Here is a 71,039-nt window from a genome sequence, read left to right as displayed (position 1 = left end):
GAGGCCAGGGATAATAGCGGCAGCCTGCATTGTGCTGGGAAAGGAGGACGCTTGCTTCGTATTTGTTAATTGAAGAAGCTTTCTGAGGGGCCAGGGCTACGGCTGGAAAGCTGAAGAGGATGTATATTTTTTCCTGGTTTAAATAGACATTAGGGGGCTCCATTTTTTAAAAAATAACTCTCTGAGTTGCGTTGGCAGCCTGTGCAAACAAGCGCAAGCAGCTCGGTCTGCAGCCTCCCCCACCCTCCTCGCTCACAGTCGGCTCCAGGGCTCACGCTGCAAAATGCTTCAGCCAGGGAAGGTGCCGCTGGCTGTGGTGGAGCGACACAGCCAGGACCCCGCAACTTCTGGGAAGGGAGGGAGGGAGAGAGGGTGATGGGGCTACAAGGCCAGGCAGAGGTGCATAAGATCTTAGAGGGACATAGAGCGTGCCCTGTGCAACATGCTCATTACTGCTGGCAGACTTTGAAAATTAAATTCTCCACCCTCGTGCAAGTTTGTAGCTCTATCAAGCAGCCATCGGGGGTTTGTCAAATAAGATTATAGCTCTGCGCGCTCTGGAATAGGTGGAGATGGGTCATCTTTCTAAAGATGGTCTTTTTTGTAAATACCTTCAAATTGCTGTGCCTGGTGATATTATTTGCACACCTATCTGCTTGTGCCCTAAAAGTACCCAGATTTAAAAAAAAAAAAAAAACAACAAACCTATATCTGACTAATTAAAAATCATTAATGTCATAATATCTTATTAGTTTTGTGAATATTGCCTCGTCTTTCATGACTCTTCTGTACAAATCAGAAATGTTTTGGGTCTCATCCTCATATGCCCTGAGACCCATTTACTCCACACAGGAAAAGTCAACCAGCCTCAAAAGGAAAGCAAGCAATGACTACACATGCCGCAAGCCTTTTCTGTTGCCAGCATGGCATAGAGAAATTTCAGCACAAAAGAGACCCCAATTCTTGAATGTGCAATGCTGTGCAATAGGCTGGGTCCTGCAAACTGACCAAGAAAGTGGTTTTGCCCATGTCAGTTATTGTTTCCCCTGCAAACCGCTTGCAGCTCTAGGTCTGTTACGACAATTAGTGATAAATCACTGCTGGGAGTTTGGGGCATCCATTGGAAAAGCTCCCAATAGCCAGTTACTAGGAGAGCGTCAGGGCACACAGCAACGTCATGTTTCATATTCTCTCTGTTTTTAATGGCGGAGGATAGAGGGTTATGTTTAGTTCTGTATATACTGTGTCAGGGTAAAATAATGTTCTTTTTTGGCAGCATGCATCCAAAATTTGCCTTCTTTCCCTGTATGTGCTGCCCCCATGGAAATCAGTGAAAGCCTCACACAGGCATACAAGGGCAGGATTTAGCCCATAAATCACAACCCAGATCATAAATACATGCTTGAACCCTCTCTTAATATGATTCATTAAGAAGAAGCTTTTACAGCTGGGGTGGTTTTAATTATCATTGTGTAATTTTATTGTTATTGTTTCCATTAAACATTAAGAAATATTCTTTATTTTTGGTTAACAAAGATCTTCCTTAGATTGCACAGTAGTTAATGAAAACCACATAAACGCATGCAGAAAGATACGAGGACTCTCATTCAATTAAATATAAAACTTAAAGTAGAAGATCTATAAAAAAAACAGATTGTAATGAATCATAAATAAATATGGAAAACTAACAACTGCCTCGGGTAGAGCAGTAAATTTATAGCCCGAAGATTTGCATTTTTAAGGTCTGCGTCGTTGTCTGTGTTGTATTCACTCTTGCCCACAGAAGATGCACATCCTGAAAGCCAGAGCTCCCAGCCTCAGCTCATTTTCTCAGCTTCCCTAGATGAGTCCTGCAATTGCCACCATGCCCCAAGATAAGTCTGCCTTTGCCCAGCTTGATCTCCAGGTCTCTGAAGCTGTGACTGAAGCCACTTTCTAATGGAGGAGTGACAAGTCACAGACACACCAGGTTTCTCGGGTGTTTGGCCTCTGGAGGGGCTGGAGACATGTCCAGCAACATTGTGCCCACACACAGTGTGAAGGATGCTGCTGGAACCCCCAGGCAAGACCTATCCTCCCAGACCTGTTGGAGGAGGAGGAGGAAGACTGCGGAGAGAGCAGCTGGTTCCTCACCCTTGGCTTCCCCCACGCCAAGAGCAGGGTCTGCAGCAATTCGTCAGGCTGGGGTTGTCCTGTTTTTCCAAGTCGGTCTGGAAACCAGTTTGGCATGACTTCCAAGCCAGTCATTGGCACCGGTGTGAAAAGAGATGGATAAAAGTCTTCTTCAGCTACTGATACACTGTTCCTGAGCCCATCATATACCCAAATGAATTTTTGTTGAGAGGTGTGAAGTATAAAGGGTTTAGCTGTGTAAAAAGAAGCCCACTAGGATGCAATAGTTCAACAATTCCATAAGGACCAGCTAACACGCTCTAGAGATATCTATCAAATGCGTAGCTTTCAAATGCACAGACTCCAACCCATTGAATGGTGTCAACCAGCCTCAGAATTCATGTTCCAGCGTCCTTCAAGATTAACCCTGATACTTTAACTTCACAAGTGCGACAAAAAATTTGGAAACTCTTCCAGTACCTCTCCCAGTGAAAGCAAAGCAAACTGGTCTCCAGATCGAAGGTTTCACCAGAAACACAGGACTGTCAGCATTGGAAGAGTTAATGGGTGAGAGAAGTGGAAAGATTTCATAATGGCAAAAACTCTGAGGCATCTGCTCCAGTGTTATGGGTGTGTGTCAGTCTGTCTGACACAGCTGTTGCCATGGCGGCAGAGTTCTCCCAAAAATCACGAAAAGTGGACAAGATGGATGAGTGCCTGAGCAAGACACAGGAGAAGGTAGGTGACTGCAGATGGGAATTACTTGACTTTTGTAGGTGGGGCTTGGTGCTGGTCCTAGGGGCCAGCTAATGTAGAAATGAATCTCGTGAGCTCCGTGGTCTTTTCCAGCTGGACAGATGTTTCAGGGGCTGGAGCCAGCTGTTAAGAAAAAAAAAATGGAAATCCCTGGAAGTTTTACCCAACCTAACCTCATCTCCACTGCTCCAAGGAATGTGGCAGGGTGCGGAGAGTCACTGCCTGCAATATTCACAGGAATGGCTGTAGAGAGCCTTGAGAATCAGGGCTTTCCCAGGCAGACCAACATTTTGAAAAATGTGTCCATGTGTCTGCTGCAGCTGTTTGGACAGGAGGGAATCTAGATGCGACTGCTAAAGCAAGGAAGCCCCTCAGCTGCTGGCAGCCAGCAGCCCTGGAAGGGAAGGACTGGAATCACCAGGCACGCTGGGAGCTGGGGTTGGATGGCGCTTGCAAAGCACAAGGCAGACCAAGGCTGAACATGTTGGGCAAGCAGGGAGGGCTATTCACACCTTTGGGCCTGCAGGGGCTTGGAAGACCACTGGATCGCCATCAGTGTCTCAAATCAGGCCAGTGAGGGAGTTTTAAGCAGGGATCAACTCGTATGAGCAAGGCTCTTCTCTGCACTGGTGCAGCCTCACCTGGAGTACCGTGTGCAGTTCTGGGCAACACAGGATAAGAAGGATATAAAGTTACTGGAGAATATCCAGAGAAGGACTACAAATTTGGTGAAGGGTTTGGAGAGGAAGCTGCATGAGGAGCGGTTAAAGTCACTGGGTCTGTTCAGCCTGGAGAAGAGGAGACTGAGGGGAGACCTCATGAGGCTACAGCTTCCTCACCAGGGGAGGAGGAGGGGCAGGCGCTGAGCTCTTCTCTCTGGTGACCAGTGACAGAACCCGAGGGAATGTCAGGAAGATGTGCCAGGGGAGGCTTAGGTTGGACATGAGGAAAAGGTTCTTCCCCTAGAGGGTGGTGGAGCACTGGAACAGGCTCCCCAGGGAGGTGTCACGGCCCCAAGCCTGACAGTGTTCAAGAAGAGACTGGACAACACCCTTAGACACATGGTGTGAACTGTGGGGTTGTCCTGTGCAGGGACAGGAGTTGTACTTAATGATACTTGTAGGTCCTTTCCAACTCAGGACATTCTATGACTCTATGATAAGGCAACAACCGAAGCGGTGGGACTGACTGCTCTGGGGTTTGCACGTCTTGTAGCACATAGTTTTCAGTACATTTGTCTTTCACTCCATCTTACCCCCCTGATAACAGGAACTCGTGGTTCAGTGCTCCCTAAGGAGCAGGCTGCCGCAAGCAGGGAATGCCAAGTTGCAGATGACACTGAAGTGGTGATCTTCCAGCTCACCACCAGCAGTGGGGCTCTGGTGGCCCCAGCCACGTGAATCTCTGCAGGCTGGAGCTGGCCGGGCTGTAGCTACTGGCACCAACACAAGGGTTGCATCATTCCAGAGTGGCTAGCGAGTGTTACAGAACAAGTCAGAAGTATGCTCAACAAACCACAAGCTTAAAAATAAGGGAAAACACATTTCCTCTCCTCGTCAAGGTGGGGAGAAGATAGCGCTTTCTCAAGCATTGCCTTTCTAGCACGGTGAGGATTTGGCTTAGCTGGTAATTGCTTAAAAGTGAAGCCAAAACCAAACAGCTGTGTTTGGGAGCATGGGCTGGGGGAGTCCTGCGCAGAGAAACCTCTGTGTTCATACATGGTATGAGCAGCAAGTTGTGGTCAGGCCAGAATTACAGGTGAGTATTTTCATGGGGCTGATGCGCACCTGCCTCATTGTGACAGTTAACACTTCTGTACCATTCTAAGTGGAAGGAAACATTTTCTGTTCTTCTAGACTTTGACCATGAGAAATCATTTTCTAGTCCTTTTACTTTCCTGTTACACGTGGAGTTAATAAAAGTTACCTTGGATAATATTACGGTAGGTGTGTTTTAACTCTCCATTTTCTGGTTTTAATCTAGACCTCCAGCACCAAATGGGGATTACATTAAGTAGATAAGTGAATTATATGCCAAGAGTCTTTTTTTTTTTTAATTGATAGACTATTCGGTTTTGAAGGATCATTTACAGACTATTTATCGTGGTCTCTGGTATCCAACTCTAATATCAAGAAGATGGACTGCAAACCCTTAATTATACTTGCATGTCCTGTGTGTGTTAAGAACCCATAAAACAAAGCACACGTACGCTTCAGGCTTGTAATAGTTTGATGAAGATTTCAAAATTTTTCAAGTTGCCAGTTCATTCCAAAAGACAGATACTCCTCTTAGGATTTCATCTACCTAATTATTTCTGTCCTGATTATGTAACTGCCCCATATTTTTCCTCTTCCTGCTGCCTCTGTGTGTCATCCAGAGTTCAAGCTAAATGGTGCTACTTCTTATTATATAGGTGACAGGCAGTAAGGGCTGGGCTGTGTTTGCGGGAAAATGCTGTTGGGGAGGTATACAGTATATGGAGCACAAGGACACCATCTTAACCCCATTGTTTCTGGAGGTGACAGACAGAAAAGAACACAGAAAAAGCTCATGTCCAGTCAAGTGGGTTTGTACCTAAGCTCTTTGCAACCCAAAGCTGTCGCATGGCAGGAAGCACAAAACCTTAACATGACAAGGCTGTCACTCCACTAATGAATGTGTCTACAGGAGGAGACCCATAAGCACCTAGCTGGAGGAGTCACCTATTGACTGATAACGTGTTGGGATTCTGGTCCCCTCACTTCCCAGCTGGACTCTGCAAGAATGAGAGGTGGCATTTCGAAGAAGACTTAGGAGCAGAAAGCTGCGTAAGGGTTTGCAACCAGCTCAGCAAGCAGCAGGACTGTCCAAGAGAGACCTGCTCCGCAGCACAGCACGGCTCCGGTTCAAACAAAGCAGCAGTGTGATGTGAGCAGGGCTTGCAGCTGGCAGCCTCCTGCTCAAGGCTGGTGGACACGTGGCTAGCCATCTGTATCTACAAGGAAGGTTTTGTCTGAGCAGAGGGGAGGATGAACGCTTTCTCCTCAGAGCCTCAGAGGTCTGCACGGCTAAGGGACAGGAATGTCTGACCCTGGGCTCCAGCTATCAGCGAGGCTCCCCAGACACAGAGTTCCATGCCACCTCCAAAGCTTCCATGTCATAAAGTAAAATATAGTAGGAAGCAAGCTTTTTTAATAGTGTGACACTGCAACTGAGATTTCAACTGTTTATAAACATAGGCAATGTTCTTAGCATATTTTGCAGGAAGTAAAATTACCCCTAACTGCAGCTCTTTCCTTCTGAAGCTGGCCATGCCATGGATCAAACAACACAACAAGAGGGTGTTTTAAGGTTCTGTTCTTCCCCTCCCTGCCAGTCTATGGCCTTTATTAGCACTACTGCTGTGTAATTCCTCTGTAGCTACCACAGTTCAATGAGAACACCTGTTATTCATTTTTGGTGGAAGAAGGAGTTACAGGGTAGGTTTGAAGCCCCCCAGCTTCAAAGTGTGCTGACTGCTGCTCTCCCTCTGCCTTCATGGCAGGGAGTCTGGGGATCCTCACTTTACCTGCACCAGCACAAGCTTCCCATGGGTGCAAGGCTGGTGCCCATGCTTAAGATAAAGGGTGATGCGTGCTTCTCCTGGTCACCACAGTGCAACGGGTTTCAGCAAGCAAGGGGAGCACCTCAGGGACCAGCGTACACACCTGCATCCTGGTGTTTGATGTGTCAAGATCCAGACCATTCCCAACATCAGTATCAGAATGGGCAAGGAGAAAGTTCAGATGGACACACGTGCCCCAGCTGGTGCTTGGTGCTAGGGCAAGAGGGAGCAGGGCAGCCACAGGGAGCTGGTGGTGGGGGTACCCAGCTTGACCCCACACCAGCCCTGCCTGGGCACCCCACACAGCCCACACGCTGCCCTTTGGCTGATCCTGCAGCCTGGAGGAGAGCCAGGACCTCCTCTGCGGGGCTTTGAAACTGCTACGCTCCCAGCACAAGCTGCCTCACTTTTACAGAGTCAGTGGGGGCTGTGAGAGGGGCTGGAGGGGAGCAGGCAGGGAGCAGGGGGATAGCAGGAGGGGAGCAGGCAGGGCTCAGGCAGGGAGCAAGCAGGGCTAAGGCAGGGAGCAAGCAGGGAGCGGGGGGATAGCAGGAGGGGAGCAGGCAGGGAGCAGGGAGATAGCAGGAGGGGAGCAGGTGGGGAGGACCCCCTGCTTGCTGAGCCACAGAGGCCCCCTCTCCTCTCACACCCCTCCAGAAAGAGGCATTTGTTTCCAGCAGATGAATTGCAGCCCTGCGCCTGTTGTTATCAGGTTCAATATATTTTAAATTTAACCTGCATCATCTATTTATACACCCAGTGCTGAAATACATTTTTCTTGGGTCTTGGGCTGGGGGGTAGCAACCCAGGAGAGGGGAGCAGGGCTGGCTGGGGAAGCTTTACAGGCAGGCTGATGATCCAATTAAGTCAATAGAAGAACCCCTGCGATATGATCTAAGGGTTCAGGAGCTGGGAGTAAACAGGGAACAGTGGCAGAAGGCAAAGCCAAGCAAACATATGGAATAAGTTACGGGGGAGACAGTTGAGGCAAAGTGCAGAAATTAGTTCAAGAGATGCCTGGGCTTTTCTCAGGAGAAGGAAAAGGACTCGAGGGGGTCTGCTTGAAAAAGCAGGAAGAGGGGATTAAGATAAAGCCAAAAGATGGAGGCCTGCTGTGCTGACCGGCCTTTGCTTGTTCCTGGAGCTCTTTTTCTGTCTTTTTTTTTTTTTTTCTTTCTTCATTTGACTGTAACAGATATTAATGTAATTAAAGGATGCGGGAACTACCGGAGAGATTGGCAGCAAGTTAAGGGCAAGCAGAAGGGAGTAGGAGTGGGAGCTACCTAGCAACCAACACACAGGAGCCAATAAAATGTACAGATAGGCAAAATCCAGGGAGGAGGGAGGGAAATAAAGTCCAAGACCATGGAAGACAAGCATCCTTGTCACATCCCCAAAGTCTTAGAGTAGCATAAGCAGGAGGGTTGATGGCTGTGCAGTGAGCCAGGGGATGTGACAGCAGCCCCAAGGTCCTGGGACAGACTCTCACCTGCCCACAACTCTCTGTCACTGTAGCTTTATGCTGCAGCTGGCTCTGGGATCAACCAGGTCTATGGCTGGGGAGGTGTTGGCAGGCAGGTGGAGAAGGTGAGAAGCACAGGTCCCCACATTGTGTGGCCAAGGGTGACAGAGGAAGCAGGAACAAGACCTGGGAACCCAGAGGAGCCTGTCTATATCTAGTGGGGCTATTGTGGCTGTTCTCTATAATCCCTGGGGTTGGCAGCATCCCCTGCCCCCAGGAGCAGCCCGTCCAGTGGCTGTGAAACTCCACCTCGGTGGGGGTGAGCCCAAGGAGGAGGGAGGGGGGAAACTGGTCTACAAAGGGTGTCCCTGCTATGCTTTGACCTGCTTAAGAACTTTTTATAAAACTTATTTGCAGTTAAAGCCACGTAACTTTTTATTTCAGGAAAGACCTCAGATTTGATCCTGTAATTGTGGTGTGATTTTTTTTTTTTTTTTAAAGAATACAGTGTTACAGAAGACGACACCTAAGAACAGCTCGTCCTTGGTCTCACTCTGCTTTTGGGAAAGACAGTGGCCTTCCTGCGTCAAGCAAATGCACAGTTTTCATTCTGGACCTTACACCCACATTAGTATTGGATGTAAAACTTGTTTGGCTTCAAAATGTGGAGAATTTTCCCAAAAGGTCAAGCAAAATTGGACAAGTTGTCTTTTAAATTGCCAGGCTTTAGAAAAAGTCTTCTATCCGGATTTGAAAATTTGCCCTGTGTATCCTTTTTTTAATCTGGGACTTTACTAAACTGCTGTTACTACCTCATTGAGTTTTTCACCCACGTGAAACGTGTTGACAAGCTATTTCTGAGAAAATATGGCCTAATTAAGGATTTGTGGGAGAAGCAGGGCGAAATAAGTGTTTACACTCCTGTGGCTGGTTGCAGCTGATGTCTCCACTGGTGTCAGACGTGTCACCTTGCCATGGGCTTTCTCCTGGGCCCTGGGCAGGAGCAGCTGTGGGACTGAAGAGGAGGGCTAGAGCTCCACTGCATGCATCAGGGCTTGACGCCATCCTTGTTTTTGTTGGGACCCCACTCTTGCATGCTGCTCTGTATTAACACCAGTAGCTTCTGCCGTGGCTTCCCTTGGTACACTTGCATCGTTAAAAGCAAGCACATTCATGCTTGCAGGATCAGGGACTTGTTTTGCAGTAATGGATTTGTTGCAGAATTATAGCTAACTAGCTGTGTCTTCTGCAAAAAAAGAAAAAAATTGGTTATGCTGGTTTTTGAGTTTCAGGCCATTAAAAATTACCCAGAATGTACAGTCACTCAGTAGCAGCTTCGTAGATAAGGATTTAATTATAAGCCCTGCACTCACTTATACTCTTTGAATACCAAATGTATTTTGTGATTGCTTTCAGAGCACACTGTTTTTTTCCCCAGAAATTTGAAGGCAATTGAGCAATTTTACAGTCTGGAATCCTGATTCAGCAGCCTTCCCTGCTCAGCAAAGAAATGATGTGCTTAATTCCAGTGGGACTTAGGCATATGCCTAATTGGGACCAACATTTAAGATCACATTAAAATTAAAATCTTAATTTTTGTACTATTTTTGTGCCGCTGTGCAGAACACAATTTGGTTCCGTGACTCAAACGTTTATACAAAGAGGTCTCTGCAAAATCTCCACTTTGCTGCGGACTCTCTTCCATGTACTGCACAAAGCCCAGAAGGTTTAATGGAAGGTTTACATGCAGTTTGTGTGTAAAACACTTGGAATACGTTCTACGTATTACAATGTATGCATATAAGGTATTTGAACACAATGTAAGTATTTAAAGAAGGAGGAAGAGAAAAGGGAACTTTGGAGGTGCCCCTGAGGGGTTAGCCGAGCAGTTCAGAGTGAGGATAGCTGAGAGTAGACTTGTAGCTGGAAATTTTCCCTGGCTGATGACAACTTCCAGTTTCTCTCTGTTGTGGAGGTTTTTTTGTTTTTATTTTTGCAGCATTTCTTGCTTTTTTCTGCCTTCCCTATCCCACATCCAGATTCTTGGAGAATTAGATGCTTCAGGATGGTTTTGCAATGCTAAGCTGGCCCAACGCACCCACTGACTGTCGAAGATCCAGGTTCAAGTGCAAGCTCTGCTCAGCTGAAAGATTTGTATTCAGTCTTTCCTTGTCCTAATCATTTGGCTACTGGCCAGGCAGGCCTGATATTATATCCTCCTCCAAACTCTGGCTTTAAGGAGAAATTCCATCCTTTTCTCCATGAAAGTTTATAGCAGCTGCTGTGCTTCTGGGGAACAAATCAGCTCTGATGAGGTTGCATTGTTTCATGGAAAAGCCATTTTATTCACAAATTTCTAAGCAAGCTGTAGCCAGCACACTGGGCTTTGTCCTCGTGCTCTGAATGATATGTGATCTGCAGGCACCAGGGATCGCGCTGGGCTGCCGAAGCCCAACCCCAACCTGGGGGAGACTGGAGAGCAGGAGCCTTGCGCCTGAAATCCATCCTCTCCCCTGCCTTCTTATCCAGTGGGATGGAGTCTCACTGGTCCAGTGAAAAGGCATGTGTAAGCTATCCCTGGGGAATATGTACCAAACACCGTGGTCACTTAGCCAGGGTGGGTGAAACCAAGACGCGTGTGTTGAGCCCCTGGGGCAGCTGGTGTGGGGCACTTGTGGAAATATGTGGGGTATGCGGAGAGCGCACAGGGGAAATGGTGGTTCAGTGGTTTTGTCCTGCTTCCATCAGCACCTCAGTTTCACCAGAGGAACCCAGCCAGGGGATGGGACTCGGTTACACATACATTTAGGAGGAAGAGTGCATCATGTAATGGGGCCTCCAGTTTGGACTGGAACTGTGATCTTACACACCTGCACGTTAAAGGGCAGGTAAACTCCATCTGAATTTTCCCTGACAGGATATTTTATGACCTGTTACACCAGTGTGAAAATTCATTCCCCCCACAGTTGATTTCATTACACCAAAACACTTATGGCTGTTTCAAATTGCAGTGCCTTTTGTGCCTCTGTTGTCTGCTGCAGGCATGCCAAGGAGAGGAGGAGGAGGCCAGGACTCTGGGCAGGCTGTATCCCTCTACCTTTGAAGCACCCTCAACTCCACAGCTTTCCTCTGTTCATCCTCGTCCTGCCTCTTTCCCTGCTGTTTGGGACAATGGCAAGCCGAGCTGAAGCCCTGCAAACTTTCCAAGGTGGGAACCATGGCACTGAACCTGCACATCACCCCAGCGCCACGGCATCCTTGTCCGTGCTGTGAATAATCAGCAATACTCAGCCTGGCCCATCTCATGTGCGAACATACCGCAGGCTGGGTCTCAGATCCTTTCAGAGCACCCTGCTCACTAAAGGCCATGCCATCAGGACCCTAAATCACAGAGATTCTCCCCAGCGTCTGCTCAAATTGAAAGAGTGCATTGCTTCCCAACTCATTTTACTGTCCTTTCACCTGGAGGATGTTAAGCTTTGGGGAGCTGGACAGGTCTACAGGGCAAGTGGAAATGTCCAAGGGAAACGCATCTCCCTTCCAGACCCTCTGTGACAGCATGGTTGGGGGCAGCAATATGTTGCAGGGCAGGAAAGTCACTGCAAGCACATTGTGCTTTACTGTATTGCAAGGTAGTATCTGGGTATTAAATAAGGAGCGTGGAGGTTTTGCTCACCATTATAATAACACTGCAAACTGCTATGTTATTTATTGTCATATCATTCTTGCCAAGGGCTTTAGCTTGTCTATTGGTCGTTAGAAGCAGAAGCGTTTGCAAAACAGTTTAAAAAAACATCTTGCGCTGTTATTCCTCAGCTTCCATTTCCAAGTGCTCTATCTCAGGAAAACGGCAAAACTGCCTGCGCACAAAGCGCTGCCAGATGTAGAAAGTAAACGAGCTGAGAAAACAAAATGCTTTTTATCATTTCTTTCAGCTAGAGTAATTGTATGTGTTACTCAGAACACTTGCAGGAATGAAATTTTCAGAGGAAAGTGTGCTTTAGCTGAATTTCAAATCCCTTTTGCGTGGTTGTTTTTTGCGTCTTTTTTACACTCCCAGGAATTTGTGCTTATGGCCAGTTGTCCTGGAGGGACATTTTGGCTTTCTGTGATGTGAGCAACCCCAAAGTACAGGCTCTGCCTGTCACACATCCTCTTCTTCAGTAGCAGCCTGGTGCCACAGCCACCACAACGCATACCAGGGAGAGAGCAAACAACCGCAGCATGCCAGCATTCACAGTGTGTTTGCTTTTCTCTCCCCACTCAACCATCGACGTGTAATTGCAGAATATTTGGAGAAAGGGCAGAAATGAAGGTCAGCACCCCACATCCCACGCCTGCTGCCACCAGGCCGACCAGCCATACCCCCCGGCTTTATGTGATGTGAATCAGCAGCAAGACCGCCCCCACCCTGGCCGTGAATTGCATGTGATAAGAAGGGAAAAGTGCTGGAGTGGTTTCTCTGGATGGTGTTTTAGGGACAGGCAGGATGTCCCCAGGGCAGTGGCCGTGGCTCCAGGGATATTTGCTGCTGCACAAGGCAGGCACAAGCCTGCCGGTCCCTCTGTCAGTAACCACTGGCTACAGCCTTTTGTCATTCAGATGATGATGTCCCAGTGTCTGCACCGTTATTGGGCTCTTAATATTTAGCAGCCTGTCGGGCAGCTTTAATTAGTTTCTCTCTGGAGCAGGCTGCGGTTTGGGGAGTCTGCGAAAGGCATTTGCGGATGTTCAAACGCAAGGCAGTTTCAGGCTTAAATGTGCAGGATCGTGAGATTAAAAGAAGTGTTAAAAATGTGCCCTTTGTGATATGCCTTCCAGCTCCGGGGGCCGGCGTGCACAGCAGTTATGAATACACGCAGCTGATTCAGGGCTGCAGCCTGCCAGCAGAGCCGCCACAGCTCACACAGCCCCACAGCAGACAGACCCCACGGGGCCCTTGCTCCCTCACACTGGCTGGTGGGAGCCCCCCCCCACACACACACAGGCACCCTTCCCCTTCCCAAACCACCCTCCAGACCCAGGAGCAGCTCAAATCCCCTCGGCCATTCTCCACAGAGGACACTCAGACCCCTGAGCAACACCCCAGCATTGCTCTACCCCTTTTCTTTCTGCCCCCTGCCCACCCACCAGCTTCCCCACCTCACCCCATGGGACTTCCCTTCTGTGGTCCCCCAGCCCTGTACCTCTTTTAGTGGCACTGGGAACGGGCAGGACAACACCTTAGGGCTCATTTGCCTTAGTTTTTTCTGTCCGCAGTCAACCAAAAAGTGTGCACTCCCCTCACCACCCCACCCCAACATGTCCTATATATTCTATATCCTATCTATTCCAGACCACCAGCACTGGGGGGGTGGCCATGTGCTTGTGTGCAACCCAGGAATAATCCCGCCATGACCTAGTGTGGACCCGCGAGCCAGAAATAATAATTCCAAATATTTTAAACAGCCAGAGGAGACTGGCTGAGATAAAATGTTGAGGGGAATTCCCTGCCAGCACAAACAATGTGAATTACAGAATTAGTAACACAAAGTACAGTTAACTGTCCCAGCTTTGCAAAAATAGTCTGTGTCTTGGCAATCTGAAGGCAGCACAGGGCGGTTTGAGAAGGGCGAGACGGGTGGCACAGGGATACAGCTGAAAAGAAGCCTATTAGTGGTTTTGTTCGTGGCTTTTGTGGCGTTTCATGACCTCCCTGGTTGTGCATATTCTCTAATGACCCGGATCACTGGGATTCAGATGTTAATTTTTTTTTCAGTGTGATAGAAGTGGCCAGCCTGGCATTTGGGACATACGCGTGGCTCCACAGCAGGTCACAAAGGCAGTTTGGCTCTCAAGGCAGCACATGGCCTGGTGCAGCTGTTTCTAAATTGAAGGCAAGCCTACAGTGGCCAGAGCAGTTGTTTGAATCAGATTTTGAATATTTGGGGAAAAAAAAAAATCCCAGTATGGAGCCATCCTCATTTTTCTCAGTCCACATTTACTTCCACACTGTGCGATTCTCGGTCTGCTTGACAGTGTGTTGCAGGGATCCTTCATAGCAGCTCACTTCTCAGTGCGGCAGAGGTGAAAACTGCACAGATATTTAACAGTAATAACTCTCATGTTCAAGCACTTCACAGACATTTACTGCAGGCAGCAATGTCTCTGTTCTACAGGCAGGGATTTTAAGAGAGACAGGGATAACCTGAACTGCCCAGGGTCCCAAAGGAGAAGTGTGGTATGGTATCAGAGCTGCAAGTCTAGTATCCTTACCTTACAGACCTGCGCAAAGCCTATTAGCCAAAACCTCTCTATATTAAAAGAAGCCTCTCTTTGGGGAGACCACTGATGGAGCTCCCATCCTGTGTCCATTTGGCAAATTCCTCCAGCCTGTGCACTGCTTTTGAAACCTGTCCTGAACCCCTAGCATTCCAAATGCCTCTGTCTGCTCCAGATGACCCCCAAACCTCTTCTGTGCAACCAGAAGTATTTTTAAAACTAGATAGAAATTACTAGTTTATTTTTTACATGTCATAATGTCCAGCGAGATAAAAAGCCTTTGCTTAGAGAAACTTCTTACGCAGCTAATCAGCTCAGTAATGCATCGTTTTAATAAAAAGCTCTCCCCTTTTCATTTGGTAAACACAGCATACATTATTCCTTTCTGCACAACTACATTAAATAAGGGAAATATGCTGCGGATGGGGTAGTTTCCTGTGCTTCTGGTCTGATATAGGCAGTTTCCAGATGTCAGGATCTCAGAACTAGGACAGATGTGGCAGCTGCTCACATGAGGTAAAAGCTGCTCTGCTACTGACTGCCTTTATGTCCTTGGTCTTATCACTTAGCCTGAAACATGCTCAAATTCCTCAATTTTAGGCTTCAGGGAGGGCTGCAATGTTTACAGATTTCTGAGCTTTCCCGAGGCTTTACACATGACTCCCTGTGACTCCCTCCCATGGCAAATAGTCAACAACAGCTCTGAGTGGGCCCATCAAGTTCCCTGCACCCCTAATTTGGAGGCAAGCAGAGGGGACTCAGGCAAACAGGATTAGCCAGGAAACACACTGGGTCAAGATGTCGGCAGAGCCAGTGGGCAGGAGTTTGCGGGTGAATGTGTTGGCACCGCTTAATCGGATGTTAATTCCAGGAAGGGAAGGAGCTGGCTGGAGACTGCGAAGGGTGCTGGCAGCAAGGAAAGGCACAGATCCGCTCCCCAATCTGCTCTGCAGAGAGCTGGGATGTGATTTGGGGTGTAAAGCTGTATTAATGTCCAAAGTGCTGCTTGGCTCACACAGGAACCCTTTGTGTCCTTAATGAAGGGAAAAAACAGGGCTTTATTCCGAAGCTTTGTGTATAATCAGATGCTGTGTTGTAAGGCTCTGGAAAACACACCAGAAATAATAATTGGGAGGAAATAAAAGGTTTAGTTCAACACAGTGTGTGATTTAAATAAGAAGTGAAAAAGAAAGTGCGCGGGATTTGAGTATTGGAAGAATGAACTTTTAATTCATTTGCATTGAGATTACAGGGGGAGTGGCAGCATTTAAACTGGTATAAAAAACTATTTTAGATGTAAATGAGAGATAATGGTCTTTAGTAAGGAAATAAGCAGGAGAATGAACTTTGGCCCGTCAGGAGCCCGCTGCAAGTCCTGGCATTGTCGCTGAAGCTGGAAGCCCCAGATGCAGTAATTAGCAATGAGTTTGCAGATCTCAGCACCGGCGGAACAAAAGGGCATCACTGCGGAGCTGGGCTGCCAGCTGGGAGAAGGGGAGGTGAACTGGCATGCTGCAAGGGATCATTACCCAGCAGTTTGCAGAGGGGAAAAGAAAAGATCCGAGGTTGCAGCCTGGGGCCAGCATAAAAGCAATCTAGGGTTTGTGGGGTTTAATAGTTCCCAGAGCCCTAGCATTTCCAGCTGAAAACTTCCCTCAGCAACTGAGCCAAAGGGGTCAAGTTTTTTAAATACATCCTCTGATGCTCATGGAGACAAGCACTGCTATTCTTTAACCCTTGAAGGCTCAGCTGATTAGTTTGGATCACATTGCTGGAGAGATGTGATTTGGTTTATAATCATCCCTCTGCTTGCCTCCTGGCAACAGAGCAGGGAGTGGGAAGCAGCTCACCAGCACCTGCCCGTTGCAGCCAAGCTGCTGCTCTGTCCCCTCACCCCCAGCCCAGGATGGCGTCCGCTGTACAGGCAAGTTACAGCCATGTACGTACGGCCCATATGTACCCCGCATGCTGCGAAGGTGTCATTTGCCGAAGTTTGGCCAGAGATCTGAGGTTTATTACTGATACTATTTGTATTTATTGGAGAAGAGCTGGTCCCAGTTTGCTCTAGAAAAAGCCCAGCTCTCCCCACAGGGTCCTTCAGCTCGTGGAGGGATTGACTGAGCTGCTTATTACTATGGTGTTATTATTTTTTAATTACTTGCAAGGAATGGCCTCCCTGGAATGCGGCTTTTTTTTCTGCTGAGGCTGCCACGGCCCAAATCCTCCAACCTGGGATGGCAGCTTCTGGCTTAGCAACCCCCCTGCCCGTGAAAAAATGTGCCTCTGCTCCCTTCCCTGTGTGTGGTGCAGAGCTGTTCGCTACGGGCACATCTGATGAATACCGTCTGTTGCCACCTCTCAGTGGCCTGCCTAATCCCAGGCAGATTTGCTATAGATTTACATGCGGAGTGACCTGGTTTCTGGGTCCTGTCAGGAAAAAAATAACTCTGCTGTCATCCAAGTGATGCATAAGGCAGGCAGCCCTCAGGTCAGGCCCAGGCTTTACGTTCCCAGGACCGGCAGAGGAATGCGATTTGGCCTCCTGCTCTTGTGCCACTGTGCTTAATGCCCCGTACAGCACCTAAATACTGCTGGGGGTGCTGCCAGCCAAGGGTCCTGACCCCTCACAGCATAGCTGAGCAGGTCTTCATCCCTGCTCCAGGCTTTCACTCATGCTTTGCAGGTGCTGGCTTTGCACACCGTGAGACAGGGCCTGGAAAAGAGCCCCTAGACCCTCCCCAGAGGTTCCCATGTGGCATTCGTAGCAGAAGAGGTTGAACATCCTGAGAGCCATGACAAAGAAAGGTTTCCACTTTGTGGCAGTGGAGAAGGAGGTGAGGAGCAGCTGTTTTTGTTCCCCACTGAGCTCCAGGTTGGCAGCCAGATCCACAGCGGGAGGCTTCAGGCAGGGGGACAGGAGGTACAGCCCCATGATTGTCCCCCTGTATTTGGTGCTGATGAGGCCACACCTTGAATCCTGTGTTCAGTTTTGGGCCATTCACTACAAGAAAGTCATTGAGGTGCTGGAAATAGTTCAGAGGAGGGTGACAAGGCTGGTGAGGGGTCTGGAGCACAAGTCTGATGAGGAGCAGCTGAGGGAACTGGGGCTGTTCAGCCTGGAGAAAAGGAGGCTGAGGGGAGACCTCATCACTGTCTACAACTACCTGAAAGGAGGTTGTAGCATGGAGGGTGTTGGTCTCTTCTCCTGAGTAGCAAGTGACAGAATGAGAGGAAATGGCCTCAAGTTGTACCAGGAGAGGTTCAAATTGGATATTAGGAAAAATTTCTTCACAGAAAGGGTTGCAAAGCCCTGGAACAGGCTGCCCAGGGAAGTGGTGGAGTCACCATCCCTGAAGGGGTTTAGAAGGTGTGTAGATGAGGTTCTTAAGGACATGTTTTAGTGCCAGTGTTAGGTTAATAGTTGGACTCGACCTGAGGGTCTCAAGCAAAATTATTCTATGATTCTACCCCTGTCCCTCCCGAGGCACACTGGAGCAGCCTTGCTCTTCTACCCAGGTCTCCCACAGAGACATCAGAGGGTCTGCGAAGGATGCACAGGGAAGAAAGCACGCAGCCTCCAACATCCCTTACCCTCTCTGGGCTGTGGCCATGTAGAAAGCAGGTAGCAAGTCCATTCCTTCTATTCACAGGCCCTATTTTTATTAGTTTATTACAAGAGTGTGACAGGGAAAGTCCTGAAGCTCGACACAAGGCTCATTTATTACTCTCCCTCCTCTATGCTAATCCCATTTCACCGCAAGCACTGCCCAGCAGCTCCCCTGCCTGTGTGCTGCCTGCTGCGCTCTCTCCCACTGCCACAGCATTCCAAGGCCACCGCTCCTGCCTCACAGAGCATCCATGTGCGTGTGTGAGCACACACGTGTCTGCATGTGTGTGTGCGGGAAAAGCAGGGAGGGAAGGGATATAGCCCTGGGCTTTCTGCAGTCTTCTGTGCTGCAGGCATCTCTAGCTTTGCAACCTGGGTGCCAGGGTCACAGCTCTTGACGATGGACACTAGGAAGCATTTCTGTGTTGCTGCAAAATGCATCAAATGTACTGGCACAGGTGCCCCTGAGGGGAAAATGAGCAAAAGTCACATGGGTCTCTCCCCTCCATACACCTTAAACCTGGGCTGTGCCGCTGCTTGCCAAAGAGCCGGAGGCTAGAGCTTGGGACCCCATGGTGACATCCTGTAGAAGGGAACTGTGTGCTGATGGTTTTGGGACAGGCCAACCTGGGGTGTCATGGGCTTCATCCCGGCGTTTTCAATGGTGTAAGCAAAGGAGACACGTGGTTGTCACCCTTTGAATCCTCCTCCAGGTATCCAGTCCCTGCCCTGACACCCATGCCCCAGCCTGCCCCTAAGAAAGTTATTTTGTCTCTGAGGTGCTGCATGGCCCTGTGTCCCATGTGCTGCTCTGGGCACAGCTCTCTGGCTGGCTTTTCCCCATTCTAATCGTCTATATCTGCAGAAACCTCCAGGAATCTGCAGGTTCCCATCCCGACCATCACCTCCTCTCTCCCACATGAGCAGGGTTCAAAAGCAGTGGCTCTGCCCTGCACACGTGGGCAAGGAGAACCCCAGCACGCCTTGGGGGACATGGGCTGTCTGAGACAACTCTGCCCCCTGAGCCCTACCAGGTTCTCGGCAGGAAAGGACAAGTCGGACACCTCCAATAGCACAAAACAGATCTGCAGAGGGAAGAACAGACTTTTTCTCCCTGATAGCCATCCCAGTGAGGGTACCTCCCTCCAACTGGAAGCATGCCATATGGTATAAATAACCCCTGGCCTTTGGAAAGAGAGATGCCCCTGGTTCAGTGCAAGGCATCCTACCAGGCTGTTTGATAGCTGGGAGAGGGTTTGAAATGCAGGAGGAAAAATGTGGATCCCCCCCCGAAATAGAAATGTCTTAGCATGGGCAGCAACCATCTGCCCACTGTGCCTGCTGGCCTGTGCCAGGCAGCACACAGCTGGCATTGCTGGGGGGGCACGGCTCCACCGTGCTATGCTGGGCTGGGTTTGTTTTTTTTAACTTTGCTTTTATTGAAGAAATAGCAGACATTCCCAGCCAGATTTGCTGCTGGCGTAGCCCCAGCCACGTGGCTAGAGTGATGCCAGGAGCAGATTCTGCTCCAGGACTTGATCGTTATCCAAAATGTGATCCAGCACCGGGAAAAGCCAGTAAGGTCAGGATCCTCCCAGTATGGAGCAGCGCAGGGCCCCGCACTAGAGCTGCCCACAGCCTGCACAAGCAAAACGTCATGGAGGGGAAGGAGAAGGGAGCACAGGCAGGGAAGGGCTGTGCGTCCTACAGAGCATGTTTGTAATAACTGCTCTTAAAATGCAGCACTGCACGGATTGGGATTGCAGGCATTCCCCATACCTGTCATGTAAAGCTCTGCTAATTCGCTGGCATTATAATTGGCTTTTTCTTCCCCCCTCCACTTTTCCCAGCGAGAGAAGTCTGGATGAGCAGCCCCAATTTATACTGCACTTCAAATCCCTCCCTGTGTGCATTCGGGGAGAGCAGGCAAGCTTGGGTCTGGGAGCCAGAGCACACTTGGGAGACACCTCTCTAACTCCCAGAGCCCCAGTGCTGAGCACTCACCCAAGCTCAGGGGAAGCTTGCACCAGGATGGGACATGCTGCGCTTGTTGACATCTACATCTGTCCCCTTCACGGTCCTCTCTCCCACTGTTTTACTTGTTATTTTTTTTTTTTTTTTAGGAAATTGAGAAATGAGTGCTTTGCCACCTGGCAGGTCAGAGGAGCCCAGTTCTTCGCAGAGCCATCAGTTCTCTGGGCTGAGCTTCCCCCTTTGCTGCAGCACAGCTTTTGTCCCTTGCTGCTAAAGGGATGGCAAGTCACATGGATTTAGCGAGCTCTTGAGCCCCTGCCTCCCCCTGCCCTCTTTATCCATCGCTGATTTTTATTTCCAAGCTGGCTCTTGATCACCAGTTTAAAAAATCTCCACGATTGTTTCTAATGCGTCTCAGGCGTAATCTTCCCAGGGAGGCAGCGTCCCCTCTTCACATGCTCCCCGCACTCCTGGAAAGGCTGGGTTGATTGCATTCATGCATCACTGTGCAAACGTTCAGCCTCTTCCCTCCTCAGAGGATTTCTCTATCTGCAGGAGGATCCCTGAAGAGGGCAGAGGAGGGATGTGCATGAGGGTAGCAGTGGTGCCCCTGGCCCTAGCTGCTGGGGACATGTGTGGGGCTGGTGTGGCAGGGGCAGAGGACAGGCAGAGAGAGGAGGGGAAAAAACAGGGGAAGAGGAAACAGCTCGGGCCCTTTCTGCATGTCCCAGGTGAGCTGCATCACCTCTCCACACCTCGGAGGAGTGCACACCTGGCCCCACCAGCTACGCAGCTCTGTTATTGAGGCAAATTAGGGCAAAACTCTTGCATGCTCCTACCCTGCCTGTGGATGAGAGCACATGTACCAACACATGGTTTCCAAAGGCTGGGGCAGAAGGGAAGCCCGTGGTGGTCCTTGGCTGTGGGACAGCAGGGCAGTGAGGTTGCAAATAACCTCCCAAACCTGGGGGGCTCACAGCAAGCCTCCTTGCTGCCACACCTCCAAGGGTGCTCTCTCTAGGGGCAGCACAGACATGGCTTGGAGGCTCTCTGTCAACCCCCACCATAACTAAAAGGCAGGCCCCACTACAGCCTCACTCCCATCCCCACCACCAGCACGGGAGCACACCCGGGCTGCTCCCATCCCACTCCTCAGTTTTTATCTGGTGTTGACAGCTGCTGCGCCACGCAGGAGTGAGCCGGAGGAACTGACAGCTTTAAACTGGCTCCTGGAGAGACCTCCCGACTAGTAAATTTTCCAGTTAATCGTGTCCCAGTAGAGGGGACACTCACAAATCAGCAGCGCCCCGCACTCCGGAGCAGCACTCCCTCCTATGGGTACAAGTAATCCTTCCGAAGAGCATGCAGGGGAGAAGGAGGTGTTTTTCCCTGTGTTCTCAGTTTGCTAACCACGGTCCTGTGATGGCTCTTCCAGCGTAGCTGTTATTACCGCTCCTCTTCCAGAGGCAATTAGCCCGCTTCCCCCGCTGTTTGCACAGCCCTCACAGGCAGCAATGGGGGAGACGAAAAGATGGGAAGTTAAACCTGATTGCGGAGCCACAAAATCAACAGGATGACAGCAGGGGCTGGGTATTGCCTGAAATGGGATGCAAAGCTCATTTTCTTTCATTCAGCGATGGATTCGTTCCCAGCTCAGGGAGAGCTGCTGGCTGTAGGTCAGACAGCACATTGTCTTCTCACCATCGGGCTTTCGCTCTGACAAAACCAGACCAGTCAGATGCTTTTATCAGGAGTGATAACCCACCTCTTGGGTCTGGAAAGCAACAGTCCTGGGATACTGTCCCTCTCCAGGATACAAGTGACAGAACCCAATGCCCCTGCTGAGCTGCATGGCTACATGGCATGGGGCTCCGCTGTCAGACTGCAACACAAGTCTTCCAGCACAAGTCTGCATCTCACCATTCAAAATGTACCCCCAGTCCCTCTGTCCTTCCTCTCTGCCCCTGGTGGACTGTAGGTGGGTTTGGGGTGTGCAGCGTTGGACCAGCAGGAGAGGGCTGGCATGGTGCTGAGGTGACTCTGGACTTTTGTTTTCTGTTGCAGCCAGGATGCATTCTCTGAACTCATAAAATGCATTAAATGACCCGGATCAAGGCTGACTCCATCCCAGCCCCAGTCTCACTTTAAGCAGCAGCAGGATGTAAATGCTGAGTTTCTGCATTTTTAAGGTTATTCCTGGTTTTACTGGGCTCCTCCAGCCTGGCGGCATTTCCCAGGGGAAGCTTCTCACTCCTCCCAGCACTCCAGAGGCACCTGAGCGCCAGGCTGGGACAGTTCTGCCGCTCTTGTCCATTCCCTGCAAGCCCTCAGCAGCCCAGCTCAGGAAGACTCCTGCAAGGAGCATGGAGATGCCAGGTCCCCCATGAGTAGCCCTTGCATGGGGATGCCCCCTCCTGCCCTGTGCTGTCTCCTCTGACCGACGGCTGAAGGGGAGAGCAGCTCCCTGCCCTTGTTGACGCAAGAAAGAAAGGCCAGAAGGGAAGCTATCAGGCAGCCTTGACATTAACCCAGTGCATGTCCACCATGGCTGGCTGGGAAAGCCCAGGCCAACATCTGCCACCCGTCATTCAAAAGGGGCCCTGACTCCATGTGCTGGTTTAGAAGGGCACAGCTATCTCGCACCTCCCCTTGATGTAAAGATCGGCAGCAGACACCTGCAGACAAGTGAGGGCCTCAGGCTTTATCCTTGCTGTAATCCAAGCTTGGGTCCCTGTGCTGCTCCTCCCCACACAGACCTCAGGCACTGCTTTGCATGAACCTCTTTAGGGATCAAGCCCTTATGCCAGGATGCTGCTGCCTCCTCCTGCAAATGGACTTCATGACTTCTTCTGGTGCAAAGGGTGAGGACCATCTAATCCCAGAGAGCTAGCAGGCCATTGCAGAGGGGACACCTCTTCTCCACTGGCCTCTCGATCCCTCTATCCAGGCAGGCAAGGGAAGATGCGTCTGTGCTCCCACCAGAGCCCATGCTCACCTGCTCTCTGTGGGAAATGTCCCTTGGCAGGGGGAGGCAAGTCTCCTCCTGTTCTGCAAGGTTAGAGCTGCTGGGATATTCCCATCTCCTTCTGCCAAAAGCACGGCTGCTGAAATCGCATCGCTGCAAATAAAACCGTCTCCTGGCTAATTACTAGGGAACGGTTGGTTCGCTTTCTATTTTTAGACAAGCTTTCAAGCTTGCATCGAAGATTACCCTGCTCCTGTTTATCTCCCCGTCTCTTAGCTGCGCGCGTTTCTCTTTCTTCCTCTCTGTTGCTGAGAGTTGCACTGAACCAAGCTTGGCTTCCTGTGGGGTCGGGGAGCAGAGGACAGCCACGTGCTTGCCTACCAAAAACAGTGATTCTAAAGCCATCGAGAGCAATTGCTTTAGCATTATGTGGAGTGGGAGCCGTGTTTTGCAGAGCCAGGAGCTGCTTCTTGGCTTGCCATGCCCAGCCTCCGCCTGCTGAGTGCTCCCTCCACCTGGCCACAGCCGGGGATCTGCTCCACACACTGCTCACAGAGTCCTGTCCAAGTTCTATGCTCTTCCAAAACAAGGGGGAATGGAGAGGAGAGGAGAGGAGAGGAGAGGAGAGGAGAGGAGAGGAGAGGAGAGGAGAGGAGAGGAGAGGAGAGGAGAGGAGAGGAGAGGAGAGGAGAGGAGAGGAGAGGAGAGGAGAAGAGGAGAAGAGGAGAAAAGGAAAAAGGAAAAAGGAAAAAGGAAAAAGGAAAAAGGAAAAAGGAAAAAGGAAAAAGGAAAAAGGAAAAAGGAAAAAGGAAAAAGGAAAAAGGAAAAGAAAGAGAGAAAGAGAGAGAGAAAGAAAGAGAAGAAAGAGAAGAAAGAGAAGAAAGAGAAGAAAGAGAAGAAAGAGAAGAAAGAGAAGAAAGAGAAGAAAGAGAAGAAAGAGAAGAAAGAAGGCCCTTTCAAAGCCCTCCCCTGTGGGGTAGTGAGTGTGTAACGTGGAAGTAGGGGGCAGCTGGATGGGGCCGAGGGGCAGGCAGGGATGGCCACAGGCGTAAATCCTGCACTGATTTGTGCAGCAGGAAGACACACCACGGCACAGAGCTGCACACTGTGCTTGTTCAACCATGCCCACAGCTGCAGCAAAGAGCACAGGCCATTCCGTCTGTCTGCCGAGGTGGACTGGTCGGTGTCACGGTGGTCCTGGTGCTGCTTCAGGATGGCCGTCCTGCCTGCCAGGAGACCTGAGATTGCGCAGCCTCAAAAAAACAGGAGCAACACATTCAAAGCAGCTCTGGAGCCTGCGAGCATCCCCCACCCCCCTGCATGCACGGATGCAGGAGGCAGAGCCTCAGCCAGAAGGAGAGCATCCAAGCCTGCTTGGCGGGGTTAACCTTGGTCCCAAAAGCCGGTTAGGCAAATTAGCACAGCGTTTTCCCCAAGCTAATTAACTTCCCTCACAGCGAGGCTAATGAGCTCCAGCGCAGCTCTTGGCTGCGGCAGCTAGCGGGCCCTCAGGCAAGGGGCTGGCCTTGGGGCCTCGCTGCAGCCTGTGGCATCGGCAGGAACCAGCTCCCGCCACGAAATTCCCGCTCCTGAATGCCCACCACATAGCACTGCTGGGCTGGGATGTGGGGCTCATTCTTCCCCACTGGCTTCAAAGGCCACCTGCAGCTTGGGGAGTGTATAGGAGTCCCCATCTTGCACCAGACGGGTCCAGGATGCTCCACAGAGTGAGGCAGTACCAAGCAGAAGCCTTGGCACCTCCTGGGACACGGGTGGGATTCCCTCCAGCGGGGGATGCCAGTGTTTGGGAGCTGCCTCTCAGCACGTCTCTTCCAGATTTTTACAAGCATGGGCACAGTTCGGCCTTGTGTCCACTGAAGTCAGGGACTGGTTTTCCACCGATTTCAGTGGCCAGTGAAGCAAAATGTCTTCTGTATTCTCCTCCTCTCCTCCTGTCCCAACAAACCACATTTATTTTACCCTCCACTCGACTCTTCCAGGGATCGATGGGTCGTCAAGATGATGAGTTAGTGCCTGTAGTGACAGTGGCACTTTCCATTACTGCTGATATACCTGGGGGACACATGTCTCCCAAAGACTCACCAAGCCTGGGAAATTCAACAAAGAGGCTAAAACTGTCATTCGCAATGAAGCCACCCCAAAGCCCCAGTCCTGTGTTGTGGGCAGGACGTTCCTGGACCTGCAAAGACCTCTCTGGGGCTCAGGAGGTCCCCAGGGTCACCAGCACTGGTGCTACGAATACGGAGCAGAGTGCAGGCTTGCAACCTAGCCTACTGCTGCTTTGGGGTTATTTCCATTTCCCTTTTCACCGACTGATTTCCTCACAGAGAGCCATTTGGATAAACACTTCTAGCTGTGAATGATTTCTGCATATCTTTCGCAACAAGCAAACACTTTTTTTTTTCAGGTTGCATTATTATGACATTTTAATTGGCTCAGGACTACTCATGTCTCAAATGCAATTTGGCCCCGGCGTTTTCAGGCAGAACTGTTTTCTGTCTCCATTTTGATAGATATTTTACACTGGCCAAAATGGCCTCGTGCTAAATAAAAACAAAACCTCCTCTTATTTTACAGCTCACGGGCAATCCAGTTCCTTCCCTTCCCTTCCCTTCCTGCTTTAATTTCAGCCTGAAACATGAACCGTACCTGCTTCCCTCATCGCTGATGGCTGCAGGGCGAGCGGCAGCTGGGCTGCCTGTTCCCACTCGCCTTTTGTTTCGCTACCGTGCGGGAGCCAGGTTCAAGCCAGCACGCTGAGTAATCGCAGCATTTCAGGCGAAGAGAAAGCTGCGAGTCGTGAACCACTAATGAGTGGGTGTAGCTGGAAGGGCTGGCGAGGGCCAGTGAGGGACACCCGCGGCCGGCAGGGGACAACCGGCCATGAGTCGTGGCAAGGGCACCGGCTGTGCTGCTCCGGGAAAGCCGGAGGACGTGTCAGAAACGTGCCACAAGTCGTGACGGCAGCGGCAGACAGCAGGAGCGAGACAAACCCCCAGCGGCAGCAAAGCCCGTGCGGAGCATCCCCATGCACTGCAGCGCTAATCTTTAATTTGTCACACCTGCACGGCTCCCAAACCCTCCTTCCTCTCTGCCTTTTTTTTTTCCCAGGCGCTGGCTTTGATGCTGCCTGACATCCTGATGCTCCCGCTGCTGGTCCAACACCCTCCCGCTTCCCACTGGCTGCTCTCCCCTCCTACACTCCCCGTCCAGGGGCTGCAGACCCCACTGCCCCCTGGGAGCTGCCCCACTGCTCTGTGCTTCCCTCCCACCCTTTCCTGTCAGGATTTCCCTTCAGAGCAAAGCCACTAATTGCTGGGTATTATCAGCAGGCCCAGGAGGAGCTCCTGCAAAGCCAGAGGAGACTGATCAAATGCTGGGTATGGTGTTCACCCACCTCCTCATCCTGGCCCCTGCAGCCAGTGTTGAGCCTGCCCCCAGAGTGCTATCTGGCTCATTAGGGTGGCCACCACAGGACTTTTCATTAGTGACAGCCCAAATGTGTGGCTCAAACCTCTACGATGGCCCACGCACGGCTCTAATCCAGTGACACAGTACACACAGGCACCAATCCAGGGACACTCATCATTAACACGCTCCCCTGCCCCACGCCTGGCTTGCTCACAATAGTAAGATTGTGGTGGCTCACCAAGCACTGGAGGCCAAAGAGGCAGAGATGACAACTAATACCACACTGCTACCAACACAGAGCCCATCTGCCTCAGTCTTCCTTGGGCTGAAAATCTTTTTGATCAAACAAACAAACAAACAAACAAGCAAAGAAAAAACCCTCCCGTTTATGCCGTGTTTCAAGATCTTTTGAGTTTGGGCCTGCTTTAGCTAAGCTGCTGAGAGGCTGGGGGAAGGCAAATGTGGAGGATCGGGTGTCAGCCCTGCAGCTGGAGGGTTGGGCGTGGCATATGTGTTGATGTCTGTAATCTATCACCCCAGGATCTTGTGTCAAAAACTTTTCTAGCATTTTTTTTCTTTTTCTTTTTTTTTTTAACCCACCTGCCAGGTGTTGCTGCAGTTCATGACCTGAGATCCATTTTTTTTTTTCCTTCTGACTTTATGCTTTCAATATGATTTACAAAAATTGCATATAATAAGACTCATTCAGCAGCTGGATAATGGTTGTCAGGAGTTCAGAGACACTGTGGCATGTCTAGCACAGAAGCATATTGTGTATCTGGGTCCCAAAGCCCTGTGGTTTTTAGGTAATTTCTGTTAAGGGTAGGATATGCAAACGTACCTATGGGGTGCCAACAGGGGCATTTCTTGCAAGGGACATGAGGCTTGCAAGACAGAAGAGGCCTCAGCTGTGAATTCACAGCTGTAAATCCAGATTAGGAGAGTTCAAGGTCTTGGAAAGTCTGTGTTAATCCTTTCCTAACCTTGGACTTAAATACATGAATGACCGTCTCTCTCACCGCTGTGTCCCTATTTGGCAGCCTTGACCTGCCTGCTGGGTGTTGAAAGGGACTGGGGGGGGACACAGGCTGCAGCCACCCACGGGGCCTGACCAAGCAGGTCCCTATCCCTTGGAAGCATCTTTTGGTCTTGATGTCACCTTCACACCCAGAGCGTGGGTGCTCAGAGAACGGTCTTTGCAAAGCCACCCCCACAGGTGGGGAGTCCCTCTTGCACAGGAAAGAAGGTCCTTCATCAGCAGTGGGGTTCCTTCCTCTGCATCAGCCTGTTCCCTGGCAGGACCTTGCCCATCTGCTCCCCCTTCCTTCCTGGTGTCACCTCAACCACCCCTGCGCATTTGGGGATTCTTTTCTTTTTTTAATAGAGTAGGAAGAAGTGATGCTTTTGTGGTGAGCAGCTCTTGGGTTTGCCCTTCCTTCCGCCAGGCTCGCTCCACATAAGCCAGCACTAAGTCTGTGGGCTAATTGGCTTTATTTATCATCTCTTTTAAGGCTTTGCATTGTGCAGGGGGTTATTTGCTGTCACTGCTGCTTTCCTTATTTGTTTGGGGGCAGGGGTTTTGTCTTTCTTTTTTGCCTTCCTCTCAAGGGCCTCTGTAATTGTCACCTCAGGCATCAATTACAGCTCAGCAGTGCTTTTGGGTACTGTCCGAGTTCGGGAATTGCACAGCCCTGGGGAGAGGGAGCCTGCATGTGGGGACGCACTGCTGTGAGGAAGGGGCTGGGGGCACCGCAGGGATGAGCTCTGGGGTTTCATAACCAAGGCTGTTGGGAGGTTTGCTGTCATAAAGGTCTCCCCGCTGAAGCTGAGCTGCATAAACTGTTGGATAATCTGTGTTAGAGGCTTTTCCTCCCTGGCAGGAGAGTTACTGGATGCCAGCCACATGAGTGTTTCATACTTGCAAACCTCTACTTTGCTTCCCAAATTCAGCTGCTCAAGATTCTGCCGATTTTGCAAACAAAAAGTTGGAGAGTTTTTTGGATGGTTTATTACTATCAAAATCTTATTGTCTTTTTTTTTCTTTTAATTGCCAGAAAATGAAAGAAAGTTTCATTTCTCCTGAAACGAGCAGAAAACATCCATTTTGGGTGTTTCTTTTTCTCTTGTTTCATCCAAAATGGGGGATTTCCATTGCGGCTGTCTCATGACCCATTTTTCTCTCCAGGCGACACAGGCTGCGATGGAGTTACCTTCCCAGAGGTTGTCTGAGGATCAGCACACTCAACTCCATTACACTCCTGCAGAAGTATCACTGGAGACCTTCTCAAAGCATCACTTGGCAGAAAACAAGAAATGCGCTCACGTCTGCTGTCTTCCCTTTCATCCTCCGCTGCAGCACCTCTTCAGAAAATCAGGGTAATTAATGTAGCTCTGTCTTGTCCTGTCTAACACTTTGCATTATGTTTGCCACGTGCTAAGAGCCTTCTGCCTGATTTCTAGTTAGTGTAGGAGAGAAAAGAGGGAAGCAAGCAAGACCAAAAGAAGACTAATCCTGGGAAAAAGACCTGAAGCTGCATCTGGGCTCCCCACCACAGCCCCATGGAGAGGCATAGCCCCATGTGTGTGAGACCCGGCTGCAGGGATGCTCAGAGCCCAATCTGCCTTGGAAGACAAGTCCCGGGAGCCAAGCGATGGGATAAAGAAGTCAGCCAGACATGCTATCCACCAGGTAAAATTAGTCCCTGCTAAAGCGTTTCTTAATCCTAGGCACAATTGAGATAACCTAAACATGGATTAACCAGGTCCAGCTGGAGTTAAGCTCCTCACTCCCCATTTATTTTTGGCAGGAAGAGACGACTGCTGTTCCGGTGCCTTGTCAGATGTTTGCACACCAGACCCGGCTCAGGATAATGGAATGCGGAAACTCTAGTGTAGTAGATTTGCCTTGCAACGGAGGTCCCAAATCCTATGGTTTTATCACAGGTTTTGTGACATACGGTGGCATTTTGCTCCCAGGGCTCCATGTCTCAGATTTCTCTGATTGCGTAATAAACCATCTTTTCACTTCCAGAAAAAAAACAAAGGAAAATGTCAATGTAAAATTGTCTTCAAGAAAGGCTTTCCCTAGGGCTTTTCTGTGGGGTAAATCAGTGACTAACTCAGGGAACAATCTCCGTCAGCCTTCCACCCAGCAATATCTGAAAAGCTACAGGGTTTGGGGAGCGAAAATACTACTTCATTTCACAAGTCTCCTTTGCACTTTCTCAGCTGAAGACTCACGTGTGGCTGGGACTGGACATGGGAGCTGAAGGCCGTTCCACTTTCAGGATCTCCCTGCTGCAGCATCTGGATTCCTTTACGTCAAAGGCCCATTGGGTTTGAAAAGCTTTGAGAATGTTCCTATTAGTCTTAGATACCAGAAAACCTTGTTTTTCAAAATAAAATAAGCTCTTTGCCAAAAGTTCATAGTCTGCCTTTAAGTAAGGAAGGAAAGGAAGAGCATAGGGAATGTTAAAAGTCTAAACTGGTATTCCAAGAACCTTAAAACAACTCTGTTTCTTTTATTTTTATTTAAAAAGAAACATCTAATTTTCAGTCTCTCAGACATTTCTGGATCATTTTAAGGTAGCTAGAGCACCGTGGCAATGACTCACATTACTGCATTTCAATACATCCCTTTGTCATCTCAAATAAAAGATACTTTGGCTTTTGGCTGAAATGTAGCTTTCTCACAGGCACACGTATACATGCACGTATCTGTGTCTCTGCACAGAAATCATATACTGTGAGAAAAAGCTGGGTGCAGGATTCTCTTGGAGTTGGTGGCTCCAATGTGCTGTGTTGGGGCCCAGAGGGAGCTTAGCAACCAAAGAGTCCATTGCGGAGTTGGCACGGAGTGACCTCAAAAGATCATCTGGTCCAATTCACCTGCTAAAGCAGGTTCACAAGGAGCAGACCACACAGGAATGCGTCCAGATGGGTTTTGAATGTCTTCAGAGAAGGAGACTCCACAACCTCTCTGGACAGCCTGTTCCAGTGTTCTGGCACCCTCAGAGTAAAGAAGTTTTGCCTCATATTCAGATGGAACCTCCTATGTTTCAGCTTGAGCCCATTGCCCCTCATGCTATCACTGGGCACCACGAATCTGACCCCATCCTCTGACACCCACTCTTGAGATATTCATAAGCATAAATAACATCTCATCTCAGCCTTGTCTTCTCTAGGCTGAACAGACACAGCTCTCTCAGTCTTTCCTCACAAGAAAGATGCTCCAGATCTCTAATCATCTTTGTAGCCCTCCACTGGACTTCCAGTAATTCCTTGTCCTTCTTAAACTCGGGAGCCCAGAACTGGATGCAGTACTCCAGATGTGGCCCCACCAGGGCAGAGTAGAGGGGGAGGAGAACGTCCATTGTCCTGCTTGTCACATTTTCCTAATGCATCCCAGTATACCATTGGCCTTCTCGGCCACAAGGGCACATTGCTGGCTCATGGCCAACCTGTTGTCCACCAGGACTGCCAGGTCCTTCTCTGCAGAGGTGCTTTAGGTCAACCCCTAAACTGTACCAGTCCATGGCTGCCCCCTCACACCTCACTCCATACAGGGTTGCTCTGCAAGAAACCATTAGCTCTGAGAGGGGACTTCCCTGGGACATACAGGGCCCCTCAGTCCTCTCTTCAAAGGAGGACCCTGCCCAGGGAGGGCAGCAGTGGGTAGGCAGAAGCAGGCACTGACTGTTCCCAGGGGTTACCCGTGCACCTCAGGTCTATCCCATCAGGAGAGTCAGTCTACCCTACTGCCCTGGTTTCCTGCTGCTGGCAGCTTTCCAGGCTTGTGTTATTGCTCTGGTCTTGATTTCTGATGGCAACAGACCAGTTGGGTGAGTGAACACCTCACTGAGAGCTGCAACTCCACACTGCATCGTGGAAACTTCTGCGTAGGTTTTAAAAATAGGGACAGCTTAAAGAGATTGATTAATTTTTCCCTACAAAGGCCACCATGCCACTAGACTACAAGATGATTGATCGAATGACCTTTTTTCCCATTTACTGCCCTTCCCAGAAACATGTCATATCCCTGTGCTGCAGACACCTCCGATGGGATCAAGCAGATGTGCAAAGCACGTGGTGCAAATGCTGCATGCCGCAAATTTGTGATGCCTTTAACTGGTTCTCTTAAGCGAAAGGCTGGAATTAGACACATGCTGTCACCACAGTTTTTTGCAGCTATGGAAGCCTCTCGTGTGCCAGCAACCCTCCACAGCATCCCAAACACGGAGCTGTGGGTCCCGCAACACCTACAAGGAGGAGGCAGGATTGCTGCCACCTCATCCTCCTCCCACCATCCGGCTTGCTTTGTGTGCACCATTCCCTTCCCAAGTCTCAGTGGGATAAAAAAAAAAACACACACGAGTTTCCCAAGCAGCGCCTTTCCCACTTTGGGGAACACAGCACCGTGGAGCATGGTTATTAACCAGACAGTCCTGAAGGACACTTTAAAATAAATTAAGAGGGCTGTTCCGCTTCTGCAGCTGATTACAGGCATGCCTGTTTTTTTTTTCTTCCCGAGAGTGGAAAAGAACGCTTGGAAAAAATTCTCTAATTCTCCCTTTTTGCCAGATCAGGCCTCTGTGTAATAACAAAACCACGGTGCTCGCCGCTCGCTGCTCTCTTTGGGACACCCAGGCTAAGCGAAAGCGCGTAAATCTGCAGGAGGCCCTGGGGCCAGAGCACAGCTGTCCTGACATGCTATCCGCTCCCCGCCTCTCCACCACAGCTTTAGCATCTGAAACACAGGAGACATGCAGATCTGGAGGTAAGCCCTGGTGGGAAGGAGAGCGGCACTGAGTCCTGCAGGTCACCAGTTAAGCATTTCAGCCCAGAGCAGATCACTCCTAAGCCACTTTTTGGAGATAAGCTTATCTAGACCCGACAGCTGAATTTAACCCGAACTTTTGATCTTGATTTTTAGCCTTGGCAAGCCTATATGTTTCCTTGAAATTATACGCACTAGATTTCAGCTCCCCCACTACAACAGCTCTGCCGCTCCCTTAAAAGGGACCTGCACGGCTGTGCATGACAGCATCGTCCAGTAATGCCCTTGGTTTCACAGCCAGTCCCGTGTGTTAGACAGGCTCTCGGCTGGGGAAAGCCTTCCATTAAAGAAGGGGGGCTCCAGCCAGAGGGGAGCCGGAATTTTACACCTCCAGGGATAACGCATTTGAAGGTAATACTGCACAAGAGTAGATTATAACCCCAGCACTTTGCTATGCCGGCTTTTGGAGGTTTGTTTTCAGTGTGGAGAAACAGCTAGAAATGCTCTTTCTTGTTGCATGATAAATGCACTTGGTAATAGTCTTTCTATTGTTGGGTGAGCTGACTGCGTTGGGGCTGTCAGCGCTGTGACAGACTAGCCAGGAAGGGGGTTGCTAATCAGTTTTCCTGGCATCAAATCAGCATCTGCTATATACGATCAAGGAAACTGAGGAATCTCAATGTTTTCGCAATATTGCTTAGTTGGCCATGAAATATGGGTGGTTCTGAGAGGAACGGCTTATTTCTCCCTCACGAAGATAAAGCAACTTTGGCTAACGATGAAGCATCACTGCACGATGGAGCCAGCTAATAGCGGCGCTCTGATGAGGGCAGATACACAGCAGCATCACCAGCAGAAGGGAAGGCAGGCGTAAACAGCTTTGCAAATAAGACATTATTAATATGGTTGAACTACAGAGGGCAGAAGGGATTTCTTTTCTCCTCTTTTACTCCAAAAGCAATGTTCAGAAAATATCTGTATTCCCACATATTGCCAAGAAATTAAATTCTTGGAAATTTAACTGGATGTTTTCTAGCTCAATTTTTGTTCACTAGCACATGAGACCATTCTTCCTGGGCAAGGTGGTTTTCTGGAATTGGGCTGATGAAACCACCCTCCTGGCCAAGGGGTGGATAAACAATATTTAAAGAAAGCCAAAGTCCAACTTTTGAAAATGAACTGGGGCTCTCCTCGCCCGTGTCCCTCCTGCCACGAGGGTCTGAGCTCTGCAGGCTCTCTATCACTTTTGAAAATGTACGTTCCTCACATGTCTAAACATGTAGCATTCCCCTGTTTAAACCTACGACGTTTGTCATAGCAACAAAAAGCTCCCAGGGTCAGTGTGAAGTGGCATGAGTTTGTGGAGTTCAAGGGATTCACAGCAGCTGAGGGACCAGACCCTTTACCCCTGATGCAGGGCAGGTATTCACACTACCATGCAACCCCCAGCCCACCTCTGTGATGGGAGCTCACCCACAGCTTTTCCTGGCCAAGTACTTTCCGGGTTTCTGTTTCTAGAGTCAGAATCATAGAATAGTTCAGTTTGGAATGGACCTTCACAGCTCATGTAGTCCACCCCCGCTGCCATGAGCAGGGACATCTTCAAGGTTGCTCAGAGCCCCGTCCAGCCTGGTCTGGAATGTCTCCAGGGATGGGGCATCTACCACCTCTCTGGGAAACCTGGGCCAGTGTTTCACCACCATCATTGTAAAAAACTTCTTCCTCATGTCTAGCCTGGATCTCCCCTGTATTAGCTTAAAACCATTACCCCTTGTCCTTCTGTAACAAGCCCTGCTAAACAGTCTGTCCCCATCTTTCTTAGAGGTCTCTTTTAAGTACTGGAAGGCCACAATAAGGTCTCCCTGGAGCCTTCTCTTCTCCAGGGAGATCAACCTCAACTCTTTCAGCCTGTCCTCACAGCAGAGCTGTTCCAACCCTCTGATCATCCTGGTGGTCTCCTCTGGTCCCTCTCCAACAGATCCATGTCTTTCTGTACTGAGGCTCCAGAGCTGGACACAGGACTCCACGTGGGGTCTCACCAGAGCAGAGCACAGGGGCAGAATGACCTCCCTCGACCTGCTGGCCACACTACTTTTGGTACAGCCCAGGATACAATTGCCTTCCTGGGCTGCAAGTGCATATTGTTGGTTCATGTCCAATCTTCATTTTGGCAAGACAGCTGTGGTAGCAGAAGAGAGGAATTTGCTTCTTCCCTCCCCTTCATCCCCAGCATAGCACTTTTCCTAAGAGTAAAAAAAAATCAAATAATCCCAGAGCCTGTTGCATGTCACCTCTTCCCCTCCATCCAGCCCAGGGATGGGTAACAATCACTGTGTGATGGTGGGTCTGAACACAGGGAGAGCACTCCCAGCAGCAGTGTGGCAGAGCTGGGCACTTGGATGGCTCAGAAGGGCAGGTACAGCCCGGTTTTTGTGGCCCTTGTGAGATTTTTAGGTCAACCACAGGCCAGTCAGTTGAGATCCATGCCAAAAAACTGCAAACCTGCTCCTGGGACAGAAGCACATAAGCCCTTTTTATGTAACAGACCTGTGATATAAGTGGCAGCTGGGGATTTATGCTGTCTTTGAAGTAAATTGCATCCCGGTGCACTATAGCATCAAAGTTAAGATTTACCCTTGCTGCGACACTGAAGACCCCGGTGGAACAAGGGAATAAATAGCATGGCACTCCTCTTGCTGCCTTCTGCTGCGCAACTCGGCTCCACAGACCTTCATCCCCTCTCCGCCCCGGCTTCCACTCGCATTGTGTCGGGGAAGAAAATTGGTCACATCTGCATCCGGCCAGAGAGGAACAAATGTGCTGGCTAGGCAGCACGGAGCTTACTGTGGGGGGATACCTCAAAGTAAAATGAAAGGCTGGCCATCAAAGGTAGGAGACAGACCAGCGGATGAAAGGGATTCTTTGCTTAGCTTTGGTAAGGCTACTAGGTATTAATACAATAAAATCATTTAAAGAAAAAAAAAAAAAAAAAGGACAAGAAAACTGGGACATCCAGAGCAGCACATTTTTTCCCCCTCTCCTTCTCCTTTGCTCATCCTCTGTCATCAGCAGAGGGGAGGGATTGGCCTCCCCCCATGCTGCGGCAAGCACTGTTTATCTTCCCTCCTCAGGACGCTGCCATTAGCAGGGCTTCAGTGTGCCGTGCTGCTTCATCATTAGCTGGAGGTGCTTGATCTGGCTGGAGAAGAAATGAGCCATCCCCTTCAAACAAACCCTCATGTTTCATGGCCAGCTGAGCAAATATTTTGAAATATTCCAGCTCTGAAATTTCAGCGGTCAGATAAAACAAAAGGGATCTTATATAAAAGGGCTGAATTCTTCCATTCACTCTCCAGCAACCCCACCGGCACCGGTAGAGGTAACAGGGAGCTGAGTTCAGCACAGCAGGGGAGCACATGCATGAGTCCCGTAGAAAATACCTGTGGTCTTTACAGTTAATCATGTCCAGTTAATCATGTCCAGAAGTGGATGAGCGCTCAACTGATGTGCTGAATCATGACACCCAGGCAATTACCCTAAATCAGAGCAGTATCTTCCAGTCCCAAAAGGCTCCATTATGCTTCACCAGCTCCTGAAGGGAAGGTGAAAATCCCAAGCGGCAGAACTGTGGTGTTAGGAGGATGAAACGGCCAGGTGTTCCTCTGCCGCCTCCCCAGCACTTTTCTAACCTCGTGAAAAGTTCTGGCAGCTCTTTAAATCCAGGCTGCTGAGATTTACAGCTTCAGACCCTCCAGGCAGCTCACTGAGTTTACTCTGGGTTTCTCACAGCCGGCTGCATCAAGCCCCACAGAGAAGCTTTCACAGGGGGCTGAGACTTAAGAGCTGGGCAGTGTTTGGCCTTCTTCTTCTCTCTGACTGCAAATATGTGTCTTCCCCTCTTCTGAGCACCCTGATCCCCTTCTCATGAACTCTGTCTAAGCAAAACCCTCTTGCCACCATTTCATTGCCTGGGGGCAGGGAGGGGAGGAACACTAACCCTTGCAGCTGCCTGGCAAGGGATACCTCCTGCTACCCCAGTGTCGCGAAGGGATGCTCTCCCATACATACTGATGGAGATCCAGAAGGAGTTGCTGACTGCTGGGAACAGCCCTACCCCTGCCCTGTGCCACCACCAGCAGCAGGGGATTCGGCTCCCAGGGCATCCCAGCTTGTGCTCTCTCAGCATTGGCAGGGAAATAGCCCCTGAGGAAGGATGCTCATTAGCTGCAGCATCTCTCCTGCTGGCCAGGCTCCCATGGCTGCACAGCCGAGACCTCGACGAGCTGGGTTCACCCGCCTGGGGACAGCAGTGCTTCGATCGCCTCCGGGCGTTCAGCTCAGCAGGATCCCTTGCTGTGCCGCTCTGTGATTGGAAGCATTTTCCAGCCCACCGCTTGCTAGGAAAAAAGAAATACCCCAAAACGAGAGGTTTTGTGAGGAGGGGACGTGATGGTGGGGTGGCTCAATCAATGTCTGGGCAAAGGGAAAGGAGAGCCCTTCCTGTGCTAGTTACACAGCCTCTAAAACAGATGCTCCTATCCCAGGAACAGCTTTGGTATCCATTTATAGGATTACAATATTATCACACATTAAGACACAAGCTAAGCCCTATTTTTCATTTGTGCACAGGGGAAGAGGCAAGACAGGAGGAGGGCCTGCATATTCTTGTTTAGGAGCCAAAGAGTAATGTGCCCAGCAAAGCAAAATTAACCCAAATACCATGATTATGCAGAAAAAAAAATCTGCCTGAGAATGTCATTTCACCAGCGATATCCTGCAGTTTTCCGCCAGCGAGAGTTCGAGAGGTGGCATGGTAACAGAGTATATCAGGGCAGGCATTTGACTGGAAGCATTAAATACCTCAGAAAGGTGAATGGCCAAGGTCTTCCCGATAATTAAAATGTGTGCAGTCTTCGTAGAACAAGGAAGGGACAGAGCTATTGTTTAAACAGGTAATTAGAGCTGTATTTTAAGCAAACTCGAGGTGGTAATGAGCTCTCTTAGATGAGGAGAGCAGCCCTCCCGCTCCTGGTTTCAGCATGAATAACTATTGCCCTCCCACCTGCTGCCTGGGGACAGCCACGGTGCTCCCAGCCCCACTCTTCCACGACTCCGTCTGGTGGGGGGAAAAAAATTCCTATTTGATTTCACATTTTTCACTCCCTGTCTCCTTCCGTGTTCAGGTTCAAGAGAATTGGCTGAGCCACTTTTTTTTATTAGAGCAGCAGCAGGGAAAAAAAAAAAAAGGACCCAGTCAAGCCCCAAGGGAAAGGAGGAAATAGCATGAGCCAGCGATCAGTCATGCAGACAGACAGACAGACAGACACACACACACACACAATCCCCATCCACATAGGCACAGAAAAAGGGCAGTGAGGTGGTTGAGCTGCGTAGGGGCAAAATCAGCCACCTCCACCCAAACCCAACCCCAGGAGACTATAAAGTCTCCTCGCCAGTCAAACCCATGTGGAGGAGCCCCGAGGATGTGCCATCATCTTGTTTTGGAGAGCCAGGGACATGTTCTTCTGCGGGAGGGGGTCCACATTGGAGCTTGGCAGAGACCCAAACCCTCCTCGGCACTGAGGATCACAGAATCACAGAATCACAGAATGTTAGGGATTGGAAGCGACCTCAAAAGATCACCCAGTCCAATCCCCCTGCCGGAGCAGGAACACCTAGATGAGGTTACACAGGAATGTGTCCAGGTGGGTTTTGAATGTCTCCAGAGAAGGAGACTCCACAACCCCCCTGGGCAGCCTGTTCCAGTGTCTGTCACCCTCACTGAGAAGAAGTTTCTGCTCATATTCAAGTGGAACCTCCTGTGTTCCAGTTTGTACCCATTACCCCTTGTCCTATCCTTGGTTGTCACCAAGAAGAGCCGGGCTCCATCCTCATGACACTCACCCTTTATATTTTTGTAAACATTAATGAGGTCACCCCTCGGTCACCTCCAAGCTAAAGAGACCCAGCTCCCTCAGCCTTTCCTCACAGCCTTTTCTCCTGCAAGGAGGCTGATCCCTCCCTCACCCCTGCTGAGCTGCTGGCTCCTGGTCAGGTTTTTACATTATCTAGGGTGGAGGGAGATGCCAACTCCTAATTAACCCCCTTGTACACAAAACCAGGGAAAACAATCAGACCGGGGGAAGGCGGGGAGGTGCCTTTGCACCACTCCTCCATCAAAAATATATAAATAAGGGCTAGACATCAGCGATGAGGGAACAGGAGAGTACAAAGAACTGTGCTCGGTTGCCCAGCTTTGCAGCCCATATTATCAGGGTTGCTGCAACAGGCCAAATAAATGAAAAAAGAAAAAAAAAAAAGCCTAAAACAAAACACTTCAAATTGCAAAGGGCTTTGGGACCAGCTTGGAAACTAGGCTTGTGGGGAGCAGTGGAGTGAGGGCATGCTGCTCTGATGTAGCATACAACGAGGCAAAAGCCCCTGGAAAGCAAAGGGCAAGTCACATCTGGGAGCACCAGACAGCTGTGTGCTGGCCACCACTATAGTCTTACGCTCTGGTATGTTTACAGCCTGGCTTCACAAGTCATTGCCAAAGATTAGTATGGAAAACTCAGCATGAATTTTTGCTCTGTATTTTGCTCTGGAGTATCTTTCCAGAGGAGAAGACTGATGCCAGAGAGCACATAAGGGCCAACCTGTTTTGAACCTGGCACCTCTTTGGCAGTACAATGCACGACACAATGAAGAAGGACATCCTCAACCCTTGAACAAGTCACCACACTCACAATCACCTCTTTAACATTCAAGGAGGGCTTTAGCTGCTTCCCTGAAATAAATCTCCTTGCTTACATTTTTTCTTAAATGCCGGGTTAAGTTGTAATAATGACAATACCTGAAACATGCAGAAATCTTCTTTTTCCTCTTCACTAGAAAGGATGGGAAAGAAAATGAGTGAGAATATCTTATTGCTGGCTTTGCCTGCACAGTGCTGCATGAGCTTCAGAAATCATTTCTGTTTCTTGTGAGTCCCAGGAAATCAGGATATTTTGTTGCAGTCCCAGCTCCTGGAGTCCTGTGATAATGTGAAATTGTCACTGCTCTCTTGTCTTCTCCAGCTCTCCTTCCTTCAGGAAAGCTATTAAAATGTTAATGATGGAGCAAAAGCGGGGCAAAAACTAATCTATACGATCCTTTAGGAGCAATTAAGGTCAGATTTCCTGTCCTCCATGTCTGGAGGTGCTCAACACTGCTCCCTAGCCAGGGCTGTTGTTCAGGGCACCGTCAGGACCAGCAGTGCTAGTGAGAGCCCGCAGTGCTCTGGCTGCTTCCACGGCAAGAAGCGGGTTAGGATGCGAGGCTAGCCCTGTCTGGAGGAAACTCCCCCTCCCAACTTCTTGACTAAAGCATCCCTCCAGGAGCTGTCTCATAGCTGCTGTCGGAAGCTGTGAGTGTTTGAAGCGGCTGCCGGGGGTCTGACCCCTAACCCACGGAAGCCAGGGGCTGAGCACCTGGTCAGAGGGCAGCTGAGTTTCATAGGGCTGGGTTGCACCACTGCAGCATCTCACATCTCTGCCTTGGCATGGCCGGGCAAACCCTGGGCTTTTCCCAGGAGAGGAGACAGCCTTGGCAGCACGGAGTAAAACACCTCTGTCCCCTCACATCCACCGTGGGCTCACTTTTAAAAAGCTCAGAGCACAGACACCCCAGTGACAGCGAAACTTTTTTTTTCTTTTAAGGAGGAGTGCTGCTCCATTAGTCAATTACTTGAAGAGCTGTTCTAATTCGGCACCCGATCATTTCCTCAGGTGCTGCTATATCTGGTGGCTGCTGCGAGGGAAGGAGCACGCGTACCCACGAGAGGCAGAGGCAGCAGGGGAGGGCTGGGCAGCCCTCATGAACAGCCCCATGCCCGCAGAGAAACAGCGCTAAAAATGCAGGCATTATGAATACCTTGAGGTCACAGAATAGAAGTGGCTTCGGGAGGTGGTGGTGACAGGAAGGACAGGTCCTGGCAGCAGGGATGGTGGCTCTCTGTGAGCCGTGGCTGCGGCCGCAGCGGCTCAGTAATGAACGTGATGTGACATTTATGGCTTTTTCCATCGTGGATTTCAAATTGCTTCACAAAGATTGCTTAATAGCAGCGCTGTCTCCTTCCTCTCTCTGCCCTCTCTCTATTTAATATAAAAAATAAGTGACTTGCCTCCTATCACGCAAGAAGTCAGCAGCTGAGCCAGCAGCAGAGCATAAGTCCCCAACCTGTCTCCTGCCCTTTAGCCCCTATGAGCACTCCCTTTTTTCCAAGAAATCCAAGAACAGGACCTGTACCACAACAGCTGTTTTTAAGTCAGCTAGGACTTTCGGCTGAAAAAGAGGAGGCTTGCTTTCAGCCAGGATCCTTGATTAAAGCTGCGCTGCCTCCCAGGCACTGCAAGGGGCTGCGGGTGTTGCGGTGAAGGAAGTGGGGGTGATGCTCCCCATTCTGGGATGGAGGTACTCAGGAGCACAAAGAGGCTTTAGTGTAGCTCCAGCCAAATATGTCCCCGGGCAGCAGCTCCTCTTTCGTGCTTTCAACACAAGCATTTCCATCTTCTGTCACATGCACACGTGCATGCATTCACACACACACACGTGCAAACATCTGCCTCAGCCTGTGCTGCTGCCACCAAACTGCTCCTCCAGCTGCACCCGCTGGCAGGCAGGCAAGCAGACAGGCAAGCAGGCAGGTTCCCCGCATAGCCCTGGCAGAGAGCAGCCCCTGCCTGCACACCACCTCAGCTGCGCTCCTGCCCCTCTGCTTTACCTCTTGAGACCTGTTCCAGTTGGGACATGTGCAGCAGCAGCTCCAGCCAAGGGCAAAGAATCAGCACACTCATTTTGGAGAAAGCCTATTCATGCTGTGTGCAGTGCAGAAAGAGCTGTCTGTGGCAGTAACGCAAAGGATGAGGACAATATTCCTGCCCATTTCTAGTCCAGTTCTCAGACTAGACTCTGTGAGGTTTTTTTAGCATCTCCTCACAGTGTATAGACAAACCTATGGCATATTATGTTCTCTTTCTTTTTGGTGGGAAAACTAGGATTACTCAAGCCACTCACATGCACATATGCACTCACACCTGCACATATACACACATGCATGCAGTGTTGCTACCTGTAGCAATGTACCAGGACCTCAGAAGTCATTCCTGCAAGTTTGCTCCACCAGGCTGGACCTTTCCGCCTTACTCTGCCAGTACACTGCTGAAACAGCTGGCATCCCCCAGACAGCAGACAAGCTGTGGCACCCCAGCCACAGAGCTCTACAGGAGCTCCAGGTGAACCTCCTGCAGTCCTGGATCTGGGCCATTGCTCCTGCAGATGATGAGGATTGAGACCTGGGACTTGCCTTGATGTGCTCATGGCAGGTCCTGCTCCAGGGCACTTGTGCTCCGCATTAGTTGGCATCTCCTGAGGGCAGGTAGCTCCCTGCCAGAGGGAAGGAGACACAGACCCATGCCAGTGAGGCTGGGTCACTCTCCACCAGGCCAGGCGAGAGAGTCCCAGCCAGATGGAGCCAGGAGGAAGCACTACCAAGTTGTTGGCCAACTTAGGACGTGATGTTGGCTTCACAGGAAGGTACTTGGCTGCCTCTCCCTGAATCAAGATTCAGTGATGCCAGGAGACAGGCACAGTGGGGAAACTGAAAGCAAAAAATGGCAGAGTGGATGGCAACTCAACATTAATTCATTTTTACCATATGTCTGACTATTCATTACACTCCACCATTCTGTTCTACAAGACTCCTGGGGGTCTTCCATGCCATTTTATGGCTAGCAGGGTTTGTCTTCACTCGCAGCACCGCGTTACCACACGCCCAGGCTAATGGCTCACAAGGTCCTGCAGCAGGCACAGCCCCATCCCCTGCACAGGCAGCCATGGGCAACAACATCCTCCGGCACTCACAGCCTGTCTCCAGCGTGCCACAGGTGTGCCAGGCCACCTGGCACAGGGCACTGTACCCCAGGGAGCATGGGTGGGTGGTGACACCTGCCACAAACACGCTTTGGGACCTGCCGTGAGACCCCCACTGAGAAGCAAGGTTTGCTTTTTTTTATGGATTTGCAAATTATTCTGTATTTCTCTGCGGTCTCCCTCCAGAGTGTGTTGCTGGCAGGGGCCCAAGGCCCGGCTCCAGCAGCAAGCGTGAGGCATCCTGGCAGGCAGCGGCCTGGCGGGGGGGGAATTGCCCAGGCGGGGAAGCCAACGCCAAGGAAAGGCTTTTCCATGTGCGCTGCCTGCAGCAGCAGCTGCTTCTCCATGTCAGTAGGAGGGTTGAATTAGTGTCCCCCTTGCCTGGATCCAGCTGTCCAGCCCCCTGTACGCCGTCACGGCTTCTCACCCTCGCTCCCATCACACGCACATGAAGCAGCAATGAGCTGCCTGCACGGCTGCCTGCACTCTGCCCACTGTGCCTCCTGGGCTGAGCTCCTGTCCAGAGTCTGAGCAGACCCCTGCCTTCTTCAGGCTGCAAGCCAACTCCTTGTGGAGCCCCTCTGCAGGACTTCAGGGGGAATCAGAGGATGTTATGCACGGGGAGATGCATGGATCTCAATAAGAAAGGCACAACAGCAGGTAGAGTAATAATAAAGTTGCTTTATGCATAAGATAAATTAAGAGGAATATAGAGAGAAAGCGGGTGGTAGAATACTGGAACAGGCTGCCCAGAGAGGTGGTAGATGCCCCGTCCCTAAAAATATTCAAGGCCAGGCTGGATGGGGCTCTGAGCAACCTGATCTAGTTGAAGATGTCTCTGCTCATGGCTGGGGAACTGGACTAGATGAGCTTTGAAGGTCCCTTCCAACCCAAACTATTCAGTGATTCTATGAAAGTAATTCTTATGCCCCTTCAGATGCTGGGAACCGCACTTACATGCACCAGATGAATCACCACAGCACAGATCACAGATCCCATCATCACTGAGGGGCTGGGTCTCCCTCCTGCACCACGGTGCCTTTAATCTCATGCGACAAACAAGATCATATATCTTCTTCTGACAGATAAGGACGTTCTCTCTTTCAGGTTGTGCACCAGAGTGCAACACAAATGGTAACGAGTCCCTCAGCACGTTCCCTTAATCTGTGCTGCATACATGGGTCTGCAGCCCCGCCACTACAGGGCCCAGTAGAGCAGACATGGCTTGCCCAACATCACTAGCTCCTCATGTACAGTGTCTTCTACAGGGCTCCCAGTATGGAGAAGACCCTTATTTTTCTTTCCATCAGACAATGTCCTTTTCCTCTAAGTTTTTGTGCCTGCTAGTGACCAACAGACTTAAGCCCAGTCAATGGATATGCTGTCATTGCTTCCCCCAAGGGGACAGGCAATTGAAATTATCAGTGTTGCTCTGCCTAAAACACAGAGGGAAGCTTTGTCTTCACAAACAATTTTATTTCATTCCTCAAATTAAAGCATCCAAATCCTCTTACAGGAGGGCTTTAGTTTCCCCATGTAATATTGATAATAAAAAATTGCTTCATCATAGTATTTTTCTTTTAAGGGATGCCAGATGGATGTACTTGCAGAAGGACCAGCATGAACTCAGCACAGCAGCAACCTGTGAAGCACAGATACACACATTTCCTGCAGGACCCTGAGGATACTAAGATCGTGTCTGATGTGAATGACCATTCACCGACAACTATATCAAGAAAATCAAGTGTTCCTGTGTCTGTTTTCTTTGCCATCATAGGCAAAATGCAGCTCTCCCTCAGTCTGACACTCCTCAGACCTGGAGAAAAGCATCTGAGCAGCTGTGTGGAAGAAGTCCCAGAGGCTGCATGGGGAGATCCAACTCCCACTCGTACGTCTGCAAGCCATTCAAAGCCTGAAACACACATGCTGGATTGTGTAATGGATGCTTTTGGTGTTTGTCCGTCCCTAAGGCCACTTGGTAGCCAGTTCTGGGAGACTTCTTCTATCCTGCTTCCACTCTGCTGAAGCACCTGGTCCCTAGTAGCTGCACTCCTTCACAGCCAGCTTTTCAAAGTCAGTGTTTTGCTGCAGAGCTGCTTTTACGTGAGGTTCCCATTCAGTATCAAACCAGGAACTGGGGCAGGGTCAAGGGAAGAAAAGTATTTCAAAAGCAGTATTTATATAATGCACTCAGATGCAGTCTTCTGTGGCACTAGGACGATCTCCGGAGAAGAGGGAAAAGGCTGTAGATATTCCCTTTAGTTTACCCAAGAACTGGGAGGCAGATTTCCCCTTGTGCTGTGTTTGATTTTTGCAATACTGCCTCCACACAGGAATGGCTTTTTTCTTCTGTGGGAAAGGAAACGTCCCTGTTGAACGCTTCAGGAACCTGACTTGATTTTTTTCTTATTTTTTGCATTCATCTCCTGCACAGCTCCTTGCAGCTCGGTGCCTTACAGCAGCAGGCAACCCTTTCAGCAGCACACCAGCAGTACGAACCAGCAGCCGTTCCTGCCAGAGCCAGGAAATCACGGCTGCGGGGATGGGAGGCTGGCTGCTGCCTGCAGCGAGGCAGGGCTCTCCCCACCCTTCCTGCCACTGGGATGAGAGCTGCTGATTCGCCCAGGGAGATACTGACTGACCCGGCATTCTCCCTTTTCCAGTTTGCAAAGCGTTCAGCAGCAGCCTGCAACCACCTCACGTTTATTCAGTTTAATGAATGAGTTTCACGGAGAGGCACTACAAAAATTCCACGTCTAAACCAGTATTTGCATTCGTATTGGCACATTTCCTAAGGAATCTGAAATCATTTATGTTGCTTTATTGGCTACCTGTTATAGCTAATTAACAACATGAATTAGCATGGAACAATCCCAAATTCAGCTTTTGAAAAACACCTAGTTTTTGTCCCTGAGATCAGAAGATATCAAGTCACATACACTGCACAATGTGTATGGTACACATTAGTGTATGTGTGTGATACACATATACCAGATACAAACCTAAGCAATCAGAGATAAGAGTTCAGTGACATTAATCCACTTCGAATCATTGTTCAAACTACTCGAGACAAACATGCATTCAGCGACCTCGCAGAGTATGCAGATCCTCGGCTGACACAACACAGAAGGTTCCTGAAATAAATTATGAGTAAATTTTTACCAGAGAGAGAAAAAAGGGGGGCTTAGAGAAGTACCCAGATGAACCCCAATAGCCACCAAGAATACAGGAGAGGATCACATCACTTACTTCTGGTGGAGTAACAGTAGTAAGACTAATTAACAAATACCTGAGCGAGGCTTTCATGAAAGCTCTGCTCCTGGAGGAGCTGTTGCGGAGCAGCCCTGAAGCCACCCAGGGGATCTGGAGGGCGACATAAAGAATGCATACAGATAAAGTTCCAGCAAAAGGGAGACTTGCAGTCCCTGCGGGAGACCTCACCAGCGGGAAGCAGAGCACCTAATGGAGGACCAGGAAGGTGGGACACAGTGACCAGTGTGACACAGTGCTGGGACAGGCTCTGTATTAGCAGTGCCTCTGCCAGTTCCTTGGAAACAGCTGAGAGCTGAAAGCATCAAGGAAATAAAGCTGTTGCCAGCTGGAGGAACAATAGGCGAGCCGGAGCTATCTTTAGCTCACGGGATTAAATTCAAATTGAAAATGCAAAGGCCTCCCTGGAAGAAAAGGCCTTCCCGCACCACCGAGCTCCAGCATAAGAGCACAGCACAGCCCGGCACCAGCGAGCATCTGCAGCCCCTTTGCTGTCCCCTGTCACACCCTTACCCAGAGGAAGGGCAAAAGGAGAGACAGAGGGGAGGGGAAGCCCATCCCTGCCTGACTGCAGCCCTCGGAAAAGACCAAATTTTTCCGTGGGAGGGTTGCCCCTGGGAGGGTGCCGTGCACCAGTGGTGGCCCCACAGGCTGCGGCATCAGTAGACGTCCAGCTGCAGCCACAGTGACCGCAGCACAGGACAGTTTTTCCTGCTTCTTGTTCAGGGAGGTGGGAGCAGGTGGCAGCTGGATGTATGAGCAGTCAGCACAGCCTCCTGCAAAATCATCGAGGGACTTGTCATGGCTGCAGGACATCAGCAAGGGGGCAGGTCCATAGGCGATTCTGAGTTTGATGAGAGATGGTAAAAATTGAGTCGGTGTACCGCGTTCCCCTGACACCTTCAGGCTGGGTGGTAGCTCCTGCTGCCTCAGACTACAGACAGTGGCTCCAAAACCCTGGCCCACCAATGGCTCCTGAAGGTACCTCATAGCACAGCAGAGAAAAGCAAGTCCTCAGCAGCAGTTTTCAGGCTCTGTCCCTTCACCAGAAAAGCTGTACAGACTGAAAATTTTTTTATAAGTCCAGCGCAGCTCTGTAGCAATCAGGACACGAAGAAGGAGAGTTAGGAAGCCACATTTGGCTGGTTGTTGTCTTTAAGACACTTTAAGATGTTGTCTTAAAGCACTGTCTCACTTCGAGATGTTAGCTAGAGTGTGTGTGCTAGCTAAAAGGCTGACAGCTTACTTAGGTCTGACAGCGCACATGAGGCTGGCTGAGCAGGTGGTACATCTACTCTGCCCTGGTGAGGCCACATCTGGAGTGCTGCATCCAGTTCTGGGCTCCCCAGTTTAAGAAGGACAAGGAATGACTGGAAGTTCAGTGGAGGGCTACAAAGACGATTAGGGATCTGGAGTGTCTTTCTTACGAAGAGAGAATGAGAGGGCTGGGTCTGTTCAGCCTGAAGAAGAGAAGGCTGAGAGGGGATCTCATAAATGTTTATAAATATCTCACAGGGGGTTTCAAGAGGATGGGACCAGACTCTTTTCAGTGGTGCCCAACAATAGGATGAGGCGCAATGGGCACAGACTGAAGCACTGGAGATTCCATCTGAATATGAGGAAAAAGTTATTTACTTTGAAGGTGCCAGAGCACTGGAACAGGCTGCCCAGAGAAGTTGTGGAGTCTCCTCTGGAGGCATTCAAGACCCACCTGGACACATTCCTGTGTGATCTGCTCCAGGTGAACCTGCTTTAGCAGGTGAGTTGAGCTAGATGATCTCCAGAGGTCTCTTCCAACCCCAAATGTTCTGTGATTCTGTGATCTGCACCATGCCCTCCACATAGCTAAGCTCACTCCCAGCCAGCTCCCACCGCTCCTGGCTGCCAGCTGGGCTGATAACCCCACTATGGAGCAAAGGACACAGTCACAGCAGAGTTCTGGGCTATGCAACTACCTGACCTCATTAATTTATAGCCTTGTCCCATGGCTGCAGAATGCTGGGCAGCAAAGACTGAACCCACTGAGCTGCTGTGGCCCCAAATAAAGAGACTTTGAGTTTGGTTCCTGCACTACCAAATCGGAAAAACAAAACAAAACCAAGCTGCAAGTTAGGGATCACAGGCATGGCAAAGAGAGAGCAGGGGAGGCTGTTGCCTGATAACTTGCTTAATGAATTGCAGGCTTCTGAGCTGGTTCATTTGGCTGGGGAAATCCAAGAAACACCTCACACCTGAGCGCTAGGAAATTCGTTTAATAGTTTCAGTGCCTGTAATGAAACACCACTGGGAAGTAGAGGTCCCAGCTCTCGCCTCCATGTGCAGTTTTCATGTTGTAAAAACCAACTTCTCTCTGATTACAGCAAGTGTTCTGAGGTGGTGTTTTAGAGTCACAACAATGATTTTTAATGACAATGTAAATGACAGTCGCAGAAAATCAAGCATGCAGACGTCCAGCTAGGGCTATGTGCGAAGCCTGCCAGCAGTGCAGCAATTTTTAACTCCATGCTGCAGTCATCTGCGCTTTTATGTTTGTTTTTAAGCATCTGCTTAGCGGTATCTGGAGGGCATTTGCTACTCTAATACTCAGCCTGAATGTTCATGAAAGGAAGGGCTTGAACAAGTCACTGAGCTCTTTTGGGAGGGGGAAAAAAAAAGGAATTCCTGCTGGGACACTGACACAGCCTCTGTCCTTGGACTGCCGAGGCAGACGTGCCAGTGCATAGGGGTTAACAGTGAAGTTGTAACTTCGGCTGTTAAAATTCATGAGGTGTAAAATACAAATTGCACACGGTAGATGAGCCGTCTTTAAAGTTTATATATTACTTTCCCCCACCCCACTCAAACTTCTGTTGGCCCAAGCTCATTAGAGCTCAGCAAAAGGGGAAGCACAGCCTTGGTGGGGTGGCACAGGTTCGGCAGGGGATCAGTCAGGGCCCGTCCAGATCGTGTTTATGGATGTTTGACTGCAGGAAGCTGGGGGAAGCCCATGTCCTACGCATGCATGAACAATCACAGGTCAGAATTAATTGTTTACTCTCATTTCTTCCTCTTTTCAAACTTCTCATTTTGAAAGATACAAAGGACTGCCTTTGAAGTTTGTGCTTTTTTGTTTGATTATTCCCACAGCTCAATTTAATTTTCCCACTAAAAAAAAAAAAAACAAAAAAACAAAACAACATTTGTAAATAGTTCCCACAACAGTAAAAGCTTTGCCCTTTTTTCTTTTTTTTACAGCTAACTCCAATCTCATTTTTCACGTGCATCATACGACTTGGCGCGTAAATGCTTTCCCGAACTAAGCTTTTTGCACTTTTGCTCCTACTGTTCCCTTCTCCTCAATACCACTACTATCATCCTAGGGAGAGGGGTAGTAAGCAAAAAAAGAGCAGGTACTGACATCTATACAGGAGCACCATCCCCGTCTGTAAGGGTTTCCCCATACCCTAGGTGACCCTATGTACTCTCATCCAGAATTCAGTCCCTGAGGGGATTTTACTTACATAATTCTTTCCTCACCCAAGAAAGACTTAGAGATCAGAGATTCAGTATGTAAATATGTAAATATCCAGAGCAAGGAGAATGAGCATCAGCTTATGCATAGCTGACTGAATTGAACACAAACAATGATTGAGAATAGGGTGGGCTGGAAGAGGAAATTTAAATATTTATCCTAAACGTTCTTTCTTTGCATTTCTTGAAATAAATTACCCCCAGAAATTGCAGACAGAGATTGTTGATTAATTCCAGCAAAGGCAGAGAGAGGGGAAAAATTACTGTACATCGTCTATTTCTGAGTTTCAGACAGAGCTTTTCCTTTTGCTTTGTAGTCTTTGTGACTGGGCTTTTTAACTCCAGGGTGATTTGTAGGCGGTTTGCAGGGGAGTTTGCTGCTCACGTCATATGTACAGATATAGATAGCGAAGCATCATCACACGTACCGTATGAGTAGGAAGCGCCTTTCATCCAGGGGAATGGAAACATAGGCTATAGCCTGGCCAGAAAATACTGGGTGTCCTGAAGTACAGTTGTCCTGAAGAGCTGTCTGTCTGTGCCGGGGTTCCTTGCACCCCAGTCTCCCTCAGACACCTGTAAAAGCAGCAAGAGCACCAGGAGGAGAAGCTGAAACCAGGATGCTGTTACAGCTGGTTGAGCTGCGGCTGACAAAAATGCCCTGAGGCTGCTGGCAAGCAGACATAAATTTGAACAGTCGTGAAGCTGCTTTAGTTTATACCCTGGCATCAGTCCAGCCCCAGCTGCATCAGCGGCTGAAGAAGGTCTTAAAGCATCCTGTCCTTCCTCACATGCCTGGCCCAGCACGTTACTTCTCCATCAGATTAAATGGATCCACTTGTGTTATGGTATCAAAACCACAGGCTCGTTGTGCTGGTATCTTAGTGGCTTTAGGGAGCCTGCAGCATTTAGCCCGCACTGAGTTATAGGGGACATCTCAAATAAAATGTTTGGTGTGAATTTGGTGAGGGAAACCGTCCATGCAGTTAAAGAAAAAGGTGCTTTGTAATTTTTTTCCAGCCTCGGGAGTCAGAGCTGAACTTTGCATGCTCTCTGAAACTGTGAGCAGCTGCACTGCAATGCACATAATGAAAGACTGAAATGGCTTTAAAAACACCGCCACACAGGCTAATCCCTCTGAAATCCAGAGAAAGTCTGAGCTGAGGTATCACTTGGCCACTCTCTCCACACCCCACGCCCACTCGCTTGCTGTCCCGGGACACATGGGTCCAGGCACAGAGCGGGACCTGCACTGCAGGCGCTGAGCAGAGACAGCAGCTGCCGGGCACAGTCAGCACACGCAGCTCCTGCTCCCTCTGCCAGGGGATTTTCACACCTGACAGCTCAAACCACCCCTTACATGGCCTGTGGTGGGATGTCCTGCAGCTGTGTCACCCATGAATGCCGAGGGACACCTTCAGAAGCAGCCAAAAGCCATGGCAGAAAATCAGTCCCTGTCCCCAATGCCCTGAGGGGACCTTGCAGACCATCTACCATAACAGAACACTGGGACTTGCCCTAGGCAGACATGGGCTGGATGGCTGTCCCTGCTGCATCAAGTGACACCTGCGGGGCTTGTTGTTGAACAATGACTGTTCCAAGGGTGCCGCAGTGTCTCACTTCTTTCTCCTTCACTGAGGTTTGGCCCAAGCCCTGCAGGTTTGTGCACCGCCTGTGAGGGAGCCCAGTCAGAGGCTGAATTTCACTGCTGTGAGGTGTGAGGCTCATCAGAGGGGCTCTGCATATTCCAAAAAACATTGCAAACCAGAGGCACAGGTAACAGAGCAGGTACTTTCTGCTGGCAGCCCTGGTTTTAGGTAGGCAGCAGCACACACCATAACCAACCCAGAGATGGCTGGAAGGGAAAAGTAGCATCTTCCTTTTCTCCGTTGTCTCTGGGATGCAATGAAAGTCGCACCATCATTTGCAGCCAAGCCTTTGCAGGCAGTGCCATTTCACACAAAGGGTCTGCAAGCAGTGACAGAACACACGGTGACACAGATAAAATGTACCAAAAGCTGAGGCTTTGCAGCTCAAAACAGATTTCCCAAGCTCCCATGAAACATTACTACCTCTTCAGTGAATGCAGGCATCTCACTGGTTTCTCTCTTTACAGGTATTTCTAATGTTTCTCTCTGATCAAGTTTTCTTTCCTGTAACCAGTGAGAGTGGGATCCTGGCGTTTTCTGGAAATCCAGCCAGAGGCTTTTCTGCACTGCGGGTACCCTTTGAGACGTGGAAGTCCACGCTGCCTGCTTGCACCAAACACTGTCTGGGAGGCAGCAATTCCTTGCAAAGTTACCTACAGCACCTTGGAGAAGGAAAGTATTTTTGTTTTGGCTGGAGCTTTGAACCACTTCAGTTACATTAGCAGCACATTAAGGTCAGAGCATTACTGTCTTCATTCTTCAGTTGTTATCTTGGTGCTTTCAATAAATGGCCAGATAGACCAGAGAAGTAATCAAAATGTCCCCACACTGGACACTGGCACCATTGCTTGACATCAGGCAGCACAGACATATAATATGCCAGTCTCCCTGACCTCTGCCTCTGTTCAAAACCCTAGGACTGCTTTTCCATACCAGCCATGCTATGTGTTGAGTGAGCCAGCACGGCCTCCTGTCAGCATAGGCTGAGCTCTTCCACTTCCCTCACAGCTGGCTGTGTCTCACCCCAAACTCACAGCCATTGCCTACTCCAGCAGAGCAAGTGTTAGACACTAGGCATTGGGAAACTAAATCATAAAGCATTAGGAAGCCTCCCCATTAAGGGAGCTGTGGCTACAGCAGCTGTCCAGTTAATAGGTTGGAAAGGAAGATGTACTTTTCTGGCCAGGACAACCTCCATTACCACATCAGGACAAGACCATGCTAGCTGTGGCTATGGGGTGGCAGGTAGCAGGTTCGAGGCGTGTCTGGGCTCCCGTGCCACATGAGTTCAGGTGTGTGGCACCAAGCACGGGGTTCTGAGAAAGCAGCCTTGGTTGCCCAGGCTGTCAGAGCCAGCAGCCAGTGGAGAAGGTGCCTCCCCAGCACTCACTGCATTCCCAATAAGCTCTCTTCACACAACCAGTACCAGTAAGGCTGAGCACCTTTAGCACCAGGTCTTAAGAGAAACAGGAGGCTACTAAACCACTAGCAGAGCCTGTGGAGAAACAGTCTTTCTGGTTCAAGATACATAGAGGGATTTTAAAACTCAGGCTTAAGAATAAAAAGCAAAAAAGAGGTTGCTCAGAGGCAGTGCTTTTCAAGAAACCTGCAATGTAGTGACCACCTGAGGTTAATCCAGGCAGAGTGGGTGGCAGGCATGAGGAATTACTTGATTGTAGGGGACGGACCAGCTGAATAAGGGATTTATTTGTGAGAAAAGCAGAAAAGGAGGGCTGGAAGAGTAAGCAACTTGGTGGTGAGCCTTTTCACAGCAAGTGATTAACTGCAGTTTCTAATGAGCAGGGGGAGACGAAAGCTGACTGCTTTTTTAAAGCGATTTCGATAACATTGGCCCCAATGTAATAAGCTATTTGTTTGTGCCTACTGGCAGGGATAGCAAGTTGCTACTGAACATAATCCTCTAGACCTGGCGCCAGCAGTTCGTTTAGAAGTGTCAGCAACAGCATCCAAAAGGGCCCAGGCCCCATCCCAAGTGTTATTTCATTGCCTCATGCTCTTTTGTGCTCTTTCGTGCTCTTTCTCTCTCTTTCTGCCCTCTCTTTACCCTATTCATCTCCTTCCCCAAGCGGTGGTGGGGCTGTTTCCCAGCACTGTGCCTCTGGGCTGGCTGGGAGCCCCACTGCCGGGGATCCCCAAATGACCTTCGAATCGTGTCCCTGCCAGTTCACTGAGCTGCCCTTTCTGATAAACATCACTGCTGACCAAAGCAGGCAGATTATTGATGGGAGGGGAACGAGGCGGGGACAGAGAGCTGGGGAGCCAGCGGGAGGGGGAGGCGGATCAGTCTGCCCGCCCTGGATATTTGAGGAGGCTTGCCCGCCCCTTTGCGATGAGGGGTACTTCTGGGAATCTGTTTCTCTGATAATTTTGAGGAGTACACATGCTGTCTTAAAATAGCGTGAAAACATCATGCAACAGCGCAATTAAATGCAACCCGAAGAACAGGCTGAAAACAACTCGGAACTCACAGCCCCAGCCAAGCCCTTTTGACTAGGAACGTGATGCTCCTTTAAAGCCACAGATTCACAAATAAATGCCACTTTCCTTCCAGCTTCTTTATGAACTCCACTTGTTCCTTCAATGCTGAATCATTCCATTTTCAAAGGTACTCAAGATCACCCACAAACTTAAAAATCCCAAAGCCCCATCAGGTTTCCCAGCATGTCACAGCATGTCATGGTGCGTGAGGAGCCTGGCATCACAGAGAGCTGCTGGTGGGAACGGGAGCCAGGGACTTGTCCCCAAGCAGAGGGGCCACTTTTATCCCTCTCTCAGGGCCACGGGTGGCAAGGCTGCTTGTGTTTTGCCTGAAACACTGATGCTGGCTCATGTCAGAGGCTGGGTGGTGTGGGTGGACACTGGGAGTGGCAGTACATTGTCTTTATTAATTATTATTTATTTATTTTTACTGTAATTCCTTCTCCCAGCAGTTTCTGCAGCCCTCACCTTTGGATATATGCCATCTCTGGCAGGTGGGTGTGAGAAAACTCTTAGGAGATGGAAGTCTTCATGTGAGAAGGGCACACTCAGTTTTCTTCTCTGAATTTGCTACCTGGATTCTCCGTTACAAAACAGAAAGTCAATTGATTGTGTGCCTCAAAATCTGCTAAAGGCATGCAAAATACACCATGCTGCTATTCGTACACTTGAGTACACACTGGCTGATTTGCCTGGAGACTTCACACATACACTCACGCATAATGTCTGCCTCTATAAAGAATTGCCCACAGGTCCTGCTCATGCTCCAGCTGTTTGACAGTTCCTGGTATATCCCTCCCTTCTCCTTGGGGCTCCCGCTTTTTTTGTCTTCATTCCCTGTCCTGTTGGGATGAAAGATCCCTGGTGGGTTCCCGACCTGCAGGACCCCTGTGAAAAAGGGTAACTGCAAAACCACCCACTAAGTTCCACTGTCTTAGGACAAGCTGACTGAACCTGCCCCCAGTCTCAAGTCAGGGCAGCAGGCGGGAGACTTTGAGCTTTTAAAGGCAGCTTTGTCTAAAAAATCGATTCGGATTCGGTGCTGTTTAATCCCATGGCCAGAGAGAACAGTGCAGCCGATGCCGTGCTGGACAAGAGATCTCGCGGGGGGAATTACGGACGTCACTCAGTGCCGACAGCCTGGATATAAATAGTCCTGCCCAACAGCTGCTGGGTCTCCACCCTTTTTTCCTCGCATGAACTTGTGGTTCCTGTTAAAGTTCCAGGATTATTTGAGGTCTGGCTGGAAAGGAGCAGATGTTCTGCAAACGACACCGAAAGCCCTGCACCGTACGATGCTGCAGACCTCCAAGGGCTCCCCCGTGCACCCGCCAGCTCGCAGAGGTGGGGTCGCAATAGGGACAGGCTTCCCTCTCCTGAAAACAAATTTTCCCACAACAAATTCCCATTGAGTCCTGCTTCTATGGTTATTTTTAAAATGAGGCGGAAAAACCAGGCTGAAGTTACATGTTTATCCATACAGCTGTGGGGGATAATGTTGTAAAATAACAAGCAAGCTTGTTTCTCTGGCTATACCTCCCTCCCTCTTGGCAAAAGATCCGCACTTCAAAGGGAAAATGTAAGCCTCCCCCACCTTCCTGCATTATTTTTTTTCCCCTGAAAATCCTTTTCCTCCGCATTTCCAAAGCGTTGCCCAATTAATTACTTCTAGATGGCATCTCGCAGCACGGCTGAGCAATAATGAACGAATCCTTGTGGCTCCCATGCTGGTGGCTTTAAAAAAATAATGACTTTTAATCAGCTGAATGAGCACAAGGGCAAAGCCTATTGAACTGGAGCACTAGCAGAGAGCCCGGAGCAGCACCAGGAGCAGAGCGCGGCTGCGGTTTGCTGGGTCTGGCCTGCGGCAGGACCCTTCTCCTGAGCGAGTGCCTGGGGAGGAACGGGCAGGGAGATACCTCGTGCTCCTTGCAGCCGACCCCGGGCTGCTCAACAGGCAGGTGAAATGGTTTGTAAAACATCACCGTTTTCTCTCTCTCCCACTCCCTCCTTTTTAAGGCTCCATTTTTCAAACTGAGTGATTGCGATGAAAGTAGTTTTCAGCGTGTTCCCCCTCCTCCGCCAATGCAAAGAAAGGTGCCGCAAAACTTCAGCCTCTACCTACAAAAAAAAAATGAAGCAAAAGTTGTGTCTTCCCTCCAATGTAATTATTCCACTTTCTTTACAAACGTTTTGGGACCAGCACTCTCTTTTACTCTCTGTACAGCATTAAACAGCGAGATCACCAGCACGCTCGCTGTCTCCAACCGCAGTCCAAATAACAAGGTGTACTAACAATTCCCACTCCGTTTTCTGGTCCTGTTTCTGAGCAGGATGGATGCAGGCTTCTGTGAAGTGTGCAGTTCTTTGTTTCTGCCTTCCCTTGAAGTTTCTTGCAATGCGGTCCTTTAACATCACCTCACTACACACTTCAAGTGCCTTTTCTCCTAACCAGAACCTGCCATCAGCAACCACCTCCCACCTCTCCATACTTGTCTTGCTCCCGTTACAAAGCTTAGGTTTTTTTTTTAATTACTTAACTGTATACTGTTAAGGCATGTTTTACTAATATTTTGACAGCTAGCAACATGCTTCTCACCCAGAAAATGCCTTGAAGCCCCATACAATTCTATTACAGATTGCATCGTCCTAAATCTGATCAGTGAAATAATATTTACTATACCAGGCTAGTAGGAATTCTATATGTGGGGTGAATACTGTGAATTCTTTAGCAAATAAATTGCCTATTCCTTGCTAAAATTACAACACCCTGCAAATGTTGACCCGTGTATGGGTTGAAGATGACCAGCTTGTGAACACATCGTCACATTTTCCACCTTTCAAAATTTCACTAGACTTCTCTGAAAGCTCCAAAAAAAATTGCAGCCAGCTCTTCGGATCACCAGTGAATCACCTAGCCCACATGTCAAGCACTGCCTCCTCCAGGGTGGAATGCAGCATGAGAAGCTATGCAAAATTAATTAGTATTGCACACACTCTTTATAAGCACTTCCTAGGGCAACAGGCTGCTTCTGACTTTCCTTTCTTTTTTCTTTTTCTTTTTTTTCTCCCCAAAAACTGCCCAATACAAAGCAAACCTGTGACTTCGGTGAGAGATTTGCACCAGCTGCTGTTAGAGTTGATCTCCGCCTGACAAATGAAAGCTCTCCTGAAATCCATAGTCATTTTACCCCAAGACCTAGATGCGATCTTTTCCTGTGTTTCTTGCACTAGCTGGGCGTGATAATACCAAGCTTTGGACCTCCAGTTTGAGAAACTGGTCGTATTGTCTGCGAGTGTCACAATCACATTATCATCCATAATTGGCGGTGTACGGAGGAACTTCTTGGGGCCTTTCTAGCTCGCCACGCTCTGTCCCTTCTCCTTTGGCCATGCTTGATGCAATACAGGGAGTACAAATGTGGCTTGATTGGATTAAGGCCTTTATTTCTGTGAGGTCTGCTACTATTCACTGAGGTTTAATTAAATTTGTGACCTCCAAGTGGTCAGGGAATGTGTGTCAAGGCAAGCATGTAGGAAAACTGATTCATTCTGCAAAAGCTTTGGAGGGGCACAATGCCGTTTGAATCTTTCATGATACCGATACCAAGAGAAGGGCCACAGCACCATCAAGTATGAGGGTTTTACTGAGCCTTTGGGAGAAAGGTTTGAGCTGGAAAGATTCAGGAGTCCAGGTGAAGGCAAGTTTCTCCTCTTTATCCCCCTATAGCTCCTACTGCTTAGTTGGTCCAGCTACACCAGGGCAGCGAAACCCTTCCTGCGAGTCTGCATCCCATGGCTAAACCTGTGGGGCGTTTGGCACCAGAGGGCTTGGTACAGCCTCTCCCTACTCTCACACCCCAACCCTCAGACACTGGAAACTCCCTTCCTTGGGACAATCCCCTCCCTCACCCACTCTTCTCTGGGTTTCCTGCCTGACCATGGGCTCTACTCTGCTCCAGCCCTTTGTGGAGAAGAAGAGGAGCAGTACAGGCCACAGGCCATGCAGATAAGGTCTCCCTGTTGCTGGAAACAGGCAAGGGAAGCAGGAGCGTAACCAAGTCTGCAGTGGAGAGACAGAGAGCAGAGCACAAAATGGGTCTTGTGGACTTCGTGGCCTCAGTGCCCAGTAACTTGGGTAGCATCAGGCAGGGTACACTTTTCAGATTGTAACCCCACCATGGTCTAATTGCTGTGACCATCACTACTTCAAACCTTGTGGAAGCGCTGGGATGAGCTTGGCAGTAATATATTCCAGTCAACTACTTTAGAAATAGTCTCTTACTTTGACAGCAGCTGGTCCTTATATCTCAGCTGGAAGGAGACTCTTTGCCCAGTTTTCTAGAGAGCTGGTGGGTGACCAGTTGCTGTTCATGACAGTGTGGTGGGGACTCATCCAGCAACATGAGTTCCACTAGCGGCAGAGACAGAACAGGGATGTTGCTTCCAGGAAGATGGCAAGAAGCCCGTCCCTTCTGAGAAAGCATCTCTTTGAATGGAAGAGAGGAGACAAAGCAGATGTGTCTCAGGGAGGAAGAGAAGGAGATTGTACCCCAGCGTGTCTTCCCCTAAAAGGGTGGAAGGGATGTGGGTGGAGGTAGCATCTTTCATTAAACAAAATAGTATATCTGCAGAAAAAAAAAAGCTTTTGGGAATGTAAGCACTTCTTCAGGTCTGAAATAGAAGCAACCATCTCACCCAGGTAAATGCAGGTGAGGGCAACTGGGGGGAACATTAACAAGGCAAACATCACAAACCTGAAAGGAGGTAGCCTATCTTTTATTTCTCTCCTCAGGGTCCAAGGCCAGGAAGATCCTTCTTTGTGCTGAGGAGGGATGGGGCTGCATCCCGCCACCCCAGCCTGCAGCTTTCTCCTGCAGCAGCTCACACATGGAGAGGACTGGGGGATGCTGGGGTGGCTTTGCCTTTGATCCAAAGGAATGAGGAATTTCTGGTATTTCAGACAAGGGCCAAGTGAAGACAAGGAGTCCTATTTTGACACACAGTAGCAAGTCAGTTAGTACAGGGACGTAGTGACAGTGCAGAGGGTAAGGGAAGAGACAGAGGGACATCTGTTCTAAGAGGGATGCTATGATGGTGGAGGAGGGAAACAGAAGATAAGGAAACAAGAACAGAGCTGGGGAAGACACGACTGACAAAAGCACAGTGGAGGGGAGTGAGAGAGAACAGAGGGAGTTGTAAATGGCTGACAGATTGGGAAACACTCCGTAGGTGGTGAAATGAAATTATAGAAAAGAGGACACACTTTTCTAGAAGAGAGGGAACAACAAAAAAACTGGTATTAACCATGGAAAAACTGTAAAATAGACATATTTTTAGTATTTGTTGTAATACGTGTGCCTCTTCTCAAGCTTTGGCTTTCTGTCTTTATTGGGTTGAAGGTTTTTTTAACTATGACCCTAAATCTTACTGTCCTTACTCCTTAAATACAATGATCATACTTAATGTGGAGAAGGACATTCAGCAAATGGTCCTAGAGCTTTAAGATTTCTTTTCAAGGGTGTTATCAATAGTCTCTTGGCAAAAGAGCTCATGGCTTTCTTTCTGTCTGATGGTGCCCAAGTGACTCTGTAGTTTAAGCAAATAGCTTAGCAAATGTATTTCTAGGCAATCATCCTCTACGCCATTCTCTGAGCACCAGTGTCAGAGAAACATAGTAAGTGCCCCACTGCTCAGAGGATCTAATATATCCTCCTTCGTCCTCCAAAGCCTGAAGTTTGTAATAAATGGCCAGTGCTATCGATTTAGTACCTGCTCTTTTCTCCTCTCTGTATTGCCGAGGTCTTCACAAGGAATGTGGGAGGATAGTGGTCAAGGCTTTGCAGATAAACTTATTTATAGATATCAGGGGGCCCAGCACCACCTGCTCCCAGTTAAGCAGTGAAAGCATTTCCAAGACTTCCAGTAGTCAGACAGTGAGCTCTGTAGTTTGCATTAGCAGCCAGCTGGGGTTTGGGTTATTAAAAGAATGGCCAAGACAGTGTTCGGTCCTCTGATCTAGCATTCTGCCCAATTCATGAAGCGCCTCACCTGGGTTCCTGTGAACTGGTCTCCATCAGATCCCAGGGGCACACACAAAACTCCTTGCCCAAGCAAGGCCTCCGTCTCCAGGGGCCACCTGTGCTGAATCTGGAGACATTCCTCCCTCTTTCAGGGACCAACTGGCCACTAGCCTGTTTGCCAGCTGGGCCTCTGCTCAGCCACCCCACATCTGCACCAGATGGATGGACCCACAGCCAGTTTGGTAGCTGCCAGCACCTTCCCTGGAAGCAGGAGATCAGATGGACATCTTGCAGGTTGCCCTTCCTGGCTCTGATTCACACTGGATGCTTCAAGGTCAGGGATGGCTGAACAGAAATCATAGAGATGATTGCCTTTTGATATGATTGCTGTGGTCTTTCCTTTTACAGCGTCCCTGCCACAGGGGCTCTCCACAGTTGGAAAGCAGGAGGGGAGATGGGCCATGCCTTTTGGCAGCTCATCAGTTGGGAAGGAGCATGAGGAGGTGTCAGAGGGTCTCACAATGAAGCCAACCCCTCCTTTTTCCTGGTGCCTTGCACATGCTGCTCTTGTCATAGAATCATTTGGATTGGAAAACACCCTCAGGATCATCGAGTCCAACCATTAACTCAACACTGGCACTAAACCATGTCCCTAAGAACCTCATCTATGTGTTTTTTAAACACCTCCAGGGATGGTGAGTCCACCATTTTCCTTTCTCATACTTTCCATGCCCAAGCCTGGTGCCAAGTGGTGGACAAGAAAGAGCCAATTGTGCTTTACCAAGGTGTGCCCTTTTGCCTGGCTGAAAATTCAGTCTTCAATAAACTTCAACATTAAAAGCTCCTTGATGACAGATGGTAAGAGGGTCATCAGGATGGAGCATGAGAGTCACCTCCATTTGCTGACCTTATAGGGGTACAACCCCACCATGTGGTCCACTGGCCTCTGTGAGAGTTAGGGTACGTGAGGTGCAGTGACAGGCTGCACAATCATTTGTGTGTGTGGCTTGTAGCCTTGTGTTCTTTCATCATTGTTGCTGGATAACATTAAGATGGATGTTAATATGTTGCTTCTCTGAGGGTTTCAAAGGCCTGTTTGGCCTTCAGCAAGGAAAGGGCTCTCTGTGCCTGTTCTATGTTGTGTAACATGGCAGACAAGGGTAACCTCTCCCTTTGTGTCCCTATATTTCATACACAGAGGAAGAAGACTATTCTCCACACTGAATAATCTTTAATGTCTTTCTTTTTCTGTTTTTATTTCTAAGAAAGTTTGGAGGTTACATTTTCCTCAACAACCTGCTGAAGTCTGAGGCCTTCACTCTATACTTAGTAAATCTCACTGAACTTAAAAGGACCTCCCAAGTGAAACCAAAACAAAAACTGAATAGAGTCGTTGGGATTTACTTCATTTTTTCTAATTTTCCTATGACTGTCTGTGCCATTTCCCCTTTGACATAGTTTTCCATCTGATGGGTGTTGTAGGAACTTTTGCATTCAACCTACCACACATACATACGAAGAAGTCCAACCAAAGGCCAAAGAAGTCTAGCAGTGTTCACTCTAGACTGCTTTTTAAACCTCGCATAGCTGTACTGCTCATGGCTATTATCTTAAGCCCAGACATACTGAGGTTAGCTACAGAGATGTGGAGACCCAACTTCTTCAGCCCTGGCAAGATCAGCCTGCAACCTTGAACTGAGGCAGGGGCGGGCAGCATGTCTTCTCCTCCCTTCGGATGGGCTGGTGCTGTGCAGGCTGGCCCCGGCAGGATCATCTCCTGCAAAGGGTATTAAAAAGAGAACAGTAATTCTGCTTTTAGTTGTCCCTTATCCTGACAAAATCTGCCAGACGCACGGTTGCTGTTGGTGTGGCAGATGCTCCTCTGCTGGGAGGCGCAGTGTTGAACATCAATATGATTGACAGCAGTCTCCAGGCCCTCACTGCCGATGAACACTGTCAGTGCCCCTCATATAATGATAACTTACCTCTTCCTAGACTGAAGAAGAGGAGCCCTGTGAAAAGCACCATCACTTATAAGTAACTGCTCCTTTCAACTTCAATGACATGTCACATCCATCCTTGAGCTCTTCCAAAAATTCCCTCCTGGGACTTTGCTTTCCCTGTAACTTGGAGTGACATGCATCGGCAAGGAGGGAGACGAGGGTCTCGCTCAGCCTCAGTCCTGCCGTGTGTAAATGAAAAGGCTGGATGGTGGCAGGGGGAAGGAGAGGGCTGCGGCAGAGTAAATAAATTGCACCCTGCCTGTGTTATGCCAGTGGGGCTCCAGAATGGTTCTACAGGCTTTCGTAAATGGGAATATGCCTCCTCGATCGCTCAGGGCAGTGCTGTCAAACAGCATTGCAAGGCTTGTGCCTCATCCAGAGGTCTTGAACATTTCCCAAGTCAAATCACTCAATTTACTTTCACAAAATAATGTTTTCCTTTTGGGGAGGGTGGGGGGGAAATCGGAAAAGCAAGCCCAGAAAGCCCTCCAAGAGGCTGTGGGAGGAGGGGAGGCAGCAGGTAGGGGGAATGGATGGGAGGCTGAGCACAACAAGGACTTTCACAACACAGGAATTCAGGATCTTCCCCCCACACTCCCCCTCACACCCTTGTTTGAATTTAGCATGCATCCTCCTATGGCGTCGTAATTACTAAGATTACCAAATGAATCTTTTGCTTCTGTACACACCGGGCATTCAGCGGAGCTCTAATAGTTGTCATTAAGTTTTCAGGGAGGTGGGAGAAGACAGATTGAATGCATGCACTCCAGCGCTGCGCAGAGCCCATTGATGGCTGCTGAGTAATGATTTTTTTCTAATTGGTGGAGAGCCTCAGCCCTAATGGATGGAGCCTCTCTGTGCATTTACACTGTCTCCTCAATCAATAACCCTCGCTGCGCCTGGCACGGAGGAGTTCCTGAAAGCCCCTTTGTAATAATGGATGGCTGGAGGTTACACAAACTGCTGTCTCCCGCTGAGTCAGCCCTCTGTCAGGCACCTCACGCTTCCCGGGGGCTCCAGCATTCCAGACGGGACACCCGCAGGGTGGCCCCTCGCTTCGGGTCTCTGCCCCCATCCCATGGCCACCAGCACCCCGGGGGCTCCCCAGCTGCTGGAAGGGTTTTGTTGCCTGCAGAACCCGTGCTGGCTCAGAGGAGTGGGAACAGCTGGGAAGCTTTTTATTGGCTTTGGCTTGGGAAGTTTGGCTTTTTATAGGAGGCTTTGTGGGGTTTTTTTCCCCCTCTCATCTTCTTAAAGAAAAATCCAGGGGTCAGATGCCGCATCTTTATTGAGGCCAAAAGCATTGAGAGGTCAGGCCATGCCTAGCAGGGCTCTTGACTTGGCCAGGCTGTGCAGAGCGTGAACCCAGCTCAGGGAGAGCAAGTTTCGACTGCCCATTAACCATCTTCCTGTACCACATGTGCACAACTGCTCATATCTCAGCCCTCAACATCCCTTTGTTTTCTCTTTTCCTTTGTGAGGGATGACATGCAAGTAACAGTCGCAAGACAACTCTTGAAATTCAGCCTCGCTGGTGGATTTCCAGGAGGCAAGCAGGGCTGACAGGTTTAGGGGAGACATGAGAAAAGGGATGTTAAAGGGTATCTTAAAAGGGAGGTTTCAACAGTGTACCCGCTCAGCCTTCCTCTTTCCATCACAACAGTCTTGTACTGAAAAAAAGAAAGAGAGGGTTTCCATAGTTTGTTGAGATTTACAAATGGCTGAGACTTGGTTTCTTCATGGTTGCTCTGTTTCTAAGGGGACTGTGTCCTCACAGCCCACTGCAGAGCATTTCTGAGTGCCAGCATGTTGTCACTGTAAACGCTGAGCCCCCGGGAAAGGTGCCCATTGCTGGGACCTTTTAGAAGTGAACCTGCCCTAGTTATGTGGTGCAGATCCCTATAACTCAGGGTCTCAAGTGCCCTGTACTCTGTCTGTCCTTGCTGGTTTGCTACTGAGGTTTTTACATCTCGTTGTGTACTTGGGCTTTACCCAGCTGCACAATTCAAGCCATAATCCAGTCCAGTCTCTGGAACAAATATTAATGTGGGAAGGGGAGGGAGAATTTGGGATTGCCCTGCTGGCATTGCTGGATGTGGTCAGTCCTGCTATGAATGCAGACAGTTTGCATCTCCTCTGACATTGAGGTAATTGGCATTTTCCGTTGTCCTCTCCAATGTTTGGAGTCCTCAGCTCTTGTGATGATCTCTGATACTTCTGCCTGAGATTGAAAGTGAGTTTAAGGTCTGCCCCTGGCTTATCTTGGTTAAAAGCTGAAAACACTATAGATTAAGGCATGAGAGTTGATTTTGCTGGTGGGGGGACATGTGGGAGAGGATCTGGCCTCAAAACTTCAGACTGAGCTCCAGGCCTAGACCCTGGCAAGTACAGCGGCTGTTTAGGGTTGGACAGCAGAAAGCATCTCAGTATGCAAGCAGCATGATTTGCCAGTCCCTCCAGGGCAGAGAGCTTAGCAAAGAGCAGGTCTCAACACCCCTGTATCACTCCCAGTAGCCTGGGAACATGACTGGGAACCAGAGGGCTAGCTGGGATTCTTCAGTGGCTCACACATCCTCACTTGGCATGTTACCACTGGAAGGCATGCCCTGGGATGGAGGCCAGCAGATGCTATTTCTACACTGTCAGGTAAAAGGGTTGTAGAAGAAATATTTTTTTATGGTTCATGCCACAGCAAGGGAAAGACTACTGAATTGTTTTACAAGGTGGAAGTCTGATTCATCCTCATTGTCACCCCTGACACTTCGTCTGAGTGCTGTGAGTGATTTCCTCTCCCTTTCACAGGGGGAATCAATCATACATAAGCTACTTTCTCACTGACCAAGGAATGTCAGGGTGAGAGGGAGGCAGGTGGCCTTGATACCCTGCTTTTCAGCAGCATCCCTCTCCAGGATGGGCAGAGGTCCAGGCTAGGGGAAGGTGAAGACTTGCAGGACCTGTGTCCACCCCAATGTGCCAGAGCCCATGGACCATCCTTTCTCACTCTCTGTGAGACCATCCCTTGGACCATCTTGATCCCTGATGCCCAAGATCATCCCTGAGATCGTTATGTCACAGGATGAACCAGCCTGGTTTGGAGGCCTGGGGCTGCTCTTTGCCTGTGGCAGTGTGTCCAAGGTGACAGAGTGTGCATCAGGGGAATGGGGTGGCAGAAACCCCAGCTCAGTGAGGAAGGCACAGGCAGCATGCCAGCAGGCAGGGAGGGGATATTAAGAAAGAAGAAGGGTCCAAGGAGGCCCTTTTGTAGAGTAACCATGACGGTGACGCAGACGTGCAATAGTTGAGGCGTCCCAGACAGAGACCCACAGCAGAGGACAGCATGTTTCTCCACTGCTGTCGCCTTCTGAATGGGAACAGGTCACCTGCCATCAGCAGGGAGGGACTGCTTGACTGGAGACCGGAGACAGTGAAATAGACTTACAGCAGGCTTACAGAAAATCTGGGTGGAAAATTTAGAGGAAAGAGCATGGCCTTCGTGAGGATGTTTTAAAATCCTTTCTTAAGGATCGTTGTAATGTAAGCAAAGAGGCCTGGCCACTTCAGCAGCGCAACTTGTGCTGGAGAAGGGAGCTGTGACTGGGGAAGCAGGACTGACGCTGCAGATGAGCCTGAGGCCAAACCAGAGAAGACCTGGCAATGCCGACAGATCTGTCTAGGGTAGCAGGGGAGCCCTGCCTGCACCGTCAGGGGCTGCTGCAGGCCTCCCTCCTGCAGCATAGGCAGTGGCAGGGAGAAGTACGGGGGCCAAACGCTGCCCAGCTGACCTCACAGGGCCCCTGGCACAGGCAGCGGCTGCCTGCCCCTGCGGCAGGGAGGACACAGAGCAAGCACTCAGGCCTTGCAGTACTTAAAAGGGGCCTGTAAGAAAGATGGGATCAGGCCTTTTAGCAGGTCCTGTTGTGATAAGACGAGGGGTAATGGTTTTAAACTAAAAGAGGGGAGTTTCAGACTAGACACAAGGAAGAAATTTTTTACAATGAGGGTGGTGAAACACCAGCACAGTTTGCCCAGAGAGGGGGTAGGTGCCCCATCCCTGGAGACGTTCCAGGCCAGGCTGGATGGGGCTCTGAGCAACCTGATCTAGTTGAAGATGTCCTTGCTCATGGCTGGGGGTGTGGACTAGATGAGCTTTGAAGGTCCCTTCCAACCCAAACGATTCTATGATTCTACATCTGCTGTTGAACAGGGCTCCCCAAAGGGGAAGACTATTCAGAAAATACCTAGCTCAGGAAAAGCTCCTTAGCTGTCAGAGCAGAGAAGCCAAAGTAATGGCAAAGGATAGACATTCAGGAGCAGAATTTGGCCCAACTGTCAGCCCAGACTTGCCAGTGCAGATGGTGGCAAAGGAAAAGGGTCTGACTTGTTCACTCTCTCTGTCATAGCTGTGTTAACTCACCAGCATTGCAGGAGTTAACATAAATATATAGGTTTTCAGAGCAGGACCATTCTTCTCCTATCATACAACCAGTGTGTAGGCTAGAGCACCTCTAAGCCCTGCGTCCCATCACAGCAACAGAGATCCTTGCTGTAGGACTCCTTGATGGTCTCACAGCACAACTTCGGGAAAACGAGCACAAGATCGTGGGAGCCACAGTGCAGCCTAAAGGCATCCTGACGTTAATTTATGCTGCTGCTTCTTAACAGTCCACTTACTAGTGGGTGGCTTAGATAAATCAGATGGGAAATATTTCCATAAACTGTACTTTCTGCTGAGGTTTTGGAGCCAGAGAAAAACCTGTGGACTCCATCCAGGAGTTTGGATGAGGGAGACTATGAATGCTTGGGCAGAAGTGCTCATGCCTCTCTTTTCCTGCCTCTGTTTTCCTGCAGTGCATCCTTTCCATGCAAGGAGCCTGTCTGCCTATCTGAGAGGCAAGTCAGCACCATGAAACAATGCAAGATGCCCTCCCTTGCTGCTGATGATGAACTTTCATTCTCTGTTTATTTGCAACCCTCCTTAATATACAGGAAATCATGCTTGGGAAGCATAGCTTGCTCTTTGTTTATAAAAGGCACAACCTTCTCACCTGCACTTGTGATTTCTCCTCTGTCCTGACAGGTCCTCATGGACTCCAGACCTGTCCTCTGCAGTTTCTTTTCCTCACTTAGCTCGTGCTTTAGGAAAACAATGTCTGCTTTGGAGTTTATTATCAGGAAAACCAGGATCTTTCCAAACTGTCCCTCAGAACAGGCTTATATTCACATAATTTTGGTAAAAATGCTTACAATGAGTGATGTGAGGATACCCATTTCTATCATGGGGAAAAATAATAATAATAATAAAGGGAGCTGTCTGAAAGAAAATTGCCACAAAGGAGTGAAGGCTCAGTTTCTCTGACAATCAGAGTGATACAGCTTGCATGAGAATTTATTTCAGCATGCTTCTTCAGCACACACCAGACTCCCAGGAGAGCGTTTCAGATTTCATTTCCTAACTTTCCTGATTGGAACTGAGGCCTGCATTTACTTGGCATTTTCCTATTACACTATCATTCAGGATGCTGCTTGGCTTCTGCCCTGTGCGCTTCTCCTCCTCCCCAGCCCTGCCACCACAGCCCAGATTGATAAGAAAATACTGGGGATGTGCTAGTGACCACAGCTCCAGCAAAGTTCGTTTCTGCCTCTCTCCCACCAGGAAGCACTCCCTTCTCAGACACATTATCCATCCCATGGCTATTTACAGCAGTCAAGAGTTCAACTTGTTTTCCCAAAGCAAGTTCTCATTATAGTTCAGGGTAAAGGCTTCCCAAGAAAAGCAGAAACATCTCTTCCATACTTTCCAGCTCTGGAAAAAACAGCTGAACCGGGCCTTCAGATGGTCTCCTGAGTCTCCTAGAACATGGTGATAGCCAGTCTTAAAATGACCCAAGGGTTAAACATCTTGGGTGAGTTTCAGATGTGCTTGCTCAGCACACACCGCAGCTTGCATTCTGCACAGTCCCGCTGCAGCATCCAAGGCTCACAGCTGCCCTAAAGGTCTAGGTCCTGGTGTATCTTCCTGCTTTCTCCCCCTGGCACTTTAATTTGACATAAGAAAGTTTCTGCTTCCAATGCCACGTCAGTTCAATCTTGCTTCTTTCAGGCTTTTCTTCAGCTGATATAGGAATATCACTTGTTTGGAGCAGGAAATCACTACGTTCGATTACACATCGTGGGGCAAAAGACCCAAGTGGTATTTAATAAACCTTCACCTTTGCCAAAAGCAGCAACATCAAATCCTGTGAGATGGACAATTGCTGCAACAGAGAGAGCTTGAGCTGGTGTGCTGGCAGGGTGACAGCCGACTGTTCCTTGGCTACTGCTGAGCCAGGTTCAAGAGCTTAAACACAGCTTCGAGTTCTGGCAGCAAGTCTCAGAGGCATCGCATGCCCAAGCATCCCAAGGGCAGCAAACCCCCCTTGCATCAGTGCCTGCCACCCAGTCTGTGAAGTGGTGTTGCATCAGGTCCCAGAGCAAGAGGAGAAAGAGCAAGCAAGAGAGAGAGAGATGTTCACTCAAACTGGCAGCTGCCTTTTGTTTCGCGGTGGCAGCTGCCAGCAAGAGACAGGCAGGGCGAGGGAAAAACACACAAGAGCAACACGCTAGTTGCAAAGCATATTACACGCTAGATTTAAAATAAAATAGCATGCATGAGGGGTGAATATTCAGCATAACGCATGACGACTCAGCCCCATCATTCTCTTTCCAGTTCCTAGGAGCTGTGGGACTGGAACTCCCTGGGCTGCGCTCACCATCCTGGAATAAAAGGCAGGGACAACATTCAAATTTGGTAAGCAAAGGAAGCAAGTGCCTAAACATCAACTTTCTTAATCCACTTGAGGCAAGCAAAAGGAGAAATATCACTTCAGTGGAGAAGGGTGGACAATCCCATACAGTGGGGTTGTTGTTCCTCTCTCACTTCTGAAAGCTCACTTACTTCCTTTCCTCGTGGGATTGTATTTCAATCGGTTTAATGGCTTTGGCAGAGCAACGGCTCTGGAGCCTGATCCCCCCTCCAGAGAAGCGGTGCTTGTGGCAGTGCCACACATCCCCCTCCTCCTCCACCTCACCCCACCACCTGCCTGGTCCCAGCACAGCACCCCCAGCACCACCTCCCGCCCCAGGGAAAGCCCTTTGCCAGGTCAGGATCCCCTTTGCAATGCTGGAGAAGGTCTATATCTGCAGTGTTGAACACCATTAGCCCTTCATCTCCTCATCTGCCCCAGTGTCGCTGCTCAGACAGGCATGCCAGACAGGGCGGGCACGTGTTTCCCAGCTCTTTCCCAAGCACAGAGTTTGACAGCACCATGAATCTGGCTCTGGCCTCGCTGGTACTGCAGCGAAAACACTTTGGCCACGTGGCATTCACTCCACTGGTTTGAATTTATTTTAATGGTTCTGACAGGCCAACTTTGTACTAGCAGCTTCTTCTGCCAGATCAAATATTGTTTACCTGCCCCACTTTAACTTTATGCCATGTTCAATATCTTCTCTCCGCACCGAGCTCACTTTATGCCAGATCAGGTATTGTCTGTCCTCCCTCGGCCAGCATAGACCATAAAGCTCTGTACACTCCCCGCCGTGCGCTCTGCCTAATTCAGCAGAGGTGCGAGCACACTCCTGCACTTGATCCAGACCCTGTTCCTCCTGCTGAGGGAGCTGCTGGTGCACGGAGCTGGCATCTGCAGCCCGGGCAGGCTCCGGCAACTGCCAGGAACCCCGGGCACACCATGGGAGCAGGTCTCCAGCTGCCCCCAGCCCTGGCCAGAGCAATGGGAGTTCCCAGGGACTGTAAAGATGGTGCTGGGACACTGGCGTGAGTCCTAAACCTGCCGATGTGTCAAGGCACGGAGGGCAGGAAAAGGAAAGGAAAAGCTGTGCTATCGTGACTTCAGGTTGAAAGAGTGGTGAGGTAAGATGAGTTTTACCTCAGGCTGAATTCAAGCTGCTAGCCCACTTAAAAAAAAATAAAAAATTATTGTGTTTTTCCTGCTGCCTCTGCCTGAGAGAGCTCACTGAGGTTAGTCACACCACACTCAAAAAAACCCCACACCTTTCCTTTATTTACTTGTTCTGAGTGGGGAGTGTAAACATATCTGAGGTGGGTCTGACCTGCTTTTTATGCAAGGAAATGTTTCAGAGGAATCCCAGGAACCAGGACTTTTTTGCATGTGAGGCAAAGGAAGAAAAAAATGGTCTGAAAGCAAAGTGACTCTGAATGTGGCTCTAGAGATAAAATGGGTTTTCAGCTCCTGCATGCAGGAGCAGCATTTCTCAAAGACAGCTTTTTTCTATTTCATCTTCTTTCTGTTTATTTTAAGCGAAGCCCTTTTTTATCTCCTTTTTTAGGTTTTAATCTTTGTATAGAACATACTCCATGACCCTGACAGAGGAAAAGCAGCAAAGCCGTACCTCTATGACTGTGTTTAGAAATTGTCAACTATCAAAGTCAACGCCCTGTGAGCAGCGACTGAGTTACTCCTATTGCCACATGTTCCCGGGTTGGACAGACTGCATTGCTCGGTGTGTTGATGCATCAGAATTTCACACACTGTGAATATTCACCGTGCATATTAAATTAACCAGGTGAGAAAATACAGGTTTGTTTTGCATGTTAACTCTGTGTTAACGCTGCCCCTAAGTGGTTAAGTTGGTTTATTGCAAGTTAATTAGCCCTCATTTCAGGCAGTTATTTATTTATTTGTGGAAGACTGTTGTGTTTTTTTTCTCTTCTAGCTTGGTGACTAGGCCTTGCCTCTCTAGTTTGTGTTCTCATCCTCCTCTGTGTGGGTTTCACATAACCGCAACATTTACAGTCAACTCAGCTTGGAAAATACGCATACAGAGAAACATGGATGCCTACTACATGTTTATTACTTAATCCCAGCGAGGCTGTGATCCTGTTAGCAGGCTCCTCTCCCTCAGCTCGTTTTAATTAGCATTTCAAGGGATGCTTGCTACAGCAAGATGGTGAAGTTTGAAGTTATGATAGGCTGTTTTTTGCATCTTTCCTCCTGAATTAATGTGCCACTTCACGATCATTTCATCACCCAGGAAAGCCTTTTCACAAGTAAAGCCTTGATATTTATCCTCTTGTTCCTGTCCTTCTGGATGGATCCATGCAATGCACCACACCTTCTCCTCTCAGGGCAGCTGGTTAATGTTGGAGGGGTACATAGGGCTTGGGATGCCAAGCAGAGTAGCTCAAGCTTGCGATAGGACCTCAGGCTTCCCTTCTCAGTATGTGCCCCTCCTCCTGCCCCATGGGGAGAGGCAGGTGAGGAAGGAAGGCGGCCACACTCGGCTCACCATCTCTGAAGGGCCTCACGCTACTAGAAGGGACTCAACAAAACCTCCGACCTAATGACTCCAAGGTGCCTTTTAAAGTCATCCACCATGGACTTCCTTGGTTTAGTTGGTCCAAGGCTGCAGCTGGGGAGCGTGGGACTGCTCCCCAGTTTGGTTTTCAGTCACCAAACCACCTCCCAAAGTGCATCAAGTAGGTGACCACAAAGACCCCTTCCCAGTCCAGACTTCTTCAGTTCATCACTTTATTAGAGCTGAGTCACTCAGGTCGAAGTAGATTCCTTCAGCTCCCTGTGAGATGGTGCGTAGCAGAAGTGCCCCTTGGTGTCCACCCTCCTCAAGGGTCAGAGTCCAAATGGGTGGGGTGAAGCCGGCAGCAGGCAGAGCGGGCTTGCACCTCCAGAGACCTGCATTCAAACTCCCGGTAATGCCTGTAGTTGGGGAAAGCAAACCTGGTCAATATGGCAGCAGCAGGCGCTTGCACTGCACCAGGCAGCACAGCTGTCCATCCTTGCTCCAGCTGTGTCAGCAGCACAGGGAGAGGAAGGTGAGGAAGAGCAGGGGCAGTGCAGTGCAGCTCAGGGTACCTGGATACATTGGCAGAATCTCCCTCTTGATTATCAGCCTCTTCTTTCCACAAGCTCCTAAAATTCACATCTAAGACGCCATAAAAACTGAACAGCAATGAATCTTCAGGAAGGTCTCCACACAGAACACAGGCTGCTTTTCCTTCACGCCACCACTGCTCTTCACCTTAAATTAGCGACATTTGTCTCCCTATCCTTTCCCTCCTGAGCGTGCAGACCGCAGGCAGGGAAGGCATCTCGCCGCCCCGAGCCCCGTGAAGCCATACGTTCCCTCCTTGCAGCACATCCTAGAGCCGGGGCTCGGAACGGGGGATGTCCAGCGCCGTGAAGCGGGAGCTGGGTAGCGCCATGGGGGTGA

General features: G+C 49.5%; 2 long non-coding RNA genes across 3 annotated transcripts in view; one reads left to right on the top strand and one right to left on the bottom strand.

Annotated features, from left to right (window-relative positions):
- Window positions 1-28,357: 28,357 nt before the first annotated feature.
- Window positions 28,358-29,552, top strand: LOC110358292 (uncharacterized). 2 transcript variants are annotated; one of them, XR_010473948.1, is made up of 3 exons: window positions 28,358-28,528; window positions 28,613-28,841; window positions 29,381-29,552. It is a non-coding gene; the product is annotated as an uncharacterized LOC110358292 (long non-coding RNA). The 2 variants fall into 2 exon arrangements; XR_002412631.2 differs by having other exon boundaries at window positions 28,960-29,552.
- Window positions 29,553-69,073: 39,521 nt separating this feature from the next.
- Window positions 69,074-71,039, bottom strand: part of LOC110358201 (uncharacterized) — a 2,131-nt gene continuing 165 nt past the window's right edge. Inside the window, exons 1-2 of the long non-coding RNA XR_002412373.2 lie at window positions 70,682-71,039; window positions 69,074-70,525 (exon numbers count right to left, since the gene is read on the bottom strand). The exon at window positions 70,682-71,039 is cut by the window's right edge and continues 165 nt beyond it. This is a non-coding gene — a long non-coding RNA (uncharacterized LOC110358201). The remainder of the gene's footprint in view (window positions 70,526-70,681) is intronic.

Source organism: Columba livia, chromosome 1 (assembly GCF_036013475.1).
Source record: "Columba livia isolate bColLiv1 breed racing homer chromosome 1, bColLiv1.pat.W.v2, whole genome shotgun sequence".
Taxonomy (NCBI): Eukaryota; Metazoa; Chordata; class Aves; order Columbiformes; family Columbidae; genus Columba; species Columba livia.
The sequence above is the reverse complement of the archived record's forward strand: the minus strand, read 5'-3'. Positions and strand labels throughout refer to the sequence as shown.